This window comes from Ctenocephalides felis, unplaced genomic scaffold (assembly GCF_003426905.1).
Source record: "Ctenocephalides felis isolate EL2017-DRISC unplaced genomic scaffold, ASM342690v1 CF-g0.4_SCAFFOLD_01604, whole genome shotgun sequence".
NCBI lineage: Eukaryota > Metazoa > Arthropoda > Insecta > Siphonaptera > Pulicidae > Ctenocephalides > Ctenocephalides felis.
This window is the reverse complement of record NW_020537758.1, coordinates 54,040,636-54,112,724: the sequence shown is the minus strand read 5'-3', so window position 1 is coordinate 54,112,724 and position 72,089 is coordinate 54,040,636. Positions and strand designations below refer to the sequence as shown.

The window sequence follows — 72,089 nt, the reverse complement described above, 5'->3', positions numbered from 1 at the left end:
ACATACATCCATTTTTCTAAGGTATGCTAAAATGTTCAGAAACCTTCAAAACTTCAAAATTAAAATTCTCAGTTAATTCCTAATTATAGAAATATATTTTGTTACTATTTTACTAAAATTTATCAGATATTGCGACTTCATATGCTTTTTATGCAATGACCGTTTGCATATTTACCGAGATTATGTAAACTTTTAAAAAAGGGCTAAATTTTAATCACTCATTATTAGATTTTTATTATTTCAATAAATCGTTATAAAATACCAATGGTTATAATATAACTCTTATAAATGCTTATTGAAACATGTTCGTCAAATTAATATTATATAAATTTATAAAGTCAATATTGGCTGACAAAACTTAAATATACATTCACACAATTTTCTCAAAACATTTTTTTAAATGAACATTGATTCATAAAGTCAACTATCAACCGAGGAAAATATTGACTGCACCGAAACATATACAAATTTGTTAGTCTTGCAAGTACTTTTTGTTTGTAAAAGTAAGTCTGTGCGCGTATAATAGCCTATATTCAGAATAAGATCAAGATATGATCAAGATCAGAAATATTGATCAAATTTTAATGATTGAGAAAAAAATATTTATAATTTTGGATATTGAATCAATTTTGATAGTTAAAAATTTCTACATGCATATAGCCTTGTTTTAGCCAAACTACATTTAAGCACAAATATTGATTTTAAAAAGATTCTGTACTAATTAAAGTATACAAAATAAAAATGTAAAATATAAAAATATTTTATAATAAATTTGCATTCATTTAGCGTATCTATTAATACTTTATTACCTACTCTTCCATAAACTTATAAGTAAAAAGTTTCCTGGAAAGATATTGCGCTGTCTTTTAATAAAACTCGTGACAAACTGATATCGCCACATATAGATAACCCAAAAAAAACCCGAATCGTGGATTTATCGAGTGGAAGAAAAAAACAATTTATGAAATGTAGATAAATATTTTGTGTTTTTTCCTTTCTCAAAACAGCGGGAGTTTAGAAGAGTGCCGTATTCTCGAGTGCCATATATCTATAATCTTGATGGCAAACTCTCCTGAATATCTCCGGTTATTTTGCCCCTTTCGGCATCGACTTCATAGTTTATACCCGGGGAATACACAGTGTAAACCGAAGGTCGCTGGCTTCTGATTGGCCATATAAATCATCCCCTTACAGATATTGCGGTCATAATTCTTATACGGGAGGCGGGGGTGCGCCGGAACGCAGCCCCAACGGTGGATATTGTCAGCCCGTGGGATATCGCGTGATTAAATATCGCTTCAACTTGATTTTACGATTTCCTTTTAATCTGTTTGAATAGGATCTTTTGCTTCTTGCAACGTCCGATTGCCTGTGGATAAGTCATAATATTCGTTATAAACCCAATGAAGTATCTCGAGCGATATCATAATTAGCTAATGAACTAAAAGTGAAATGTGATATGAGATACAAGTGATAAAAGAAAAATTAACTAGTGGTGTATGGCATCGTGTCTTAGGGAAAATTGCTAGAATTTCCTGTGCCGGAATGAAATATTCAATACTGTAACTTACATTATTTGTATTTTAGACCAAATATAATATAATATCGTATAACGTTTATATATGTTTACATAAAGAGTAAATAAACAAAACTCTTAATACAAAATAAAATCTTATATTTCTAAGAATTATATAAAGTGAATTGCAAAATAAATTATTCATCTCATGCATATAAATGAACTTGAATTAAAATTAAAATTTGATTTAGTTTTGATATTAAAAAAATGAAATGAAAAAAAAAATAATTTGAAAAAAATGTCTTTCCCTAATCTTTTCGTGACAAGCAGAATATTTTTTGAATCATTCGAATTGGATGCTTATTTATTCTCTCAAAAACTGCTATTTTTTACACTTTTAGCTTCTTATCTCTGAAACGTCTGGGCCTGTCTTCCAAAACTAATCACCACGTCTTCTCATCATTAAGAATTGAATGTATTTTGAATCATGCTCATTCTGTTCTTTAAAATACTTGATTTCTGTTTTAAGCAGTCTTTGCTTCGTATTTCGGAAGCGGCTGGACCGACCTTTTCCAAAAATAATTCAGCACTAATCCCCATAAGTAGTTATCGAATGCTTTTTGAATCATTCAAATCGATTGACCAGTAATCTCAAAAACGTCGACGGAATATTGTATCTACACACACATGCATACACACACATTTTTTTTTCTGAGGTATTCGAAAATACTCAGAAACCTTTGATACGTAAAGATATGCAAAAATGCTCAATTTCGATTTTTTTATTATTATAATAACCCACCTTTCGGAAAGTTAATGATAAGCAAAGTGATCTATCTGTAAACAAGTTACAGTTATTATTGAAAGAGTTTTTTTTTTATTCTCATATCTAAACATCTATCTGAACCTTACGTTCTATGAGCTGTTGGGCTGAAACTTACTTCGTATTTTTAGATGATAACCCAATGGTCAATCCATCCATATTTGATAATTCTTATGATTGGAATTCATCTAATAGGGCTGGCTCTTTATTGGTGCAGCAATACCGGACAAGGGCTATCTCTACTTCGAAACATATTGCTATCTATATTTACAAGTGAAAATTGATTGAAAGAAATTGAATAAGAAAAGAAACGTAATACAGTCTACGTTCTACGTTTTATTATGTTATGGCGTACTTCTTGATGACAACATCATTTCTTTGAATCCTATCTCAAAATCAGTACAGCTGTTATGACAACTGTCATTATCGTATCCTGGCACAACCGTAACCTATCTCTCTTATATCAAATTTATAACATAGGTTTGTAAAGTAAATTTTTAATCGTGTTTTTCCAATCTAGATCAAAACTGTCGATGTACAATAAAATTTTATTATACAAGGTTATCCTCAAACCAGTTTGGATGTATGGCATTCATCTATGGGGTGCTGCTAAAGTCAGTAACATATAAAAATGCAACGATTCCAAAATAAAATAATCAGACAAGCAATATTAACGCCAAGGTATGTACTGACATGAATAATTTATCAAGACCCCGATACACTCACAATCAGTGAAGAAATTAAAAAAAGTGCCCTTAACTTCAAGAGTAAAATTGACCATCATCCAAATGAACTGATAGCAAGTCTTTACAAAACTACATATAATATAAGACTAAAAAGAAAGCAATTAATAGATCTAACACTTTAATCAACAATGTGTATGCATGTGTACATGTAGTCTGTGTAATGCACTTTGTCAAACTAATTACTCAATGTCTTTCTATTCAGAAAGATTGTAATTTATAAGAAAATAAATATAAATAATTTTCCAATCACTAGTTAGTTTCTAATAAAATAGGAAGTAGGAGTAGGAATATCTATTATCGAATCATCTATTTATTGTTTTAGATCCTGGATAAATATCAATTCTAGATAAACTGTAAGTGATACTATCCATATCAATTACTTCAAAAAAATGTTAAAATATTCAGGACTTTTCACTGTCACAATTACATCATCCGGTTGCATGCAAAGAACATTTTGAAGCGTCTGCGAGCACGCACATTTTAATTTCCATAATAGAACTTGGGATTCATTAAGCAGCGCCGTAGTATCTTTTTTACATGGCATCGCATTACGTTTCGCATCGGATTTTCGTTGTCCGTTTTTCATTATGTATATACCAAAGAAAACTTCATTATTCACTTAACTCCGTAGCCATGGAACGCGATACACTGACTCTCGCATTTCTCAAATTAAATCATAACACAAGGAAAGCAGAGGTATAAAACATTAACATTAGATTGTTGCGGCGGTGTAGGTGCACCGAGCTTTGGATCGAAGAGATTACGCGGAAAAAGCTGCGACTATTTGTTCATTTTGCGCATCCGTGCACTATGAAACGCATACCTTTGTGGGAAAAAGGATATTCTAGGATTTCGTGTTTGTTCATTAGTATATTGAAGATATACTAATTTGAAGCATTCAAACTAGGGTTTGTCGTTTTTCAAAAGCCGATTTCAAAAACCGTTTTTTTTTGGCGAAAATTATGGAATTCAAAAACCTTGCTTACTGTATAAGTGGAAAATATAGCCAAATATAAATGATAGACGAAAGCATTTTAATTCTTGAAATCATATCATTTCTATAGAATTTGATATCTTACCAGTCTGCAATGGTTCCCAGAAAAGTTTTGTGTATATTAATTAACTTCCCGTAGGGTAAGTTATAGTAATCGCAAAAAAATCGAAAATGAAAATTTTTATATATCTTTACGTTTCAGAGGTTTCTGAATATTTTGGCATACCTTAGAAAAAATGGATGTATGTGTGTGTGTGTGTGTATGTGTGTGTGCGTGTATGTATGTGTGTGCGGATACAAATTTTTGTCGACGATTTCGGGAACACGGATGAAGCAATTTGAATAATTCAAAATACATTTGATTCGTATTGATAAGGAGACGTGCTGGCGAAGGCAGGTCTAGCCGTTGCGAAGATATGGGGCAAAAAGTGCCAAAAACGGTACCTCAGTTTTCAAGAGAACGCAGCGTCCAATTTTAATAATTCAAAAAACATTTTACTTGTATTGACAAGATGAAGAATTGATCATTTCATAAGGGCAGGTCTAGCGGTTTCGGAGATCTAACGAAAAAAGTAAAAAAAAATGCCATTTGGCGGTCAAAAATGAACATTATACATATGCACATCAAATTATCGGATATTTTATAGAGATTTTAACAATAAGTATAAATTTTGTTTACATTCCTATGGGTTCCGTACCTAATGTTTATCCGTTAGACAGTGACGCGGCGCTTACGCGCTTTATATTTTGTCTCTATGCAGTTAAAGCAGTACGATTGCTTTGAAAAAAGTTTAGATCTTCCAAAATATGTCAAAATAAAGAAAACATTTTTTTTTTCAGAAAATAAAATTTTTTTTAATTTTTTTTTCAATTTTTTTTTCATTTTTTTTTTCAAAAAAAAGTAATTTTTTGTCCAATTTATAGTTTCTCAAAAATTTTATTTTTTTGTAGTAAATTTTTTTCAAAAATGTTAGTCGTTTTTAAAAAAATAATAATTTTTGGTACGGGAAGTTCCAGCAATTTGCCTTAAGGCACGATGCCTTAATTGCCTTAAGACAGAATACCACTTACAGCTAGTTAGTATATTGACTAATATAAAGCATTCAAACTAGGGTTTGTCCGTTTTCAAAAACCGATTTTAAAAACCGTTTTTTGGCGAAAATTATGGAATTCAAAAACCAGTTCTTTAGTAAAAAAAGTCGGTTTTACTGTATAAATGGAAAATGACAAATATAGCCAAATATAAAGGATAGACAAAAGCATTTTGATTCTTGAAATCATATCATTTCTATAGAATTTAATATCTTATCAGTCTGCAATGGTTCCAGAAAAGTTTTGTATATATTAATTTAGATTTTTATACCAGTGTATATATTAATTTGAATCAGTGTGACTCCTTCTTGAAGAAGTAACTTCCGCTACTCAAACTTTAACAAAAACGAGTTTTAAACCCTAGAAGCCACTAATTAAAAAATAAAAAACTTGGAATTATCATATCAGGCTTTAAAAACAATTGAGCATAATTTGGTCGCCATCGCGTATGAGAGTATTTTCTATTTCAGGAAATTTTTGTGAGTGAATATAGGACACGTCTATGTAGAAATTCGATAGACGTTCTCAGTCTTTTGAAATCGTATTTTATTAAACAAAAAATAATTATAATGTTTAAAATTAATTAATTAAAATTACTCGGAACAGACAATACCCGATTAATTGTTCTTAAAACTAAAATTGATATTAAAAAGTATGTATGAAAATATATCTAATATTTTTTTATTTTTTTATTTTTTTATGATTTTTTTTTATTTAGAAATATATTATTTTTATTTATTCGAAAACTTTCCTTTCACTACCATAAAAATATTTTCATTTTTATATGTAAAAATGATGCATGAATGCAAATAATTATTTTCAAATTTATTTAATCAAGATAAACTATTATTTTTATTTCTACTAATTAAAATTAAAATAATTTTGTTTACTATCTATAAAATTGAACAATAAATAAATTCAGTCAAATACTGCTCTAAATTACACTAAATTTGCGGTTAAATTACATAATGTTCGAGCAAAAATTTATATTCTATATAAAATTCGAAAACCGGTTAAAACCGGTTTTTTAGTAAAATGAAAATTTGAAAACCGGTTTTCTGAAATGGTTTCGGTCGGTTTTTGTATAAACCCTAATTTAAACCAATGATATTATTCTGTATCATACTATACATACTTTTTTTCTAAAATTTCCTAATTCTCAAAAGTAAAAATTGCGTAAATAATTTTAGCGTTTATTAACTTCCCGTAGGATAAGTTATAGTAATCGCAAAAAAATCGAAAATGAAACTTTTTATATGTCTTTACATTTTAGAGGTTTTTGATCATTTTGGTATACCTTAGAAAAAATTGATGAATGTGTGTGTATGTATGTGTGGATGCAATTTTTTTCGTCAAAGGCAGGTTCAGCCGTTCCCAAGATACGGAGCCAAAACAGACAAAAATGGTAATTCGAGTTTTGAGAGAACGGAGAGTCCGATTTCAATAATTCAAAAAACATTTTACTTGTATTGGCAATATAAAACACTGATTAAATTTTTGGGAAGGCAAGTCCAGCGGTTTTGGACTGTCAATAAAAATAAGTTAAAAAAATGTTAGTTGACGGTCAAAACTGTTAATTGGACATATTTACATCAAATTTGGAACCATTTGAGCCCTTGGGAGCAAAGAAATTCGAAAATGTCCATATCAAAGACCACCCTAATATATATATATATATATATATATATATATATATATGTATATATATTTATATATAAATGTAGATATAGATAAAATAATATAAATAAATCACTCTCTCCGTAAACACAATAGAATGTGGCTTGTCCATTAAAGGGCAACAAATATGTATATCACATGCGTGGGATATTCTTATCGTCTTGTTTTACTTGTTATGCCTTTTCGTGTATTTATTTCAATATTATTCTTAACCGCTTGAACTTTATGTTAATATATTCATATATCTGAATAAAAATTCTATGTATGCCGATATGCGGTGTTAGATTCAATCTTCTAGAAAGCTTTTTCGAGGTACCGTAAATATCTCTCTATGTATGAGTAATGTACATGTAAAATGTATAATCTACTTATATATATATATATATATATATATATATATATATAATGTATTCTGAGTGGATAATAGATATTAATTTGGAAATATGAACAGATAACACTCTTTTTTGCACTAATTTATTAAATAATAATTTTCGAGACTAGGTTTGTCTCATCATCAGTGCGTTATAATTTAAAATTTGAAATATGGAAACCTAAATTAGCATGTCAATGTCATTCATTACAAGTCGCTCGATATACTGTCTTCTGCTACACCCAAATGCGGACACCGACGATCGTTGGTGTGGCAGAAGACCAAATGCGGACACCGATGACGGCGACGTTGGAGCTATTATTTTACGAAAACCAAACCAATTGTCACAACAAATAACACACATCAAACAAAAAACTATCTGAATATGTTCAGTAAAACTTAATACATTATTGGGCAAAAATTAATTTTTTGCTGTTTTTCAAAAATATCTCATCTAGTCATTTTACCCTAAAGGCGTGATAAAATGGGACAGAGCCAGGGCAAACAAATTTAATGTTTTATTTTTAATTTTGAAGGAATTTTACGAGTTTACGAGCACTACATTATTTAGCAGATAAATAAATTAGCGCAAAAATATAAATTTCATGAGCATATTTTTTACAGGGGCATCACTGTATATAACCCTGATAAAGTATTTTGTCAGAAATATTAATCAGCAAAGTTGAATAATTATTTAGGATTATTTAAGAATTTAATTTAACTTTCGTAAAATAGTTTTCTGTTTTATTTACTAATTGTTATCGTTTATACTCTGCCAGGTTTACAAACCTTTACTATTTACCCTTTACTCTTTTAGACCAATTATGATTGGTACTGCACCCACATGTATGCATTTATAGACGTTATTTAAAAATATCTATTAAATCTAATATGATATAAATAATACATCTTATAAAACAACTAAATAACATATGCTTACAAATTATATTAAATGAATAAACGTAAACTAAACAAGATTGCTGACAATCAAAATTTGTTGATAGGTTTTCAAGCTAAACCGTTTATCACCTGATAGCGACATTGCTTTAAGAAGGATGGGTACACATGTTTACTCTCAATTTTCAAATATTGTCGTTAAAAAAATTCTAACTTTACTTGTTTTAGAGATGTTGGTGGTGGACTATTTTACCGGCGTAGCTTAAGCCCCGCTCTACTACATTAAATTCAACAGGAAAACTAGTGGTGCATGGCATCGTGCGTTAAGGCAAATTGCTGGAACTACCCGTACCAAAAATATAAAAAAGTAGATTTTTTTAAATGAGAACATTTAGATTTTTGAGAAATTTGAATTTTTTTAAGATTCTGAACCCTTTTTCAAAGTAATTGCGCTGAGCATACTATCGAATGAATAGTACTGAACCCATAGAAATGTAAGCAAAGTTTGGTTTTATTATTAAACTCTCTATAAAATTCCTGATAATTTGATGTGCATGTGTCCAATAATCACTTTCAACCTCCAAATGTCACTTTTTTCACTTTTTATATAGTATCAACAAAATTTCTAGATCTGCCTTTTTAAACATTTTATCTGTTTTTCATTTTGTCAATACAAGTAAAATGTTATTTGAATCAATCAAGTCAAGTGAATCAATCGGACGCTTTGTTATCTCAAAAATTAAATTATTATTTTTGGCACTTTTTGCCCCGTATTTTTGAAAATAACAGATGAATAAGTCCTGAGAAGAGTGGGCGAAGAAAGCACTCTACTGAGCACAATTCTGAGAAGGAAAGGAAACTGGATCGGACTCTTTTGCAAAAAGAGTGCCTCCTACACGACGTCGTCGAGGGTAAAATAGAAGGAACTAAAGGAATGGGAAAAAGAAGAATGCAGACGATTGACGACCTACGCGAGAAGAGAAAATGCAGGGAACTGAAAGCCGAAGCACATGATCAAGAAGCATGGAAACAAAAGTTTGGAAAGGAAAATACATGAAATATAAAAAGTTGGAGTAATGGTAATGGGATGAAGGGCAAGGAAATCATTTATTGTGGTGGTTCCCACACCATGGACCTGCCTTCGGGCAGACTACCGTTTATTATTATTATTATTATCTTTGAAACGACTGGACCTGCTTTTTTGAAAAATAATCAGCACGTCTCATTAAAAATAGAAATCGGTTGATTCGTGTTCATGATATTGTAGATGAAAAATTATATCCAAACATACATACCCTCACACATACAATCAATTTTTTCTAATGTACGCCAAAATGTTCAAAAACATTTTCATTTTTGATTTTTTTGCGATTACTATAACTTATTCTACGGGAAGTTCACAATATTTACTTTAGCTCAATTTTTGCCTGCTACAATTATTCAACAAATGGAATGCCTGTAGTTTAAAGAACTTTGCAAAGTTTAACGTTTGCTTTCTGCCTATTAGTTTGAAGATTTAAATTATTGTAAAATAAATTATGAAAATATGAAGATTTTAAATGAGTTTGAACTTTTTCCAATGATTAAATATCAATTGTTTATGTATAAAGTTTTTGATACGCAACACTTAATTTTATTTATTTGCTTTTCGGCAGATAATACTCGAAGGCCTTTAATTATATTTAATATACTGAAGAAATGAAATTTAAAACATCTCTATAGATTATCCGAAACTGGCTCAGTTACAAATACTCGCTTTCTCGCAAGATTTACGAGCAAGTCCTTCCCGTTCATTACGAAGCTTAACCGTTCGAAGCATCCGACTATCGTTTTGAAACTTATTGAAATCCCTCGGAAACGGCAATGATCAGTTCGCTTTTTCCGAGTTTTTAAGATATTATTTCCCGATGTGTACGTGACGTAACCATTATCGATTTAACATCCGGCCATCTATACACGCTGAATGGAGCACCTGAGCTCATTTAAAATAGTACTTACACCCAGATAGCATCGGTCTCGAAGCCTGTAATACGGGGGCTACTCGGCCCATACATCACGTACAAAGTACGAAGACCATTAGGATGAATTTTATATCAGAATGCGATACCTTAAATATTGATATCGCACTCCGGCTACGCCTCGGGGTTCCAAGAAACGGCTAGAGCGTTAAGAGCGAAACGCTCTTTTAATATCTTAAGTGTTATATTAATGCGACTTTAAGGGAATTTGTGAATGAATCGACCGCCATAAAGTGGTTAATATTATATTAAACTGTTTTCCAGCCATTTAGGAAAGGATAAAATAATTTTGTTCAATTTTGAAAGAATTATTAACACCTGCGCCCTAGCCCGACGCAAGATTTTGGTGCATAGGTTACTATTGAGGCAAATTTGCACCGTCATTATTTCTGATCGATTCTATGAATTTTATTTGTTTAAATAGTATTCCGTCCATGTTAGTGAGAAACAACCAGTAGTATTTTAAAGTACTAGCAGTAGTGACTTTAAGTATAACTAGTGAAGCATGGCATCGTGCCTTAAGGAACTTCCCGTATCACAATTAATAAATATAGCTTCCACGTAATCAAAAAATATTGATCAACGATTAATAACAATTCTTTTAAATATTTTCAAAGAAATAATTATAATTACCATATGATTATTCGTTCATATAATATATAGTGGCAATCTCACCACTCAAAACACTTGAATATTTTTACAAAAGAGGAGATACCGAAAATGAATTCATCTGAGGATATATTTATTACGATTACATTAACGCATATGAAATATATACATATTTAAACTGAATTGTAAATTTAAAATTAATATTTGAAGTATAAAAATTTGTTTGAAGTATAGGTGTAATTGAACTTTAAGAATTAAAAATCTTGATACGAAACCCAAAAAAATTGTAACAAATTTGTTCGCATGTTTAAAAACTCGGTTAATAGACTGGAAATCACAAGTCACAATAGAAAATTAACTCCTAATATAAAAGACAATTATTAAACCAATATGGTCCTACGGCCTACAACTATGGGGTGCGGCCAGTAAATCGAACATAACTATACTACAAAGGTTCTAAAATGAAATTTTGAAAGAAAATGTGAACGCTCTAAAATATGTTCCCAGTTGATTGATACATCAAGATCTCAGAATTCCAACTATAGAAGAAGAAATTAGTCATTACTACTCCAGATACAAAGCTCGTCTAAGTCGTCATCTAAACCATTTAGCGTATAACCTGCTCAAGCTTTTACCGCCAAAGCGTCTAAAAAAAAGAATCTGCAATGATTTACTACAACATATCACATAATATCTAAGAAGGTCTATCGCATCACATAATAATACTACATAGCTGAATAGTAATAAAATATATAGTACCTGTAATAATATATAGCTTAATGTACGGTGTATAGTTTGCTATGAGAAATAAACAAAACAAAAATGTTTAAAATCTCTATAAAACAGCTAATTATTTGATGTGCATATGTCTAATGATCCGTTTTGACCGCATATATCTGTTTATTCTACATTTTTCTCTGTATCTCTGAAACTTCTGGACCTGACTTACTTATAAATATACCTTAATGAGTTCTTAATTTTAATGCTGCTAAGGGATTTATAAAATAATCAACGGCCATAAATTAATTGATATTATATTAACCTGACATTTTGAAAACGATGAAATATTTTTGTTCATTTTCGAAAGAATTATTGACATCTGTCCTCTGATGTGCGTACGAGTTGTAAGTGTATTCACGGTTTAGGCGAATTTACATTTTCTTAAATATTATTATTACCCGTGGTCGGTTCTGAGAATATATACAGTTTTAACAGTATTCGGTACATTTAAGAAAATTTCTTCTTATTTATTATTTATGTGCAAATAACCTCTTTATTTGACATATGAAAAACAACCAGTAATTTATCCAAATTGAATAGAAATATTTTAATGCGACTTTAAGGGACGTGACTTCATAAGTCTTGTTAGACAATATAATAAATAAATATAAAACTAAATCTTTGAAAAGAACAACCAACCACAAAGTGGTCAATATTGCATCAAACTGCGGTATAGACATGCACAAAAGCCTAAGATATTTGTAAAAATTATTAACATATATACCTAGTAGACAGTTATGTGTTTTACTATTTTTTATTTAATTTAATTAATTATTGTTAGCATCACATGCTTATTGTTTATAAAAAACAGATTTGTAGAATAAAATTTAAAAAAGCTCTGATGGTACGTAATAGTTGTAAATATATTTACCATCTAGGCGTATTTACTGTTTTAAGTCCTGACATTATTTGTGACCGATTCTAAGAATTTTTATTATTTTAACAGTAAACAATCCATCTTGACTTAGTTCTTACTTACTATTACTATAGTTATTACTATTACTATAGTTGACGTGACTTAGTTCTTACTATTATTCATGGACCGACGACCCCTTTAGCTTATGAAAAACAACCAGAAATACATGCAAATTGAAACGAAATATTTTAATGCAATTTTAAGGGATTTGTAAGAAAACCGACGGCCATTAAGTGGTCAATATTTTATGGAACTATGATGTATGTATGTAGAACAATATTAATTTATGAATTTCTACATTATAATAATTTCGTGAAAATTATTCATATTTGTGCTCTGGCAGTACGTAAGAGTTGTATTTATCATTTAGGCGTATTTATAAGCAAGAATACATAGATGGCTACAATTAGATGTAATTATAATACAATACTTCTACACGTTATTTTATCACAACATATTTCATCCTACGTTAAAATGTTTGAGAGTGAACCATAAATATAGAGCCAATATTGATAAAATAGTAATGTTATATAAATTGGTAGGGCATACCCTACCTATAGTTGAATTTTCATATAAAGTAGTAATGCTATCAGAATGCTATGTATTTACACATACACATACCCACATATACACATACCCACATATACACATACACACACATATACTTTTCCCAAATTTGGTCTCATTTCGATTCAGAATGGCTTAAAACGACGAGATCACCTAAAAATAGCAAATGGGATTTTCTGATGAAAAGAATCTTCATTCGGGCAGTTGTAATCATGAATGCACCTTTCTAATATGTGTTCTTAATAACACGCCCGTGAAGTTCGATTTTATGGCAAGTGCAATGGCATTTAATTATGTATGTGAAGAATTTGAAAAATATCTGAAAATGTATCTAAGAATATTATATTCTGTAATACGTACTTTGTGTTTAGTTTTTGTTTTGAAAACAATTGGCATGAGGCGAAAACAAGCCCGTTGAATCGAAAGAAAGTGTGAAAGATCGTCATTCTATAAGAATGGTTGTTGGCACAGTATCATCCGCAGTTTACTGAACTCAGTTTATTTTATGCCAAGATACTAAAATAAGATTACTTTAAAAATACACATTGGCAGTCAAAACTAATACTTCATAGTATTAAATACTAAATGTATCACTTTACACACTATAAAATTAATTAATGAAGTGCTCTTGGTGATAAAAGTTTGTTAACCATATATCTATAAATCCATAATATTAATTTATCTAACAAACAGGTACATTACAAATATTTAAAGGCGGATGCTTTGAAATATAATTATAACTGATCTGACAAACTAATCTTCAAAATACAAAATGTGAATAGTCGTGACATTAATAGTTTTCGGAAACTTCAACAATTTTCATATGTCCATTTATACTAAAAATTAATTTATTTCATAAGCATCTTTATACTAGTTTTGCAGTTATTTTTTTTTAATCTGCTTGAAATTTAATTTGTCAACTAATATATTATTAATTAAAGAAATCAAATATAAATTTCTTTATTTTACTTTGATTGACAAATATACTCGTCATGAAGAAGTATATTTTGAGGAGCATTTTAAGTCAATACAAAATTTTTATTGCGCTTTATTTAACTGGTGATTTCAAAAATCATATTTTAAGATTTTTACGTGCACTTACAAATAGATACACACATTTGAAAATTTTAAATGCTGAGTATCATTTCGAAATATTATGTTTAAAGAACTAAAATTGTTCTAAATAATATATAAAATATATAATTTTTCAAACATTCAAATATAAGATATAAACGCTTTCGCTATGAGCGTCATGGACAATATCCACTTCACTACCTATGTATACGAGCGTCGTCCATAGACGACATATGTTTGCTTTGACTTCAAGATTTTACACTGTATGTCAAACTATTGAGAATTGCAGTCTTTTATTATAATTAGCAGTCTATAAGGAGCGTAATTTTTAATTTCTCAATACATATTTATGAATAATGATAGAATTATATTAAAATATATCTTTGTGCCTGGCCCATTCAGCGACATTCTTGCGAAAAACTTTCTCGTTGCAAAAGGGTTAAATAGAAAAATTAAGCTCCTCGAAAACATAACTTAAAATATAAATATGTCTTGAAATTGTTTATTTACAGCTTTTTAACATGTACGTACTGTATACACATATCATTCAGCACGTTAAAGAAATTCAACCCAGGAAAAAACAAACGCGACACGCAGATTTCAAAGACATTATTTAAGAAGAAACAAACCAGTAAAATAAAATAATAAACTAAAAGTTAAATAATAATATTATGTATTGAGCCACATGACTAACAAATTAAAAATAGCAGTTTATGTGTGTGTGTGTTTGTGTGTGTGTTTTTATGTGTGTGTGTGTTTGTGTGTGTGTGTTTGTGTGTGTGTGTTTGTGTGTGTGTGTTTATGTGTGTGTGTGTGTGTGTTTTTATATATTCCAGTATAACAAAAGTGTAATGAACACGTATTCAATTATGTTAGATGTGATATTGAGATAAAATTATTTCAAAGAGCCTTTCAGCTATCATTGACATCATAAAGAAAACGAGCATTTTTTATTTTATAAATCGGTGTATTATTAATAAATAAATTGAAAAAGTATTCTATCTTAGAATTTAATCTCGAACAGCCATTGAGTTTTAATACAAAGCGAAGACAATTGATTGAAAATCTGTAATAAATGTTTCATGAGATGTCGTTCAGTTTTATGTTCCGTCGTTATAATGGCGATTTTTATTAAAAATTGATTAATATGGGACATTTTTATCTAATGGGCGGTTTATTTCCTGTTGTCGTTCGAGTAACAAAGTTTGTTTTTGAATTATCTTTTTTTAAAAGACAGTATATGAGATTTTCATCTAAACGATCGAAAAAACTTATTGGAAAATTTTTATTAATTATGAAATATTATACATAAAATGATTCTTAATTCTATATTAGATACTTCGTATTTATTACATAAAGTATATAGCTATATAAGCATGTATCCCTTCTCCTTTGAAGTTTTTCCATAAATTAAAAGAGGTTAAAGTTTAATATTTGGGCATATAAAACATTTGTTCAAAAGTATAATAATGAATTTAATATATTTCAAATTAAATTGCTTTATATGTGGTTCAATTGAAGTAAAAGTGTCTATTTACTTTAACGATATAATGCCTTCCAATCTTTTATCTAATTGATTTATTATTTTTAGCCATTTTTATAATAGGAATATGTGTCATACATTATGGAATATGTTTAATATTGCTCTAATTAAGAGGAAATTGATTTCAGTTTGTAATACATATAGGCACTATATTTACATGTAAGCAAAAACTTAAACTTAGAAAGTAAATTTCTTATCTAGTTTTTCCAACAAACACTATTTTGGGTACCTAGTCAAAATATTTAGAAATATCACATTTAAAGACAATGTTACATATCTTTATTGTCTAAGCTATGAAATACTAGCTAATTTTAATTTTGTAATAGTGGTAGGTATTTTCATTAATTCAAAATTACATGTGTCATGGAAAAATATATTCACTAATTGTTAAGATAATGCTCAATATATGTACTTCAATAATGATTTTGATTCCTGTTGACTTAAAAAAATATTAAAAACTTTATACGTAGGTATAGGATAGAGCAAGACTTAAAGATCTGCGGGTAAAAAGGTTCACCCCCGAAATATAAACTACAATTCAAGTTAAAAATTTTTTAACAACAATATTTGAAAGTGGAGAGAAAAAGATGTATAACTAGCTTGATCGTTGGCTACCGGAAGATAAACGGCATTGGTTTGAATCCATAACAAAAGTTTTTTTTTTATTTTTTGGCTGTGAGCACTGTTGTTTAGTTTACGAGACTTTATTATAATTTTTAGGAATACTTTAATAAATCGTTTTATAAGATGTATTGGTAATTTTAAGTTAGATTCAACAGTTTTTCTTATATAACCTCTATAAAATCTGATAAGGATGGGGTAAAAAGAACCAACTGACTCATTTTCCTGGCAAAAGTGTAAACAATAAAAATAGTAAATACATAACTTAATTAATTTAAAAAAATCTATTTTACAAGAGATAAATTATATAAATAGATATTCCAACTGCGCTGATAAATTTTTATGACGAAATACTAGTTTAAGGTTATATACAATATTATATATGAAGAAAATGTACTCATAAAATATATCTCTTGCACTGGTTGAATAATTCAGCTGTTTTTTTGTGAAATTTTTCTAAATTTAAAAATAAAACATTAGACCTGTTTGCCCTCTGGTCGTCGCATTTTACCCTGTCTACAGGGTAATAGGCCCATGTAACAATATTTTTTAAGAAACAGCACAAAAATATATTTCTACAATGATGAATTAGCTGGGAATTTTACTGAACGTAGTCAGATAGTTGTTTGTTTGATAGTAATATAATTGGTTTTGTTTTCACAAAACTTTTCTCAATGTCAAATTGGACCTTTATGCTTCACCCTACCATATAAATATGTATATATGTATATATATATATATATATATATATATATATATATATTATATTATAATTAAATATCCAATGTGCATATGAATAACGTAATTAAAATCTATTCATAATTAAATTGTGTAATTAAACCAATTCCTCAATATCTCGATAAATATATGCCGATATGATAGGAATAAACATTTGAAACGAAAACCGTGCCGGATATTAATGTTATATTAAAATAAAATTGTAGTTTGTATTCTAGTCTTGCGTTTCCCGTTTGTGTAATTGTAATTAATTTACAATATAGGTTAATGATGTTTTAAATAATCCCAGAATTCTGCTCGCTACATGTTTACATTGTGCTAATGTAAATAAGATCATGCCCCATTATACTCGGAACAACTCATTTGCATATGAGAGAGCAACTGCATAAGGAAATTATTATTTCAATTTGTTGCTGGCTGTAGTGAATATCTGCAACATTGCCGAGAAAACTATTTTTGTTGGTTTATTCTAATATCTATTTTTATTGGATTAATAACAATGATAGCCATAAAATATGTTTGGTATTTTTAATAGTTAAATTAAAATGTCAAATCAAAACAGCATATTCTTGATATGTTGCAGTAAATATAATAGTCAATAGCAATAATATTAAACAAGTTAGGAGAAGTTTATGAAGACCAAAAGGGACCAAATTTGCTAAATTATGTGTGTGTGTATATAAGAGTCAATTTTTAACTTAAGTTATAGTAATCGCAAAATAATCGAAAATGAAAATTTTTGCAGATTTCCACCTTTTTAAGGTTTCTGAACATTTTGCCATACACTAGAGAAAAAGGATGTATGTGCGTGAGTGTATGTTTATACAATTTTTCGTCCACGATTTCGGGCGCACAAATCAACTGATGAGTAATTGATGAGAAAACGTGCTTATTAATTTTTGGTGGAGACAGGTCTAGCCGTTCCGAAGATTCGGGGAAAAAGTGCCAATAATGATAATTTAGTTTTTGAGAACGGAGTACCTGATTGTTTAATACAATTGTTATTAATTGTTTATCAATATTTATTGATTACTTGAATTTTTCTGCAAATATTTAATTCTGGTACGGGAAGTTCTAAGCCTTAAGGCACGATGCCATGCACCACTAGTTTAATATTTTTTATTAGCTATCAGAAATCATATAATTTTTTTTACATCATAGATATTAGTATTTAAAATTATTTTTAAATTCAATAAAATAATGCTTTAAAATATATTATCTATCCGCATCCTATAAATAAATTCATAATAATTAAGTAGATAGTAATTATTAAGAATGAATATGTTGAATCTCCAATAAATACTTACTTACTTATAAGTACAGTCAGAGTTTTTCAAATTTGCAAATTTTATTCAACATTAAAATATATAAATTTAACTTCCCGTAGGGCAATTTTGACTTCCCGTATGGTAAGTTATAGTAATTGTAAAAAAATCGAAAATATTTTTTTTTATATATCTTCGCGTTTCAAAGCTTTCTGAACATTTTACAGAATAAGTGGATGTAAGTGTTTGTGTGTGTATGTATGTGCGGATACAATTTTTTTCGACGATTTCGAGCACACAAATCAAACGATTTTAATGGTTCAAAAAACATTTTACTTGTATTGACAAAACTAGCAATTGGTGACGTTTTGGAAAGGCAGCTCCAGCGTTTCACATTATATTATCAGATAATTTATAGAGATTATATTGGCAAGTGTAAATTGTGTATACATTTCTACGGATTCCGTATCAACGTTTACACGTTAGCGCGCTCTTCAATATTTCTACTCTAAAAAACTTTGAAAAAAAATGAAAACTAGTGCGGTGTATGTCATCGTGCCTTAAGGCAAATTGCTGGAACTCCCCATACCGTAACAAAATGTTCGAGGAATACTGAATATTTTCAAATAGATTATTATTATTAATATTGTAACATTGTCTAATATTTATAAGAATTATATAAAGTGAATTGCAAAGTTGAAATTATTTGTTTAAAGTATATTAGAACTATAGTCAGAATTAAAAATAAAATCTGAATTATTTTCGATATACAACAATTTTTTTTTTTGAAAAAAAAAGTTGAAGCAAAATTTTTTTTCCAAAATCAGTTATTTTGTTAAGACAAGCAGAAAGTTTTTTGAATCATTTAAATCGGACGCTTAGTTCTCTCAAAAACTGCCATTTTTTACACATTTAGCTGCGTATCTTCGAAATGACTGGGCCTGTCTTTGCCAAAATAAACACTTCTCCCAAGTATTACTAATTGAATGTTTTTTAGATCATTCAAATTGGATGCTCCGTTCTCTCAAAACCTCGATTTCTATTTTCTGCACTCTTTGCTTTTTATCTCCATAACTGCTGGACCTGCCTTTGCCAAAAACTAATCAGGTCATCTCCCTATCAATAGGAATGGAATGGTTTTTGAACCATTCAAAAAGGTTGATCCGTGCGGCCGAAAACGTGACTTGAAATTTGTATCCATACATACATACACACACAGACACACACACATCGATTTTTTCTGAGGTATGCCAAAATGTTCAGAAACTTTCAAAACGTCGAGAAATGTAAAAAATTTTAATTTCGATTTTCGGCCTATTACAATACCTTACCCTACGGGAAGTTAATATGAGAAACTAATTTCTCAAAAAAGTCAAATTTTTCCAAAAAAATCGACGCGCTCAAAAAACTAAATATTTCAAAGCTTTGAAGAAAAGTTAGTTTATTTTTCAATTTTAGTTTTTGATACAGGAAGTTTCAGCAATTTGTCTTAAGGCACGATGCCATGCACAACTAGTTTATTTAAGAATGTTTTCATGCTAGTATAAAATCATTGAAAAAATATTGTTTGTAGAACAAAAGTAAGTTTTTCACATGACATTTTCCGAAATCTCAATTCCATTACAGTTCGCTCGTGCTGTGTTGGAAGTATCGCTGAAAAATCATTTGAAAGTAATCCTTCGCTCTGGCGCCGAGGGCACAGAAACCTGTCTGGTGATTGTCAGCCGGTGACACTATCGCACGTTTTAATCTGTCGAGCTTTTGTTGCCACGTTTCCCTCTGTTCTTGTACGGCTGACTGAGCCGCGGGAAGCAAGCGGCGGCAGCGTTGGGAACGCGCGCGTCAAGTTTCTGATACACATTGATTTTGGGGAAAAACGAATGTCAAATATTAGTGATAAGATCGCAAAATCCGTGAAAAAATACAGTAGAACTCCAATTATCCGAACTCCAATCATACGAACTCCAATTATCCGAATCACTTTCAGAAAAAAAATTGTCCAAAAAAAGTCTAAGTGCGCTATTATTCTTCCACCAGCAAAGCCAGTGTAGGCACATTGTTTGTTTTGATTTGACAGAGATATTTACAAAACAATGATTTTTATTTCTAAACTTGTACATAAGTACATTTTATTTATACTTAAAACATGTGAAAATGTCATGTTTCTTTCATTTAATTCAATAAAAAAATAGTGCAATATCAAAACGTAACTTTTTTTCTCTCCAATGGCAATTAAAAAAAAAAACTCTGAATATTTGATTATCCGAATATTTGATTATCCGAATCGGTCCCGGTCCCCATTAATTCGGATAATTGAAGTTCTACTGTAGGTGGATAAGAGTCTCTCAAACAATTTCACTAACATTTCTAAACAACGTTATAGAAATTTAAATTTCAGAAAAAAGAAAAATAAAATATTAGTGATAAGATCGCAAAATCTTTAAAAATAAGTGCCTAATAGTCCCCAAAATAATTTTGCTAACGATTGAATCAACGTTATAGAAATTTGAATTTCGACTATATACGTTTGTATTTTACTTAAAAAGGTTATATTATATTTCATAAAGTTTTTTTTATAAAATATAAATTAATTTAAAATATAGCGTAGAGCGCGGCTTTAAGGTCCGCGGTAAAAGGGTCTACCACCGAACAAGTAAAGTTTTTTTTTTAATTATTATTGGCCTCCGCTTTACAGCATTTTTAGCCACTTACATTGTTCTTATCATTTTTCAGCATATTCTATACAATTCATATATATTTCTTATACATATATCTATCTCTATATATACTATCTCTTCTTATATCCTAATCTTCCATTCAATTTTTCTTTCAACTGATTTTCATTCTTCTTTTTGTTTCTCAATATGTACTTCTCATCTTCTAAACTAAACTTCCTTTTTTCCTTCTTACTTCTAATACAATTTTTTTCTTGTATTCTACAAATTAACAATTCTTAATATAATTTAATATTTTTAAATTTCCGAAACACACCGAATTCCACTGAGTCGAAAACGCCACTATTGCGAGTGAGCTATTCCCACCATCAAGTAAAGTTAGTATCCACAATATTTAGAAACAGAAGGAAAAAAATGTATTACCAACCATCATCTTGATTCTTACGACGTAGCTATAGGAAGGTAAAAGGCAGTGTTTGAAAATCCATAATAAAAGTACTTTTTATGGTTAGTTTGGTTGTGGGCACTGTTGTTTAGTTTATGAGACCTTTCTAACTTTTAGGTATTTTTATAAGATGTAGTTTTATAAGATGTATTGCTATTAACTTCCTGTAGTGTAAGTTATTGTAATCGTCCAAAAGTCGAAATTGAAAATTTTTGCATTTCTCGACGTTTCGACGTTTTGGCATATCTCAGGAAAAAATGGATGTGTGTGTGTGTATGTATGTATGGATACAATTTTTCTGTCACGTTTTCGGGCGCATGGATCAACAGATTTGAATGGTTCAAAAAACATTCGATTTCTATTGATAGGGAGGTGTGCTGATTAGTTTTTGGCAAAGGCCAAACGGAGATAAAGAACAAAAACTTCAGAAAATAGAAATAGTAATAATTGGGAGAAGTAGTTATTAGTTTTTGGCAAAGGCAGGCCCAGCCATTTCGTAGATACAGAGCCAAACGTGCAAAAAATGACAGTTTTTGAGGAAACTAAGCGTCTAATTTAAATGATTCAAAGAACTTTCTGCTTGTTTTAACAAAATAATTGATTTTGGAAAAAAATATTTTGGTTTCAAACTTTTTTTTCAATTTTTAATTCTCACTTCTAATATACTTTAAACAAATAATTTCAACTTTGCAGTTCAGTTTATATAATTCTTATAAATATTAGACAATTATAATTTATAAAAATTATGAGATGAAAACATTCAAGTTAAAGCAATTTGCCTTGAGGCACGATGCCATGCACCCCACTAGTTTTTAAGTTTGATTCAAGAGTTTTTATATAACCTCTATAAAAGCTTACATGTGGATGGGCTAAAAAGGACCAACTGAACCCTTACCCTGGAGCCTGGTAAGTAATGAAAAGTAGTAAATTTACATAAAGTTAACAAATGCCATTTTACAACAGATTCTAAATAAATACTTATTTTAACGATGGTCATGAGATACTAGATCAAGGTTGAATACACTGTTATTTCTGTAAAAATGTACCTATGCAATTTATATTTTTTGTTAGTTGAATAATGTAGCTATCATTTCGTGAGAATCTTTTTTAAATTAAAAATAAGACATTGTTCGTTTTTGCCCGATATCTATTCCATTGTACCCAGCTGATAGAGTACAAAGGACCAGGTGACAATTTTGGTAATGTGTGAGTTTCACTGAACATACTCAGATAGTTATTTGTTTGATATGTGTAATTTGTTGAGATACATTTTGCCAAATTCAAATTAGACTTTTGTGCCCCGCCATACCATATGCGTATTTAAGTATTATGAATTTTTATATGAGTCCAGTTAGGTGTACACACTACCCACTATACTTAAAAGCAAGACGTACCCCTAAGGAAATTGCTTTACAAATTTCACTGCATTTAAGTTGAAAGAATTTCTTTGTCGTTTATTGTATCTATATTTAGTTTGCTTCTAATTAACAATTACTGAGATATTATTTTTTTATTAAATAGGTATTTTTACGTTTTTCAAAAATGTGCTTTCGTCAACCATCCATTGATACAAATTTGGTTAGATAATTCAATTTAAGCAATTTAACCAATTTAACCAGATGATGTGATTTATAATTACCATATATATTATATCCAAGACAAAAATCCATTACATATTCTGTTCATAGCTCTTTTGTATTTAATAAAGATGGTTATTTTTGGCCATAACTTTCAGTATTGTGACGATATTGATCACAAAATCTACTAAAATATTTAACTGTAGTTGAAGACGTTATCGCTCTTTGTGAAGTCTGAGCCTTACGTACTATTTGACAATATTTTCCTGAAGTTTTGCTCGTTGGTAAGTGGCTAGAACGACCGGACCTGAATTAGAGGTCCTGTATTCGATCCCGATTCGAGCAGCCTGTTGTCAAGCAATAGTGACAACTGCTTTACTTGAAAATATAGATAACAATATGTTTCCGAGTGAAAATAGCCTTCATCCGGCATTGCTGCATTAATAAAAAAATCGCCCTGTGATGACAGAAATTGTCGTAATAAATATCAACACATAAGGATGGGACAATTGTAAGAGTTGCCAGCTATAAACAAAAAACGTAATTTGTAAGAAATATATCACATAGGACCATTGGGTTTTCATTGTTGTTTAAAATATATATAAAAATTGAGAAAAATTAATAAAAATTATTATATTTTCATTGTGTTATCTTATATTCATAAATATACTTCACGAAATTTATACTGTATTTTTATACTTACGTCAAAAGCGTTTTGTTAAACATCACTGAAGTAAAAATTAGGACTATATTAAATTATTACACTTATTAATTTGTTCAACTAGCTACTATGTACGTTTTTAAATATTCATCAATCATTGATAATAAGTGATTTTTTCATAAAACATAAATTTTCTTCGTTTTTTTGTTTTATTTATTGATGTCTCCTTTATATATGTGTGGATTTTTCGAGCGACTGTGAGTTGTGTTCCTGAATAATGCAATCGCGTTCTGTAGGCAGAGTGAGGCCGCTAGACTTGCAGTCAACACCATATTGCTCCGGTCAGGGGTCAACAACTCATCTGTCAAAGGGGATATTTCACTTGTCAAGCGTGAAAAATTATTTTTGAGGACATTCAATCAAATTGCAATAAGTTGTCCATTGAAAAAATATTAACATCTAGATTGCTGGTCAATGGTGTGAATTGAATGTTGTCTAAAGTTAAGGTCTAAGGAATGTTGTCTAAAGGAAGACAAAACCGGGACGGTAATTTTTCGTTGAGACAGGGGGGGGGGTAAGTAAATACTAAAAATTTAATGTGATTTTAAAATAAGAAACATATAATAACATGTTGTTCAATTTTCTTCCTAATTATTTAAAAATAGTTAGCATTAGGTATTTCAAGGATTCAAGAAGTTCATCTTTATAATTTTTGTTAATTTTTGTAAAATTTAAAATATAAGTTCAAAATTATGTATGCGAATGGCTATTTTAACCCGCCTTTTTCATATAAGCATACATAAAATTTTTAGATATTTGATGGATAGTAGTAATTTTATTATCAAGTAATTGCAAAAAATCATTATAAACCTATACTTTTCGAAAACCCTGGACAATCCGGAACAAAAGATCTAAACCCGGGACAAAAATTGCTTTTAGAAAAATCCGGGACAAAAATTGCTTTTAGAAAAATCCGGGACGCAAGATGGAATCCGGGACTGTCCCGGCCAAACCGGGACGTATGATCACCTTACTAAAGGCAAGTTCTTGGCTTGAAAGCACTTTCAGTATCTACTTTGGTAACGTAAATTATTTTTCAGTATACTTTTCATATATCTGCTTTCGTAATTTAATGATAATTTTCACACTTTGTGCAAGTTGGTAACCGATATTGCTCTATATTTCAATTCTTTGAGACCGTCTATTTATTCTTTGATGACATTGAAAAATTGCAGAACTTTTCAAAATTTAATAATTTTATATTATCAACAGTACAATTTCATTGGAGTGCATGACTCTTGTTGAAACTGGTCCAATTCACACGAAAAAAATAACAGTACAATTTCATTGACTGGACTATAGTTAAATGAAAAGTTTAATTCACGAGAAAAATGTACTTGTCTCTATACTGCGTAGAAATATTAGTGAAAAAAATGGTATTAGATAAATTTAGTTGTTATACTAAATACAATTATGCGAAATCATTAACCTTGGGTTGTGAAGAATATAAAATAAAAATTCTATAGATGGCTTAATGCTTGAAGTAAAGCGAAGGTTTTTTAATAGACAAATAAAATAAAAGTGAAGCGAGGTCAATGAACAAAAAATGCAAATGTATATCCTTTTTTCAATATGATCTTATAATTATTATGTTTGGAATATTGCAAGCAAAGATAAAAGGCATAATGTCCATTAACCGTAAAATCGTATTTCGTTGGTAACTTTGACTCTTTTGATTTTATGTTATTACAATATATTGATTGAAATTTGCTAAATGCGGTGCCTTAATGATTAAATTTGCACTGGTGAGTTTTCAAGTATTATTTTGATATTTATTAGAATTCATTGCTGCGCAGTATATTGTCTATAATGTCTTCAATCTTGGCTTGGATACAAAATATAGTTAAGTAGAAATCCTTCCTGTCTCTGGATATCTATATTATCTATATAGTTATAGTAAATTTTTGATATAGCCCACCAAGGTCGTTTAATAATATTTTTATAGCAGCATTTTTTGTAATATTTCAGCAAGTGTAGATTCAGGTATTCAATATCAAGTTGTAGATGCTTGCAACTTCCACATCTTGCTTGCTATTATAAATTTTACACCTTGGAGTATAATGATAACTATAAGGTATGTCAGAGATTAAAGGCCCGAAGGTAAAAACGTTCACCAACGATATCTCAAAAAACAGTAAAGTTAAGAATTTTTTAACAACAATATTTGAAGGCAGAGAAAAAATATGTATAACCAGCCACCACCTTGATTCTAACGAAGTTGCTATAGGCAAAGAAATGACAATGTTTTAAAACACATAACATAAGTATTTTCTTTCGTTGTTCTTTTTTTATTTGTGAGCACTGTTTAATTTACGTTATTTAATTGATTTATAAGATGTATTGTTAATGTTAACTCAGATTCAACAGTTTTTTCATATAACCTCTATAAAAACATACACCTGGGTGAAGTGAAAACCTACTAAACCTTTACCCTGTAAAATACTAAATAATAGCAAATAAAAAATGATCTGATTTAAAAATTCGAATTTAACAAGAAAAATTAAATAAATAATTTTTCCAACACAAGAAATATCAGGATCATGGTTCTTTACAGTATGAGAGGAATAACAACTAAAATTCTAGATCAGTATAATTTTTTTCAACTAAATATTATAAAAAAATTGAATTTTGCAAAATACGTTTAGAGGTAGAAATAATAGATAGATGTACTTTGATTTAATTTTTTTTTAAATTATTAAATGAATTGGATATTCAAAGTACAGAAAAATTTAAAGTAATACTATAATATATGTTATTTATTATAGAAAATTTTGAGAAATCCAAAAAGGACTTTTATCTAAATTCTTAATTTTCTACCCCTGACGTAGGTGAAATAGTACTCATTCGCATATGTGTGCAAAAATGTGTCGATATGTGTATTGGTGTTACCGCAAGATAAAATCCATAAAAGATTCACATAGACGATTCTGTAAACGTGTGTTCGCTTTTGTTTCAGAAAGGTTTTATTTGTTCCATGTTTTGTTTTCACGTGATGCTACGTCATGTTTCTATTCGATGTAATCCTCTTTTAATACGATTATAGATTGTTGTTTTTACCTTAACAAGCTTTTTCAGCAATGCAAAGTGCAAACACACGGAAAACACACTTTGTCGCTGTAAAAATATAAGATTAAGATGTTAGATGATTAAAGTGTTTTTCTACAGTTGCAATTAATAATGGATTAATTTATTAAAACAATAGAAACTTAAATATAAAATTTAAAGCGCATGTTTTGAGTGGTAACTATTGACCTAAGTAATTGAATAACTCTCTATAATTTTCATGAGTTTATATTACATCTTCCTAGTTATCAAATTGCTACTGCAAATTTTCTGCATAAAAATACATGATAAATAATTTGGGAATTGATCATTTATATTGTCTAATAATTGAAATTTTATATTGACTTTTGTAGTCGAAGTTCTGCAATAGTTGTTAAAGGCTTCCAGTAATGGAATAAGTTCTTCGACCAAAAGCAAAAATCATAAGAAATTCAATTGTTTCAGTCAATTTGCTTTGTTTTTAATGTTGTGTCCATTTACAAAAATTTTGAATATTTAGAAAATTTATAATGTTAAAAAAGATCCATTTTGCGGTAATGTCACAAAACAATTATTTTCTATTCCAGACTTATACTGAAGTCATAGATAAACAAGTATAAACTAATATATATTACAAAACTTGCAAGTTTGGATTTGAAAATTTTTAATATTGTCAAAACTCTCAGTTTATTTTTTAATGTCGAAATCTAAAGTCGAAAACCATAGTAAAATATATTGATGTTTAGTAAAATGAATCATTCTTATGTAAATTACGATTTTATACGTTCTGTTTGCGCCAGAACGACAGAAGATGGCACGAGCGAACTACCTTTGTCAAAATCGGATAACACTAAATTTCTGGCAATTCCGAAATTAGAAGTTTTGCATATTTTTATGCATGTTTTATGCGCTTGTTTTTCCGTATGAGTTTATTGAATTTTTCGAGTGTTAAACGTTATTTGTATAAATAAATACTTTATTAATCGCAGCCAGGTTCTTTATTTATAACAGTTTTTATTTGTGCTTTTCGAGTGAATTCCTTCCTCAGCAGCCAATTCCTACAGCGATCTGAGAGTTCCGGACTTCAAGGTTCATGCCCTCCTGAGTGGTGAATTGTTTCCTATCAAATGTAGTAAAAAATATTGGTATACATTTGGATACTCACCTGGTGTGAACACCTGGTCACGAACAAAACTTTTAGAGAGATCATAAACGCCCCTACCTATTACTACCTAACTGGCTGGTACATCGCGACTTGAATATTCTAACTATCAAAGAAGTAATTAACCAGTTCTGAATCAGATACAAGATTCGGCTAAGTCAACATTCAAATCAATTGGATATTGACGTGCTCAAACGTTTTCCACGAAAGCGACTAAAGAGAAGAAATTGTAGTAAAATGCTATATGACATTTATTAAAAATTCAATGTATTAATAATAGAAGGAAATACTGGAGGATAGTTGTCCTTCACATGCCATATTTTTGTCTACAATGTAGCTAAATGAACTTAATCTATTTATTTTGTTTCGTTATAGCTATGCTAGTCTACTCAAAATATTCTAAACATGTTGAAATTTAAGATTTTTTTCTTTCTCAAAATTTGAAGTCAAAATGGCCAATGGTGAAAGATTTACACGCATGATGATTACTGCCAACACAATTCTGCCATTTCTCGATAACGATTACACTCGTTAATCACAGTCAACTGGTGTACTTTGTATTTTAACTCGATAATGATCTTCACCAACAAATTCTGTTAAATAAGTAACATGTCGTGAATATAGCATAGTGCAATACAGGTTCAAGAATAGTGCACATAAATTCGCTGATACTGTTGAAAGAATATACCGCCGGCGTTGGCTTTTTTATCTTCGAATTCCGAATAAAGTACGACATTTGCTCGAAAGTAAGACACAACGGCTGTGTGGCACTGTGGTAACTGTATTATATAGCAGATGTATTCGAAGTGGCCGGCAAAAGCAAAGAGATGTTATGTAGGCTACCGTCATCCCCTAACCACCAACCCCAAACCAAATTGTGTGCATTTCGTTGGTTTTCTTTGTAGCAGCGAGACGAATTACATTTTTCATGATACTGCTTGCGCGCCGCTTGTGCAACGAGTAGTAGGGTGATGTCTTATAGTTATACTTTTGGACAGAAATAGGATCAGCTTTTGTTACTATTAGTGAAATTTCTAAAGAACATGTCTATGACATGAGAACATGGGATTTTTTTCTCGCCTATAGTTCTTCAGTTTACTTTTCAATCTTCTACTTCCAAACCACAATGTCTTTTGCCTCGGGTTTCAAGTTATTCAAGTTTTTGTATTATTTTTTTTTTGCGTGTCAAGTATTCTTCTGCATGTTTTAGCCTGTACAGTAGCAGGTTTACTTTCAATTTTATATTACCGATACTATAGTACCAATAAAATCTATTACCACACACAAGATTCTATAAACTGTGAATTTAAAGCAGATATATACATTCCTGTCTTTCATACTCAGGCACAAGTAGACATGGTGATTAAAAAAAAGTTATATAAAGATAAATATGAAACTTAGTTTTAATATGTTGTATTTCGTCAAACTCCATTCATTTTGTGATATAACATATTTATATTTTTTTAATTAAAATATTTGTCACGACTGCTAACTAATTTAACATCTAATAGCAATAATGAACAATAACATAAATTTAAATAAAAAGAGTACAAAATAAAGGATAATATTTTCATTAAAATGATATCTGTAGTATGCTGATATAATATAAAATAAAAGCTAATAATAATCATAATGAAATTAGTAAATAAACTAAATAAAATTTCTGAATAATAAAAATAGTACTAAAAAAACAATAAAGTGAAATAAAAACAATAAGTGACAGATAATAATAAGTCCAACAAAATAACAATATTAGAAATAATAAGATAATAATAATAATATAATAATAATATAATAATAATAATAATAATAATGTTAGCGTTTACAAATGGCTATTTATGAGATTGAAATAATATGATCGATCATGTTAATTCATCAATATTTCAATAATTCTGACATTGGTCAGAAGATTTTGTATATTTAAAGTCATTTCTCAAACCTACAGTTTTGTTTGATGTGCAACTGAAGACAGGTGTAAAAATAAATATATCATAAAAAATATGATTGATCATATAACGATATCATTTAAAATATTGTAATCCAAATTATGTTTTGGTCTTTTATAGTAATTAATGATAGAATTTTATCAATTGTTAAAAAAAATATATATAAGATTTGCATAAGCATAATCACAAACGTACACATTTTTTCTCATTTTTTTTAAAGAATTAAGAATAAGATTTAAAGAATCATGAACAAGAACACTGCTAATATAATAGTTAGACAAACTTAGTGTTTAATTTTGATAATAACATGTCAGTTATTCGACATAAACGTTTTCTTGATATAGCCATAACAACTTTAGGTTTTTTGGGTTGTGATTACTGGTTTATATTACAAATTGTTATTTTTTATAAGGAGGCAACCCATTGCTTAAACACTCCATTTTCTAGCTATGTAATATATAATATATATGCATACCTTATAGTGTTGGCCTCATGTGCTGCAACAAAGGCGATTTTTACTTGAGATTACATTTGAGAATTTGATTAAAAAACCTAATACATTATATTTATTTATATTTATATTTATATTTATACAACACTAGTATACATTTATTGATATCAATGGTACATAACTTAAAATAATAGATAATAATACATACTATACTAAATGAAATATAATTAAAAAAAAACGAATATTTACTCATAACTTTATTCTCTTGCCTTTTATATGAAAGAAAAAAAAACAGAATAATTTACTAAAAGTTATAACTCAAATACTCATCAATAGAGTAAAAAACTTGCTCTTTGAAAAATATGTGGAGTTATTTACAAAATTTTCTATTTCCATCTTCTCTAACATTAGATAAAATAATTTCTTACTGCTGGACTTAGTCCTGGATAGGAGTATCTTGAGAAAAAATCCAAGTAGACGACATGAGCCAAATGTAACCAAAATTGCATATCTATCGACATCTTTATTATTTGCAACCTCATACTTATTTATTTATTTATTTATTTATCATATAGCCCACAGAATAGCTTCAGGAGGACTTAAAATTTCAATTTCAATAATAGATGGTATAATAATACAAATATACTAATATGTGATATAACAATATATATTGTAATATAATTTATAACAAAAATACGTAACACACATATGACATGAGTTGCAAGATAAAAGTTCAAGCTTATCCAAGAATGAATATAAGAGATGGATAATTTTCATACTTGATAGATAAAATCATTGTTTGCTAATTACGTCCAGCATAAGAGTATTTTGTGAAGAAATTCAAGTAGACAACATAAGCCAAATTTATCTAGAATCGCATACCCATCGTCATATTTTACTTTTATAATTTCATCTTACAGGAGTAGTAAGATAGAAGTTCAAGGTTATCTAAGAATGGACCCAAGAGATAGATCATTTTATATGTCAATTCATAAATGTTATCAACTTGATAGATAAACTTATGTTGCAGAAACTTAAGTAGACGACTTGAACCAAATGTATCCAGAATCTCATATCCATCGACATATTTTATTTTTACAATTTTATCTTGAAGGTGTACTTAGATAAAAGTTTAAGCTCATCTAATAATGGACCTAAGGGACGGATAATTATAGACGTCAACCCTTAGTCATTGCCTTGACGATGTTACAATTCTTCGGTATGTGCATTTTCCTCCATCCGATGTGACATTGGCTTCAGAAGCGCTCCATATTCCTAGCTCTGGAATAGTGTGTTTGCTTTTTTCCCACGACTTTGTTGGAAAATTTATAGCTTACCAAAAAGGAAGAAAACAATCGAGGTGTGTTTTAATTAAAGATGGTTGCCAGGGTTGTTCGTTTCACTGTTCCACTTCTATCTTTTTTCCACATTCGTTTTTCTTTTATATCCATTTATGGCCTGTTTCAGTTTACTTGCGAGCTCTAGTTAGGTTTAATTAGAGAGACCTGTTTGTTATATGAATACTCTACGCTTTCGTATTATAATGGTAATTTGTGGACTCATTATCCTAATTGGTTCTTAATTGCACTATATAGGAATTTAGTTTTTCTGGTAATAAAACCCTCATCGGTTGCATAATGAGCCCACTGGAAAAAAGTTGGCATTTGAAGAATATTTTAATTAACTTGATTTAAAATTAAGAAGACTCGAAGTTTTTACGTATATATATATATATATATATATATATATATATATATAAATACGTAATATGTATACATGTGTCTTAATACTTGCCTATTTTACGCTATAGTAACCTACAGATTAATGCCATCATTTGATAGTTCTAAACAAATTATATACCTAATAAAATTTGAAGACAGAACTGAAAAGAATTAGGTACGGTAAAGAATTAGGAATTAGGTAGTCCGACATGTGAAAACAATAGACAATAATTAATGAGATTTAGATAAAAATTTTCAACTGCCAACTTTGAAATAGAGTTCTAGAAACTTATTAGTTTTTACTAGAAGCTAATAAATGCCATCTTCAATTGATGAATTTTAAATTGACATAATATGAGTAATTGTAGGTGTTTAAAGCGCTCTCCAATATTGCAAACTTTACTGAATATTGTTTAATTTAAACACATTTTGTAGACCTATAATATTTAAGGATGTTCTTCTAGAGTCTAGAAGAACAGAAGTCTAGAATCTAAACCATGTACTGTATTAAGTTTTATTAGAATTGCACGCAATGTTTTCTTTAAATTCTAATGAAATATTTTTAACATTATTTACGATGAAACGGTCGGCCGATCGCACCAAAAACAAAACAGCTCCAACCTACCACGTTTCGAACAATTTTTGAATTTTTGTGCTTTTTGAATCTTACAATTATTATTTTTCTGCTAATTGCAGAGGAACAGCTGTTCCTCATTTGAGACCAAAACTAGAAATCATTTGAGAATGAGGTGTATGTGAACCAATTTTGTACTTATAGTCATCTCAAATACGGCTACACCAATTTCAAAAATTTAAAAGCCATTCGAAGCAACTCAATTATGACTCGATCTGGCAAGCTAGCTTACTTCGAATGGTTTTTAAATTTTTGAAATTGGTACAACCGTTTTTGAGAAAACGTCGACTACAAGTACAAAATTGTATTCTTTCTCATACGATTTCTAGTTTTCGTTTCAAAGGATTCTGAATGATATGAAATGCCAAATATAAACTGTTCGTCAAATATAAACTTTTCCTTCGACAAATTTATAACTCACCTTATCTTTTAAAATATGTAAAAATTTTACTATATATACTATTTTGCCAAAAAATCAAATATTTGCAATATATTGTTTTTTATATAGGTCATTTAAAATGATTGATATCAAATGTCAAACAAAATCTGTCGTGATTTTAAGGTATTCCTTCATTTGTTATTTCTGTATATTTTTTTTTTCAAAAAAGTTAATGGGATGATGTAAGGATTGTAAAAGATATAAATGTGAAAATTTTTATAATTTTTTGGGTTGGGGTTGGCAAAATCTGCCAAAAATTTGTGTGGGTAAAAAAATGGAAGTAAAAATTCGAAATTATAATAATATAATTTCTTCAAATTAATGAATTTATTAAGGTGGGAGAAGAGTGAGTGTTAACTATTGTTTGGGGGTTGGTTGTCTTTTGCGGTATTTATTTATTTTTTTGATAAATTTATAAAAATGCCACTGGGTAAGACTTGTTTGGACGTGAAAAGTCGGAATCTTCATAACATGCATGATGAAAGATGGACTTACAAAGATCGATTGGAACAACTCAAAAATATGACAGAGTTACAAAAACTTAATCAAGAGGTGATGAGGTAATAATTATATATTTAGTAAATTAATTAATATTCAAGCATATTTGAAAAATTTACACGAAATAAAATAAATTCTGTTTCCTTTACGTTTTATAATTTTAGTTTAAAGATGATACAAGTAATGAATTTATAATATTTTCATTTCATTTCATATTTCAGCGGGGCTTAAAGGTCCGCGGGTAAAAATGTGCAGTGTCATAATCTCAAAAATCAATGAAGAATATAATTATATAACCATACTATTTTAAAGTAGAATAAAAAAGATGTATAATCAGTCACGGTCTTAATTTTACAACGTCGTTATTAAAATCAAACGGATGTATCAATATTCACATCAAATTTAATAGTAGATAGTTTATAGATAGTTTAACTGGGGTTTTGGGTTCCATAATTAATTTATAATACCTAAATGTGATTTCGAAGTATACGCTATTTAATTGTTTTACAAGTTGTATTCCTATTTCTAAGTTAGCTTCAGCAATTTTTTATATATTTATATTTTTATATAACCATTCCTAGAATCTATATTTTAAATAAGAAATAGTAAATACAAAATAAAATAAAAATACAAATACAAAGTAAAATAAGTGAAAAAATTACAAGTGGTAAAGAAAATTAATAGTTATTCGAACTCTAGTAAAGAATTCTTCTGACAGAGTTCTATACGAAAGTTATACGTTGAATGATCTTTGTAAAAAATGTACCTATGAAATATGTATTTCAACCAAAAATTATATTTGTCTCATTTTCTAGTTATTGCATATTTCATTTTTATAATTGTATTTCAGGAAACAATGACTCTGATTATAATAAATTAACCATATTTGCTTACTAAAGCTAGATTTTTGATGATCAGTTAGATAACAATTTTTGTTTATTATGTTTAAAAATAAATATTCAGATTATAATTTGATTTTTTGTTGTTCAACCTAATAAATAACATTCCATAGATTGAATAATGTATCTACTATTCCGTAAAATCTCTTTAAAATTCGAAATAAAATGGTGTACCTTTTTTGCGACTTGACTGTCTTTTTTTATCCCGCCTATGATGGAAAAAAAGCATGGGACAAATTTAAAAAAAACTTCAAAAACATATTTTTTCACTGGTGAATTTGTCTGATAGTAGTTGGATAGTTATTTATTTGATATGAATTATTTATTGTGATGTAGTTGGTTTGGTTTTTACAGTATAATTACTATTATCAAATTTACCTTTATGCGCCGCTCTCACCTATTCAAAAATATATCAACAATAAACTGAATAAAATGTATAATCAATTCATAACCGTATGTAATGATTTGTATTATTTCCATAATTTCATTTAAAATACTTTGTTCTCATTGAGGTTTGTTAATAAACAGTAACAAAAGTTAATTATTTTATGCTTTATGAAAGATATCAAACCCAGAAGGCCAGTCGATTAGAAAATGCGCAATTAGGAAAACTTCGTTCAGGAATTAAGATAAAACAAGACGAAGTCAGAAAAACTAAGCAAAGTAGCGAAGATCTATTATTCAAACATTTATGTAATCATAGAAAAATGCAAAGAGCTTACGCCACAAAGCCAGTATTTGTCGTCAAGGAGCACTTGACTCAGGAGGCTTTCAATAAACGAAAATTAAGGGACAAAATGATTTACCAAAAGGTAAAAGATAGATTAGATATATGATTTAATAAATAAATAATATAGATTTTTTTACTGTTTTGACATAATATGCTAAAATATTTATATTTAATGCATTCCTTTTAATATCCTTTGAACTTAAAAGAACAAGATGATGGAAGACTATCAGAACAAATTATTAATGAAGAGTAGGCTAGAAGATTTGAAATTGCTGAACAGCTCTGGTTTTAAAACAGCTCAAGAAAAAGCTATGCAAACTAAATGTGTTGAAGTACACAATTGCAAATATCGTTCAATAGCTGCGATATCCGTTCGCGATACTTATGAAAAGGTAAGAATCAGCAGAATAATTATACCCTGCTTGAATTTTTACCAAAAAATGTTTTTATACAATTTTTCTCAATTACTCATTTTTCATCCAGAAACTACTTTCTTAATCATTTTAATAATAAGTGTACAATTAGTTTCAAACAATTAAAGGGTAAGGAGAATCGGTCTAATCCTGGTATTTCACATTTATTTAGTCTCCAACTTTTTTTTAATAAATTCAATATACCAATAACCAATTTAATTCCTTATTGTTTGAACAAAATATCACAGAATAGATATAAATATAATTTTTTTGCAACAAATAAACACATGGCAGAATCACAAGACTGCAACTTCAAAATCTCTTTGGGAACTTTCATATGAAATAAAATAAAATTTTGATCTTGCGTAAAGATGATAAATGATAAAGAATAGATATGGATATAATTTTTTTAGAACAAATAAACACTTGGCAGAATCACAAGACTGCACCTTCAAAATCTCATTGAAAACTTTCGTATGAAATAAAATAAAATTTTAATCTTGCGTATGGTATAAAAATACAAACTGTCTTGTTTTAAGTCAAATACAATATTCAAATATATCAAATAAATTTATTTATATCAATAAGATAATATTCATAAAATAAATTTAAATAATGATGCATGAAGGTATTTTTAAACAAATATATCAAAATAGTTCAGAATTAAATTTGGGCATTTTTCATAAATCATAATATATAAGATGATATATTAGATTATTAAAATATTTGAATTTGATGAATAAAATTCAAAATTTAAATTATCTTTTGTATCAGATAAAATAGTATAAAATAAGATGCTGTTTTCTAGAGTAAATGTTATATAAGTTACGACCAAAGTGTCATCAAAATCGTTTGAATCATTTCGAAGATTAGATAATAACCAAACAGGTGGATTGTTTGGGCAGAACTGCCAAAATTGTTCAAAAATGTTCATTTTGCATATACTTCCAATATATATTTATATACGTCTATTAAAACCTGCATAATTATTATTACCAACAGACACTTCAATTTTATTTATGCATATAGATACATAGATTCAAAATTCAATGTTTAAAATCATTACATATACAGTACAGGGTGTACCAGAACTCAACGTCAAGCTGAGATGAGATGATAGTATTGAGTAGTGCTGTCCTAGAAAATTAGCGGGGTGCATGGCAACATGCCTTAAGGCAAATTCTGGAACTTTCCGTACCGTAATTAAAATCTTGGTACGAAACAAAAAAAATTTACACAAAATGTTTGCACATTATTAAAAATCTATATATAATATCTGATAATTTGAATTACATATGTCCAGTAAACTTTTTTAACCGCTAAATGACATTTTTTTAACTTACTTTGATTGAGAGTCTATAACCGCTGGGCCTGCCTTCCCAAAAATTTAATCTTGTAATTATTCATCTTGTCAATACAAGTAAAATGTTTTTTGAATTGTTAAAATCGGACGCTTCGTTCTCTTAAAAGTTTTTTAATTATTCAAATCAGTTGATCGGTGTTCCCAAAATCGACAAAAATTTGTATCCGCACGCACACACACATACGTCCATTTTTTTTAAGGTATGCCAAAACATTTTTATTTTTTTTTTTTTTATTTTTTTTTTTTATTTTTATTGGCCTCTGGTAAACATGTAGCCACATACATAATGTACAATATACAGGTAACATATATAGTATATTGGTCACTTACAACTTAATTTTACTATTATTAACAAACCTAATTATATTAGGATAACAGTTCAGATTTTGCAATAATGATGTCAAATTAAAGGGTTTAATCAGTGTTTTTATGGAGTGTAGTTCCTCTAACCATTTAGCCCTGCTTGCCTCAAATATACTACATTCTAGTATGATGTGTTCAGATGTTCCGCTTGATGCTCCACAAGGACATGATTCTGACTCTATTATTCCCAGCCTCTTCAGGTGTGCAGGGAAGTTGCCATGGTTAAGCCTTAGTCTTGTTATTGTTACGATGGTACCTCTGTTTTCATCTGCATATTTTCGGAACCACGGTTTCATCTTCAATTTGGGGTTGACTGCCTTGTAGTGTCGTCCCTTTGTTTCCGACGATCTGTTCCACTGCTCTTGCCATTTTTCCAGTATTTTTTTCTTTGAATTATTTATATAGTCTTTCCTAGTGGCTAGGTTGATCATAGTTCCGTATTCTGTTGCCCATTTTGCTATGGAGTCCGCTTCATCGTTTCCACTAGAACCGGAGTGCGATCTAGTCCATAATAATTTGACTGTATACCCGTTCTCCAAAAGCTGTATAAGTCTATTCCATACTTCATATACCAAAGTCTCGCTTAGTCGATTAGTAAGGAATAGATTTTTCAGTTTATCTATACAGCTTTTGCTATCGGTAACGATGACCGCTTTAGTGATTTTGTGGCTTTCTATATATTCAATTGATTTTTTTATAGCTATTAGCTCGGCTGACCAAATTGAAACGAAGTCTGGTAGTTTATATCCTATTTTGATATTATCGTTTTCATAAAATAAAGCGCAGCCAGTTTTGTTATTAATTTTTGACCCGTCTGTAAATATAACTTTATAATCCTCTATGTTGATTGTATTCGTATTGAATATTTTTTCTATCGTATAACTGTTGTCTAATGTGAAAAAGTTATAATACGGGTGTTTATTGTATTTATTTGTGTCTCCTCTTGTTTCAATTACTTTTATATAGCTATATACCAAGCTTGGTTTTGGACGATTTCTCCAATAGTCACTTGTTAATGTATCTATGGCTACATTCTTGATATTTTCGATTGTTCTATTATTTTGTACTTGGTATTTTTTAAGTACAAATTTATCACTTAAATATTGGAATCTTAAATGTAAAGGCATTTCTCCACATTCCACCAACAAGGCGTTTGTAGGTGTGGAAATCATTGCCCCTATGCACAGTCTCAAACATTTATATTGAATTTTTTCTAGCTTTCTGCAGTGAGAAGAGTTACTGAAAGCTAGACTTCCATACTCCCATGATGGTCTAATTATTGTTCTATACAAATTCAGGGCTGTGGTAGGGTGAGCTCCCCACCATGTCCTATTTACCATACGTAAAATGTTGATTTTTGGCTCAATTTTTGTGATTACTTGATTTATATGTGCTTTGAAAGATAGTTTTTTGTCGAATGTGACGCCCAAAAATTTATTATTTTCTTGTATTTTGATTGTATGGTATTTAGTCGTTAGTGCTGTTCTTTCTTCTAGCTTCCTGCGTCTTGTAAAGATTCCGATTGAGCTTTTTTCGTCCGACAATTCAAGTCCTTTCTTTGCGAGCCATTCATGGAAGAAATCTATGTTACGGCTCATCACCTCATAGGCTTCCTGGAGGCTTGATTTTTCTATATATATCACGACGTCATCTGCAAATTGTAATATTTTGGTACCTGTTTCCCATATTTTTTCTATGTCTCTTACATAAATTAAGTATAAGATGGGGCTAAGACTTTCTCCCTGTGGTAGGCCTTTGTAGATTTTTCTCGGCCCTATCAGTTTCCCATTTATTCGGAAAAATATCTTTCTTTCTCGGATGTTGGTCGTAATTGAGTTTATGAATTTTCCTGGTAGTCCAGTGTTAGCCAGAGTATCTTCTAGCACCTCTGGTAGGACGTTATCGTACGCACCTTTAATATCGCTAAATAGAGCAACGACATAGTTGTTTTTTGCCATTGATAGTGATGTTTTTGATTTTCTTGTTTATATTCTCACACGTTAAATAGTTTTTATAGTTGGATTCCTGTCTATAAGCTTTTTCACCCTCTCTCCGTTCCTTTATTAGCTGATTGCATTCGTCATCCCACCACACTGGTTTAATGAACCTAGTATTTATCAATTTTTTCCTTTTTGGAATGCTTTTTTTATGCCAAAATATTCAGAAACCTTTGAGACGTTAAGATATATAAAAATTTTCATTTTCGTTTTTTTTGCGATTACTATAACTTACCCTAAGGGAAGTTAAAAAATATCTCACGTGTTTTGAATTATATGAGCCTTTAATAATTGAGACTTTTTGTTGAAAAATGAATTTAAAACTCAAAAATATTGACAAGTTTCGTTGAAAGTTAGCGTCATCAGGACTGTAAAATGGTAAAGTACTTGAAAAAATTTGAGTAAAAAAATAAAAACTTAAAAACACTATCATCCCGTTTTGGCTTAACGTTGAGTTCTGGAACACTCTGTATGTTATAGGATCAATCTTGAAAATTTTATAATCATATAAAAATTAAAATTTTCCAGATTCTTGCAATATTGCGTAAAGATAACATGTTTTATGATTGCGCAATCGACTGCTTAGAGAATGATGCGAAAGCACAAGGGAAAATGTTGATAGTTGTCACTGAGATGGGTCAATTGGTCACCGAAAGCGTTGATGACATTACACTGGAATTTCATCAATTGGAAATTAATATACAAAAAAATCTCATACAAAGAAATAAAGATTTAAAATCGGGTGCAGAACTTTTGAAGCGCTTTACAGAAAAGACTCCTTTATTAACATCAAGTGAACGGATACAGGAGAAAGACGACTATCTGAAATATAAAACTGATGACCTCACAAAAGAATTAGAATCAGCCCAAGCTGCATTGGAAATGATACAAAACAATTTAGGAATTGAAAGGTGAAACTCTTCATTATTATTAGAAAATTATATTTATCTATTAGTTAGGATGACAAATCAATATAGAAATATTGAGAAGTACTAATACTAGGGACATGAGTGCAATTATTACATGAACTGAAATATGAAAACGTAAAAATTAATTTTGAGGTAATCAGACGTACTATATAGGTGAAATGATTTCTGTGATGACATATGAAACCCAAACTTCAAAATAATTAAATGCAAAAATAATATTTGTAGTTATTTCATGTTTGGGTGGTTTGGAAAGTAACGTTTCTTATAGACATTTTGACACGTAATTTTCGTACAATAAACAATTACTTCGATAAATTATGTATTGACAGTTTTGATCGAACATCTTTTTTTAATTTTCTGGTATTAACATAATTCCGAAATCATAAATGTATTGGTCATTATTGGCAAAAAACTGATCAAAGTGCTTTTTGACAGGATGATTTTAGGTAAAGGTTTTACAGCCTAAAATTTTTTTTAGTGGTTGGAACAAATAATGGTCCGATGATAGCGGGTCTGGAGAATATGATGATTGTGTCATTGAGTCTCATTCTAGCTTCAAAAGCTTTTGTCGATTGACAAGACTTATGTCGTCTTGATGCAAGATTTTACCTTGCTTATGGCTTATTTCTGACCTTTTCAATTGAAGTATATCATTAAGTTTATCCAGCTGATGACATAAGGCATACGAATTACCATTTTGTTATCATGAAATAGCTGAAAAATAAGTAATTCCTTTAAAATCATACCAAACATCCTACATTACTTTTTCTGGCAAATTTCTGCTTTGCACCTATTTTGAGCAGGCTCTTTTTTTGTTTCATGGCGATTGCCTGTATTGTATTGTTTACATCTCATTTGAAATTCCTAGTGACAATTCGCTTCTAAACATGATAATTTTCAAGACTTTTCAGAGACAAATCGTGGACGCCAGTGCGACGACATACGTTTCTTTCTATGAGAACCATACATAGAGTTTCGAGGCAAATCCAAGACCTTTCAAGTGGTCATAAACTGTTAAATTTGATAAATTCTTACTCAATGGGACTTCATGTATTGTTATTCGTTAGTTTGCATCAACTAATGCCTTTCTCGCGTCTTTATCAGCTTCAACCGTACTTCTTGTACTTGTTGCATCTTTAACATCAAAACACCAGGAATGAAATTTAGCAAAGCAATTTTGACAGTATCGTTCTATCAACACGCCATTTCCGTACACATCGATCAATTTAAAAAATGCTGCTTAATTCTTTCCGCATTCAAAGTGGCACCATCCAAAAACTACTGCCTATAATTGATTAAAAATTTTTACACACAAGCCTTAAAATATACGGTTTCAAATCATATAATAATTAAGGGCTTAAGTGTGATGTTAGGTTCTTACAAATATAGTTAAATTCAGGTGGTAAAAACATGAAGTGACTTTTCGAACAACCTTATATTTTGCTCTAAACTGGTATAGCAAATTGCTAACTAGTAATCCGAATCCTATGAAAAACCACAGACTTTATACAACAATTTTTAGAACACATTTAGATCACAGTTATGTATCGATTTAGAATGAAAATTATTGTCAACTTATATGAGGCTCGCCCGTAGGTAAACGGTTAAGAGCGACGGGACTTGTTTCAGTGGTCCCGGGTTCGATACCCACTTTCGACGATTTTCACTTGGAAATATAGATAGATTAATATGTTTCCAAGTGAAAATAGCCCTTGTCCACCATTGCTGCACCAATAAAAAGTCAGCCCTCTTAGATTAGGTCTAATAACAAAAATCATCAAATATGGATGGATTAACCATTGGGTTACCATCTAAAATAAATAGGAAGTAAAAAGATGTTTCAGCCCAACAGCTCATAGGACGTAAGGTTCAAAAAAAAAACAATATTACAATAATATATAATTTAGTATTTTAACTAAGTAAACGTTATATAAAATGCTGCATGAAATAATTTAAAAGTTTCAAATTGTATACAATGGAAGTTAACACAAATGGTAATTATGAATTTTTACTGTTTATAAAAACGACAAAAAACTCTTAACATCAAATATAATTTAATTTTGAAGGATTGCCGAAATTTATCCTCAGTTGGTACAACAAAAAATATTGAGCAGTCGATTAGCAGACTATCAAGAACAACAACTTGAATTAAAGAAAAAATTAGACAAAAAAATGATAGGACTTAACATAACGCTTATGCAAGTCAAACATGATTATAATCAAGAACGAATTAAACAATTAGAAAAAATAAAATTAATTTTGAATGAAACAAAACTTCAGAAACAAAAACATAAACGTTTTAAGCTAAAATCATCAAATATAGCTCAATGGATTATAAATGTTCGACAGGGAGTTCAGAATCTATTATCAGTTTTGGAACCAGTATGGTAAGTAGAGTATTTCTAGAATGTAGTAATTTTACACTTTGCAAATTATTTATACCAATTTTGATCGTTTAAGATTTTCTATGTTAATACAACTCAGAATTGTAAGATTAAAAATATTTAGAAAGATAATACAAAACCATATTAGTGAACTCATTAACTTAAATAGTAATATAAGAAGAATGTAAGCTTCCATAGGACATAAAAAAATCAATAAACTAACAGTACTCACAACTAAAAAAAAACAACGTAAGAAAATACTTTTGTTATGGATAGATTTTTAAACATTGTCGTTTATTTCCCGATAGTAACTTTGTATGAATAAAGAATACGAGTATACATCTTTTACACTCTTAATTAAAATATTCTTGTTGAAAAAAATCAACTTTACTTGTTTTTGAGAAATTGTGGTTGCACCTTTGTAACCGTGGATCATCTAAGCCCCTCTTTACAGCACTAGAGTTATACTTCATTTTTATTTGTAATAACGAAACCTTTCACATACAGCCTTACCGAAGAAAATATCAATAATTCAGAAGAAAATGCAGGACTTGCAGAAATGATTTCTGCATTTAGAGAAGTGAGTAAAAAACCTTTAAAAAGTATACCCGAATTCGAAGAACCACCCAATCCATTGACCATGCTTCAGCTAGTTGCAAATAAATTGAAGAAATTGGAAGAAATAAAGTTCGAAAAGCCATTATCGGCAGAAAAGGCTAAGTTAATGTACGAGCAAAAACATCAATGGGTTTTTGAGGAAAAGGTAGGTTTTAATGTAAAATGCAAATAAACACATAATTACTATTAAACTCACAGCAAAATTTACAGCACGTAGTTATTTTTTCAACTAGTATTGGTGGTTTTTAGGAAATTGTAATACGATCAATAAAAATGGTAAAAAAATTTGGTAAAGATGACTTAACTTTCAATTTGATTTTAAAAAATATTCTTCATGTGCTTTTCGTGGAATTTCTAATTTTCTGAATCTCTCAATTAGTATTTGTCTGTTCACATAAACAAATTAATATTGGACATAGGAAATAAAAAATATGTATGTCTTGGGTGTGCGACACATGTTTTCTTTTTTGAGTACTAGGTTCAAGGCTGAATGCAAACATAAAACCAAAATTGAAGGCCAAACTGCGAAAATGGAGAAAAATAAAAAATAAGGATAAAATCTACGATCTTGTAAACTATCTGCATGATAATTAAAAACTTATAATGTCTGGCGTTTCCTGGCCTTGTTCACTTAAATTACCAATGCAACTAATTTCTGCAATGTTTTGGCATGTCTGCAGGAGTGCATATTAATCAATCTTTTAGAATTGTATATATTTTCTCGTACTTTGGTATCATAGGTTATTTATTTTCAGAGAAGTGAAGAAGAATTAAATTTATTGGAAGGTATTGTGCTTCAAGATCGGTATATTCCATCTCATTCATCAGTTCGTTTAGCAAGTGCTCAATATGTTAAAGATAACACTGTAGATGAACTTGCCCTGGTGGCAGCAAATGTGAAAGCTCGAAAACGTCCAGGTCTAAAGTTTTGGAAAATGGAAAAGCAAAGACTTCGCAAATTGAAACAAGGGAAATGTAAATGACAGTAGAATTGTTCATGTTATTTGAAAATATTTGTTTCTAATAATTTTTCCTCAAGGGTTCTCAAGATCAATATATTAAATTGCATGATGTATGCTCAAAATATACAGTGTTTTAAATTTTGTATCCCGCAATATCTTAAACGATACATGGTTTTTTTATAGTTATTTTGTTTAGAGTTGTTGATATATACTTTATTTTTGATAGATAGCAACACAAACAACATACATGATAATTGGACAATGATTTCTGCTTCATAACTAGGGATGGAAGCAGCACAAATGTCGAATTTAACTTTTGGTAATAATAATGTAAAAATCGAACCGACTGCATCACCACAAATAACGCATATATTACTGACAAGTTTTGAACTATTTTCAGTAAAATTTTTAGCTAATTCGTCATTGTAGAAATAAGGTTTATTTTGCTATTTTTTCAAAATATTGCACCAGATTTTTTGATACCATAGTAAAAGTAAAAGAAGATATCCATGGGTATGAAAGGCCACTATATTATTTTTAATTTTCACTTTTATACATTTTTATGTATTGTAATCTAAATAATAGTGCTCAAGACTATGAAAATTATAACGAAAAAAAATTTTTGTAAAAAAATTGGCGTTGGTCGTTTTCTTTGAGTTTGTCGTCGTGAAATTTAAGACGATGGCTTGTTACACATCTATTGCCAGGTATTTTAAAATTGTATAGTTAAACAAATACATACTTTACTAGTTTTGGAACTGGTGGTGGACTTTCGCCTTGTTCTACTCTATAACAAACTAGTTGGTTTGGTATTTAGCCTTGAGGTAAGTTACATGAACTTCCCGATATATGTAAATAATCGACTTAACCGATAAAAAATAAATTAATTTATGAGTGATTATAAGTATTCGAGTGGATTTATTACACATCATTGCAAACGACCGAACAGTTTACATATTTATCGAAGTATTTTCTAAAAACAAATTTTCAAAAATCAGTAATTTTTATTGGACTTTAATGGTTCACTATGTTTAAGACCAAGTACACTATCGTTATACCAACTCAATCATCTAATTTTATTTTTAACAAACGTCAAAAAAACACTCATTTTCTCAAACTTTGATAAATTTAAAAAAAAAAATACTTGTCGTAAGGCCGTAATAATTCAGTAAGTTCTATAAGACCATGATATATATCGCCAAAAAAAGTTCCATAAAAACCGGCCTATTTTTTTTAAACAGTTAATTACAAGAAAATGGCTCGGTAGATTTTCACCTAAAACTAATCAGTATCATTCCCAACTAATTTCTTTCGAACAGTTTTTTATTTTTAAAATCGGTTCGGTAGTATGAGCTTAAATGTGGACGAAAGGTTTAACATTTTTTTCCAAATTACAAAGAAACGGCTCGGCCGATCGTCGCATAAAACTGAGAAACGATGATCCTCATCGAGATACATCAAATGCTTTTTTAATATCTGAAATAGTTTCAGGCGTTTTTGAGCAAACGTCGATGAAAGTTCTAATTTTGACATATGCCAAAAAGACCATACTAATTTTTGCAAACTTTGACGAATTTTTAAAGCTAAACCAGTTGTCGTAGGGCCGTAATATTTTAGTATGATCTAGAAGACTATGGTTTACACCGTCAAAAAAATAATCATAAAAATCGTCGAATTTTTTTTTAAAAACTTTATTACAAGAAAACGGCCCGGCCGATCTCTACCAAAAACTAATCAGCACGATTCCCGACCAATATCTTTCGCACGGTTTTTGAATTTTCAAAATCGATTCAGAATTGCGGGCTAAAACGTAGACGAAAAATTTTTCACTTTTCTGCAATTTATAAAGAAATGGCTTGGCCGATTTCTCGCACAAAATTGACAAAGGATATTCCTCATCGAGATACATCGATTGGATTTAAAATTTTTGAAATCGGTCCAGCAGTTTTCGAGAAAACGTCGATTTACGGCAAAAAATCTATTCACATACACGCACACACACACACATACTTTTTCCTAATTTGGTCTCATTCGATTCAGAATGGCTTGAAACGTCGAGAAAACATAAAATTAGCAATTCGAATTTTTTGATGAAATCATAAACTTCTCCTTCGGGAAGTTAAAAATTATTTTGAGCAATAAAAGCATTTTCATATTTTCACACTTTAGTGTTCTAACTGCATATTATATGTACCTCGCAAGGAGATTAGATATAAAAATGAAAACAATATTTAGTAATTTTTGTTTCGACTTCAAACTTATCCAAGTATTAACCTTAAGTGATTGTATCACAAATTTCTATTCATGAAGGTTCGATCTTATCGATTCTATTAGTTTCTCTCCAAGTTTCGGGCCATCGTCATTCCATGCGTGATGCTTCAAACAACGCGTTTTCTCTTGTCTTCGCACATTTGCTGCTGTATCTGTTATAAACAACACGATTCCCAAAGAGTTTTTGGAGAATGTCATCAATTCAAAAAAAAAAAAACATTTAAATAATTAATAATTGTGGCGAGCAAACCTCACTTGGTAGCGTGTTCGATTCACACAAGTGTCATTGACTTAGAATTTATTGAAAAAATATGTGTAGTTAATTTGAAAATAAATGAAAATTGCATTTGTTAAGTATAATTTGAATAAAAATTAAGAAAGAATAGGAATAACAGTATTCGAATAGCTGAATTGTATTGAGTATATTATATTGAGTAGGAAGAGAAAATATTAGAACTTGCAGGAATTGAAAGAAGGATGAAAAAAAATGGAATGAATATAGAAGTTGAATAGAATTAAAAAATTGAAAAGAACAAAAATTGAAGAAAATAGGAAGAAAAATTAAGAATATATAGAAGATAAATTGTATACAAATATAATTAATATACATATATAAAAAAATAATAATGATTAGATACCCTATTAAAATCATTGGCACTAAACTAGATAAAAATCAATTTAACAATTGCAAAGTATTGACTTTAATTATAGAGTATGTGATATGAAATCAGGAAACACTGTAGGGGAGACTGGGTATGGTTGTGCCAGGGTACGGTAGTGACAGTCGTCATAACAGCTAAACTATATTGATTTTGAGATATAGTCGAAGGCAAAAAGATGAAGTATGGTTGCTTGAACAACTTCCCATTATTGCTTTCAATCATTTCCTTACATTAACATAATATGTGGATCGCATTGCTTTTAAAGAGTCAAGAGTAAGTTTTTATGTTCAAACTTTTTTATTCATAACTGTTAATTGTATAAACAAAGATCGTTGTTTATTTTGTTGTAAGTAGAAAATTAGAATAATTTAGCTCAGTCATAATGATGAACAGTTTTTAAAAGTGTGCGTTGGGTAAGGCTGTGACAAATTTTGGGATACGGTTGTGGATGTGACACGTATTCCTTGTCATTTTTGAATGAAGATTAAACAAATAAAAAAATATAACTTAATGAAGCCAAAATACGAATAAAAATGAATAGGTAAAAGAAAAGATTTTACGAAGGATTTTTGTTAACTTTGATTAAAAAGTTGCTTTTTGTTTATATTGTTTTATTTTATTCATAAGCTATATTTAATTGTTTATGTTGTATTGGGTTAAGTATTATTAGTATCAATGACTTATGATAAAAATCGTTATAAATGATTGTGGTGCTTATACCCATTATTTTGGTTTATTTTTAGATCTGTCACAACCGTCCATGAGCGATGTGGACGGTTGTGACACTCCCCCTTTTTTGTATCATTCGATTTTATGACTGCATCGGATGCAGTCGGATTTAATGACAGTATTTCAGTTTTTGCACCTATACAAATTATCATTCAATTTGCTTTTCTTTCAGCAAACTGATGAATTAACAAAATTATGACTCATCAATCAAAAGTGTCTCACCTTCTATATATATTCAGAAAATATCTGAAAATAAACGAAACACTTTTTCTGATTTATTCAACATTCCTCCGGAAGGCAGTTTTGTGTATTGAGTCAAACTGCAACACAATCCTGGAAGAACAGAGTCAGAATCATTTTTTTATATACAGTATAGAGATACAATTCAATGTTGCCACTATAGCTATGTTCACAAAAGGCCATTTCCACTCGAGATCATATTTGAGATCTATGAATTAGGATTTCCTGTGTCATATATCAATCATGAACATCGAAAAACGCAAAAATTTCAAGTTTAAAAAGTTGATCTGTTGACAGAGTACCTTACTCAATGGAATGGTTTTATTATTTTGGATTATTACACTGGACATAAAATGATTATGACACAGGCAAATAAGCTTGGCGGCTCAACTAATGGATTAACTTTTTTATCTCATTCTTAAACATCAGCTCACATGCACACACAAAAATACTTTTCTCAAATTTGACCTCATTGGATTCAGAATAACTTGAAACGATAAACTAGCTGTAAGTGGAATTCTGTCTTAAGGCAAATAAGGCATCGTGCCTTAAGGCAAATTGCTGGAACTTCCCGTTCCAAAAATTATTATTTTTTTAAAAACGATTAACATTTTTGAAAAAATTTTACTTCAAAAAATTAGATTTTTGAGAAACTTTAAATGTGACAAAAAATTACTTTTTTAAAAAAAAAAAAATTTTATTTTGAAAACAAAATTTTTTTGAAAAGAAAAATGTTTTCTTAATTTTGGTAATTCTGAACATTTTTTCAAAGCAATCGTACTGCTTTAACTTCATAGAGACAAAATATAAAGCGCGTAAGCGCCGCGTCGCTGTCTAGCGGGTAAACATTGGTACGGAACCCATAGGAATGTAAATAAAATTTATACTTATTGTTAAAATCTCTATAAAATATCTGATAATTTGATGTGCATATGTCTAATGATCATTTTTAACCGCCGAATGGCATTTTTTTTTACTTTTTTCATTAGATCTCCGAAACCGCTAGATCTGCCTTCATGAAAATTGTATCAATCTTTCATCTTGTCAATACAAGTACACTGTTTTTTGAATTATACAAATCGGACGCTCCGTTCTCTTAACTCCGTCTTTGGCACTTTTTGCCTCATATCTTCGGAACGGCTAGAGCCAAAAACTAATCAGCACGTCTCCTTATCAATACGGATCGAATGTTTTTTAAATTATTCAAATTGTTTCATCCGTGTTCCCGAAATCGTCGACGAAATTTTGTATCCGCACACACATACATACACGCGCTCACACACACACATACATCCATTTTTTCTAAGGTATGCCAAAATATTCAGAAACCTCTGAAACGTAAAAATATGTAAAAAGTTTCATTTTCTATTTTTTGCGATTGCTATAACTTGCCCTACGGAAAGTTAAAAATAAATGTTTTGTACAATTTTGTCTCTGCTTTTTTTCAGTCGCCTAAGTTTGGGCATTCTTGAATTGAGATAGCAATCTGTTAGATTAGACTGGCAAGGCATCATAGCCGTTATCATAGGAAGGAGAAGGTGGTAAGGTAGTGATCCACCGAACACCAAACACCTTATGCTTGTCTTATGATCTTTGTTGTTCCTTCGAATCTTCTCACAATCAATGACACGTCGCTGATGGGAATCAGCTTTGTATTAGGATAGTATTGATTTCTGAGATTATGGAATATTGTTTTGGAGCGTGAGATCCTTACCTATATACGTTTCCTAAGTTGAATGGCGATCAAGATTTCAATTTCGGGATGATACAGATATATTACGTACTTCATAATTGAAATATTTGGACACTCTGATGTTAGAAATGTTGGAATTTTAGTAAAAACAATATTAACCTTTTCGCTGCGCAATTCGTTTTGAGATTTTGTGCCTGCTGTGCGCATTTATTTTAGTAGTTTCATCTTTATTCGTGTTGAGCAGTTTGACCATTTAAACGCTGCGAATTAATTCGTGTTGAGCTGTTTAAAGAAATTAAGTATTGCGAGTTTATTCGTGTAGAGCAGTTTATTATATATATTTTTTTGTAATTATTAAATCCTATATGGTGATTTTTATTAAATTAGAATATACGTAAAGCGGTTAATTGAAAATAATAACTAAAATTCAAAAAAATTTAATAATAAAATTCAAATTAAAAAAAAAAACAGCAAAAATAATCGTATAGAGCAGAAAACATGAATAATACATAGTAAAAATAGTCGTATTGAGCAGCTAACTAATTTAAAACTAAGCGCGAAAATATTCGTCGGGAGCGTATGATACACAAGTTTTTTTTGCGAATATATACGTGTGGAGCAGCGAAAGGGTTAACTAATTATATGCAGGCCTGATGCAAGCGGCGTGAAAAAAGAAGGCTGGTGATCAAAGATTTAAAAGATCATGTTTCCAGATTTGTCAAATAAAGTTCATGTATTATAATTTATAAGATTATAATGTGCAAATAATTGGTAAACATTCTTTTAGATACGTTTTCAGATCCTTGATAAAATTTAATTTCATCAGTTTTATATGAGAATGATTCTTTACGGTATTATATTAAATAGTATCATATTATTTAAAAAAATCTATTTATATCATTATTATTCTCTAATCTATTTTAAGTAATGTAATTGTGATAGTGCTATTATTATAACATATAAAATTTATAAAATATTATAAAATATTTAATTATTATTTTTATATTCAATAATAAGTAACAATAATAAATAACAATAGATTACTAATGTTATTTATTATCAGACAATAATAAGCAGCAACAGTTTATTTGTAATTTATTTTATGTGCATTAGCAAATATACATAATTAAAAAATAACTAATTAACTAATAAAGTTTCTTTAAGAACTAAACTCTTTTTTTATGTAACGTTTTTTATCTAACTTAACTCTTTCCCATCGTACATTATAAAAGTAATGCCGGAACGGCGGCATGCAAGTGGAAAGGGTCAAATATAGTATAAAATATTTAAATTTATGTATTTGTTCTCTATCTTTCTCTCTCTCTCTCTCTCTCTCTCTCTCTATATATATATATATATATATATATATACATATATATATATATATATATATATATATATATATATATATATATATATATATGTATATATATCTCTATATCAGGGTGGTCCTTAATATAGACATTTTCGAATTTCTTTGCTCCCAAGGGCTCAAAAAGTTCCAAATTGATAAAAAACAATTTTCTGAAAGTTTTAGCTCTTAATATTAACTTTTAGATAGTGCGCAATTCAATCAAACTTCGTATGGAAATAGCATGGAAAAAATTTTGAAAATTTAAAAAAAATATTTTCGGTATAACTTAGCGACAAATGAATAAGTTTTATTCATTCATTTGTTCGCTAAATTACATCTAAAAAACTTTTTAAAATTTTTTGAAAATTTTTCCATGCTGTTTTCATACAAAATTTTGATTGAATTGCGCACTATCTAAAAGACGATATTATTATTATTATTTATTTATTTCAGTCTAATGGCCTAGAAATACATCATTATCTTAAGTCACAATAATACTTTAAACCTACTTTATATACAATAAAATAAAAATTAAAACCTAATCAGGGAGATCTAATAACTAAAAGACAATATTAAGAGCTATAACTTTCAGCGAATTGTTTTTTATCAGTTTGGAACCATTTGAGCCCTTGGGAGCAAGGAAATTCGAAAATGCCCATATTAAGGACCACCCTAATATATATATTATATTATGATTTATATAATTGAACTAAAGTTACTTGAATTTATTTATGTTGTGTTTATTTATAAAAAAAATAAGATTTGCCAGATATACTGGCGGTATAGAATATTTGTAAGCAATTCATTTTGCATGAAACTTTGTCCGTTTTTTCAGAAGTAACATATAAAGCAGCTTTTTGGTACTATTCTCATAATGATTTTAGATTTGATATTAAGCAAACAATATGCCACGAAAACTAGAAACTTATGCAAAAATATAAGATTTTTTCTAATATATATTTTATATAATTTAAGTGAATTCCTGATATTTTCCAAATATCAAGAAATATCTTTATGTTTATTTATATATAGATAGCAATATGTTTCCAAATGAATTGCTGTTAAAAATATAATAAAATAAAAAAAAAGTTTATTTATATATTATTCTCTTCTGAAAGTTTCTGATACAAATCAAATCTATTAGTTTTGTTAATATTTAGTAGAACAAAATAGTAACAGAATTCTAATATTTTTCAATCCTACAAATAGCATATAACGTTTAAATTGTCAGCATATAATTTTCAAAGTTATATGCAAAAAAATAACACCAAATTTAGCCAAAAATATAAATAAATATATTATATCAAATAATTTTTAAAAATATCTATATTCAGTCTCTTCAAATCTCTTTCAAATCATATCAAAATAATTTTCTCTGCAAATTCAGTTGAAATATGTACATGGATTAATTTCAATATTCCAAATATTTGCTCTGAATCTACATCTATATAATATATAGTATATATTAATCTTCATATATGGAAAAGCAAATTAAACCCTAATATTCGAAGGTGGGCGATCGGCTACGTTTCGCAAATTCATTTGCATTAAATATTCCATGACGAAATCGGTTCACCTGAGTCTTACTAATTAAATCATTTAATAATTTCAGGAATTCTCATGTATTATATAGAATGTAATTTAAATCACAAATACACATTTGTTTCTTCGTAGCAGTAGCTTTTATACTGTGCACACATCAAAAGCAATATGTTCAGTTAACTCATATAAGGAATTTCATTCTGTTTAATTAAAACATATCGAACATATTTGAGTTCTCTGATCGTAAACGAATACACATAAATTTTGATCTCTTAAGCATTGTGTGATCGAATACTTCACAAGAGTCCAAATACCATGAATTGAAAAATAACATTGTATTTGTTAACAAAAATGAATGGAAATAAAAGTTAGCTTTCTTGGTAATGAACTTTTGAATAAACGTTATATTTATTAGCTAAAATTTGTTAATTATTTGTTGATTCCAGAAGTTAACCCAAAAAGTAATAGACGTTTTCTCAATAATTAGGTACAAACATTTTGTGCAAATTTGCTAAAAAGAAAAAAAATTCGAATATGTACAGCATTAGAAAGTGTGTTTTAATGTATGCTTTATTAACGTTTGAACTAATTTAAAAAATGAAACTAGTTGTGTATGGTATCGTGTCTTAAGGCAAATTTCTGGAACTTTCCGTACCAGAACAATATGTATATTATAATAATGCTTTATTGAAATAAAAAAATATCGACTTTGATCATTTTCTTTATACCTTATAATTGCAATTCCCAAAAAAATATTGAATATTTATAAATGAAGCTTTTATAAATATTAATGCTGCAATCAGCTATTGATTAAAAAATTGTTTTAGTCCAATTCTAAGTATAACACATTTATTATAAAATCAAACTTATAATAAAATAATAAATTAAGCATTTAAGTATGTTTTAAAACACTTCTACTACAAACTACAAAGAGGCAGATATCTGTTCAAATTTTTGCGCTTAAAAAAAATTTTTTTTTGATTTTATTGACGTACCTGGTTTTTGACTGTGATAATGAAAATTTGATTAAATTTGACATAAATAACTTTCGTTCTGAACTATATTTTGACAACATGTCATAATCTATAAATAATTTATAAGTATTTAAACAAGCATTATCATAAGCTTTTACAGAACTTGTGAAATTGTTGAAATTTTACAGAATTATATAGATTCTTGAACTTGCTATAGTAATTTTGACCTCAAAGTTTTGCCTTATTAGATGTTTTTTAATAATGAAAACAAAGCAATTACCAAAAGTAATTACCATGAAAACATCTGATTCGTATGGTCTGAGAATTTTAAATAAAATCATAAAGCAATTTTAAATATGGACTTAAAAAATTAACAAATTCATTAGAGATCAATATATTATGCAAAGTTCCACATACGCTTTTAGAATAACAATGATATCTATTATTACATTTATCATTTTACATTCTATCTCATTTTTAATGCCATCTGTGCATTTCTTCATTTTAAATACAACAATGCACGTTTGCGTAACCATAATATCTCTTTTTTGTTTTTATGAATTTAATTAAAAAGCCCAAAAGAATGAAAGAAATGTATAATATTTGCAAAGCGAATCAAGAATATATATCTCTGGCTTAATAATTAAGATACGTTTGTTCTGCTTTGCCAAACCGTTTTCGGTAAACAGATTTCTTTGCAAATTTTATGGTTACAGGGGGATACTCAATTATACTAAAGAAATAAATTCATTGTATATATAGTTTGTTTGTTTGTTTAAAAAGATTTATTTGTTCCATATTATATTACGTAAAAGAAAAAGTGAGAATATAAGATTTTGTATATCTGATACGCTAATACAATTCATTGATAAATAATATTTGAAACATTATTGATTGTACACATTAAGTAAATTAATTTGATTATGGAAAAAAATCACAACTGTTGATTTTTGGAGGTGGCTTATAGTGTTAATTATTAAGAATGACTATCGGTAGGTTGTAATTGTTATACCAAAACATATCTTGAGATATAGATACAATATCTGTAATAGGTGGGTTATTACTATGTTTGCATTTTTCCGAAAATTTTCTTTATAATTTCATATATAAATGGTATATTCAGTCGGTTGTGTAGATAGTGTGTACACAATACATTGATAGTATTACGCAATAGATCTTTACTAGCAGTAAGCAGCCGATGAACTGATTATATATAGTATAATGTATAGTTATATACATATATTTATATGTATACTATTAAATATTAGTAAATTTTATTTTTAACAATTTTCTTCTAATAAGAGCTATGTATACTAAACTATTAACTGAATGAGAGGTTTATTTTCGCGAAAATTTCAAAATGCTAATTTTTGCTTTCTTGACGTTTTAAGCCATTGTAAATCGTTAAATTGAACAACAAATTTGAAATTGGCATATTTGTGTATATATCAATATGAGGCAAAATAACCCCAATCGTCTCAGAAACGGCAGCACCAACTACAAAAATTTAAAAGCCATTTGATATAACCTCATGTTGATTCGTTTGGGGAGGCGATCAGCCAAGCTTTTTATTTGAAACTAGCAAAAAAAATGCATAAAGTTTCATCATCCTTTTCGCACAAATCCTAAACAGATTTTGAGAATTCGGGAATCAGTTCTGAATTATTCTGAATAGATTATGCCGCGCCATTTGTTTCTAATTTTTTGTTGAATTTCTGTTTGATGATATTTTGCATAATGATAAAATTCATGGCATTAACAAAGATCATAAAACGCGTTGGACTTGAGAAAAAAGTTTTAATTATTTAGCGCCTTTTACTGATCATTGTTGACCACACCAAAATCAAATACATTTTTATAACACGAAAATATACCTAATTAGGTGTAAATAACGTTATGCATGAACTTTCTGATACGTGTAAATAATCTACAGAATCACAATGAACTGAGATTTAGTTGTTCAGATTAAATTTACGGCCATTAATTAATTTCGAATATAAAGTTTTCCTTTTACTAAAATCTAAGCAATGCAATTTAGATTCGATTTATTTCAAATAAATTCATAATATCTGTAATTAAAGATCATAAATTTTATTGACATTAAATACTCGAGTATTTACAAAAAACGGCTTCACTGATCTTTGCTAAAATCCAATCACAAATGAAATCATATAAGCATGCATATAAACAAATTATTTTAATTATACATGATAATGAAAACTTCATACAAATGTCATATTTAGATGAAACTGACTGCAATAGTTCATAAACATAAAATAATCGTTTGAAAATATGATATTTAAAAGGAAAACTAAGAAGCGGTAGAAAAAACTTGTTTTGCAAACAAGTCTTTTATACGTTTGGAGTTTCGGTTTTAGAGGATAAAACATAATATAAAAAATGATATAATAAATATTTATCATTCATAAAATAATAGCATAGTGCAAAATAAAATAATAAAAAATAATATATGTATTCAAAACCTATACCAAATAATGATAATATATGGATAACATAAAAAATGAAAAATAAAAATTAGTATAAAATAAAGTATAGGACACTTACTACAAAAATGATTTAAACAAATAACATACATATAATAAACAACAAAATATCTTACTGTTTTGGACTAAGAAAATAATCTTCTGTTGGTCATACATGATTTTTAAATAATTTATTTTTATATTTATTATCATCCATTAACAAGGCAAAATGCCACTCACGCCTAAATATTATTAACTTTCCGTAGGGAAAGTTATAGTAATCATAAAAAAATCGAAAATAAAAATTTTTATATATCTTTACGTTTCAAAGGTTTCTGAATATTTTGGCATACCTTAGAAAAAATGGATGTATTTGTGTGTATATATGTGTGTGTGTGTATGTGTGTGCGGATACAAATTTTCGTCGACTTTAAAAAACATTCGATTCGTATTAATAAGGAGACATCAGCACGATTAGTTTTTAGCAAAGGCAGGTTCAGCCGTTCCGAAGATATGGGGCAAAAAGTTTCAAAAATGGTAACTCGGTTTTTAAGAGAACGGAGCGTCCGATTTGAATAATTCAAAAAACATTTTACTTCTATTAACAAGATGAAGAACTGATGATATTTTCATGAAGGCAGGTCTAGCGGTTTCGGAGATCTAGTAAAAAAAGTAAAAAAATGGTATTTTGCGGTCAAAAATGATCATTAGACATATGCACATCAAATTATCAGATATTTTATAGAGATTTTAACAATAAGTATGAATTTTATTGTTTACTTTCCTATGGGTTCCGCACCAATGTTTATCCGTTATACGGCGACGTGGCGCTTACGCGCTTCGATATTTCGTCTCTATGCAGTTAAGACAGTACGATTGCTTTGAAAAAAAGTTCAGAATTTCCAAAATATTTCAAAATAAAGAAAACATATTTTTTCAAAAAAAGTAAATTTTTGTCAAAAATTTATAGTTTTTCAAACATCTAATTTATTCAAAGTAAATTTTTTTCAAAAATGTTAATCTTCTTGAAAAAAAGTAATTTTTGGTACGGGAAGTTTCAGCAATTTGCCTTAAGGCACGATGTCATGCGCGCCACTAGTTTTAATTATACATAGTAATGTCATATTGTCATATTTAGATGAAATTGACTGTATTAATTCATAATCATAAAACAATCGTTTAAAAATATGATATTAGAAAGGAAAACCGAGATGATGTAGATTAAACTTGTTTTGCAAATAAGTCTTTTATACGTTTCAGGTCCCGGTTTAACTCTTTCTTAGAGGCAAAAACTAAAAAACATAATATAAAAATTGATATAATGAATATTTATCATTCATAAAATAATAGCATAATGCAAAATAAAATGTTAAAACATAATAGATGTATTTAAAACCTATACAAAAAATCATACTACATGGATAACATAAAAAATAAAAATTAGTATAAAATAAAATATAGGACACTTAACAATAAAAAATAAATAAAATTAACAAAAAAATATAATGATTTGAACTAACAACTTGTAAGAAAATAATATTCTGTTGGTCGTACGTGCTTTTTAAATAATTTATTTTTATATTTGTTATCCATTATCAAGGCAAAATGTCACTTACGCCTAATATATTAATTTTAATTTAAATCGTTGCGCAAGATATGAAGACTTTATTTATTTCGTCCGAATTCAATTCTTAAATAGCGCCTTTGTGCGGTGACGTCATACATTGGATTTATGTCCAAATATGGCAACACCTTGATAGGGTAAATAAATCGTCAAAAATTATGCAAATTCAGTTATCGGGCGGCGCTCGAAGTAGAAGGTTGTCGGTCCTCTGTCGTCGGTTGTCGGTCGTCGTCGTGTTAATTGTGCCGAGTGCCCTTTTGTCGTAGTCAATGGTCGCGTGTGCTTGTGTATGTGTGTGTGATTTTAACATAAATATTTGCAAATAAAATGGTAAGTTCTAGATTTAACTTATTAATTATTGCTATACAGTTACTCCTCCTACAACGCGGTGAGTAATAGCTGAATTGCGCTGTAAGAAAGTCGGATTTAATTTTGTACAAACCGGCTATCACGGTTGTATATAAACCACGCTGAAAAAAACTCAGAATTAGTACAATTTGTGTAATTTGTATCGCGTTACATAGAGACCAATAAATACAGAAGGCATGGTATTATGAAGTCAAAGTGTTTTCATTGAATTCCGTAGTTCATATAATGATGTAACACAAAATGGCGCAAAAACCAAACTGCGTGCATGTGGTACTTTGCCTTGAGGAAAGTTGAAGCATTAACTATCCAATACGTAAAATGATCGATTATTTAATCAATATGAACACATTGTCAGATTTATAGCTATTTATAGAACTTGTTTACGGAACCTATTCTTCAATAATATGTGAGTATCATAGTAACCAGTGCTGGATTTACAGTAGGGACAAACGGGGCTACAGTCCAGGGCGGCAAATTTTTGGGGGCGGCAAAATTTGAATAGTGAGAAAAAATTCTATACAGTATAATTAACTTTTTTTAACAACATTTTTAATTTCAAGAAATATAATTAACAAAACATAATTCGATTGCAATGCAAAATATGGGTTCAAATAACCGATTATTAAAATTTATTATTTTGCTTTGCCTCCCTCTCTGAACGTAAATTATCAAATTGGTTACTAAGTTATCAAATTTGGCAACTTGGCTAAAATAAAGATTCGTAAATAAGCTGAAAGTTTAAGAAAAAAGTGTTCTTCTGTTCTCGAGCCCTTTTAAAATGAATTTGTGCACTAGTGACGCATGGATTTTGCCTTAAGACAAATTACTGTATCTTCACATACTAAAAATTACATTTTATAAAGAGCTTTAAAACTTTTTGAAAAATGAAAAAAATTAACTTTTAAATCACATTTTTTTTGAAAATTATGAACTTTTTGCAAAGCAATCGAGCTGCGTAGCTGTTTCAAAGAAGAAATATCGAAACTCAATTACCATTTTTTCAAACTGCCTGTGCTCCCCATCAACACAAATCTAATATTTTTTTAATTATTCAAGTCGTTCTCGAGAACACGGATCAACCGATTCAAATGATTCAATTCATATTGATAAGGAGACGTGCTGATTAGTTATTGGCCAAGGCAGGTCCAACTGTTGAAGATACCGGCCGAAATGCCAAAAATGATAATTCAGTTTTTGAGAAAAGAAGCGTTCAATATCATTCAAACAAAATTACATGTATTGATAGAATAAATAACTGTTTAAATTTGTGGGAGGTAGGTTTAGCGGTTTCAATGATCCAATAATGGCATTTTTTTTTTACTTTTTTTACTAGATCTCCGAACCGCTAGACTTGCCTTCATGAAAATTTGATCAGTTCTTTATCTTGTTAATACAAACAGAATGTTTTTTGAATTATTCAAATCGGACGCTCCGCTCTCTTAAATACTGAGTTACCGTTTTTGGCACTTTTTGCCCCATATCTTCGGAACGGCTAGACCTGCCTTTGCCAAAAACTAATCGGCATGTCTCCTTATAAATACGAATCGAATGTTTTTTGAATTATTTAATTATTTAAATCGCTTTATCCGTGTTCTCGAAATCGTCGACGAAAATTTGTATCCGAGCACACACACACACACACATACATCCATTTCTTCTAAGGTATGCGAATATGTTCAGAAACCTTTGAAACGTAGAGATGTATAAAAAAATTTCATTTTGGATTTGTTTGCGGTTACTATAACTTGCCCTACGTGTAGTTAATTATAAAAACTTAAAGTTGAAATTATTGTTATATAAAAATTTGAAACGAATTTTTTTCCAAAAGCAATTATTTTGTTGAAACAAGCAGAAACTTCTGTGAGTCATTCAAATCGGACGCTTAGTTTTCTCAAAAACTTCCATTTTTTGCACATATGGTTCTGTATCTTTGAAATGGCTGGGCCTGCCAAAAACTAATCACCTCTTCTTCCAATCATTACAAATTGAATGTTTTTTAGATCATTCAAATCGGATACTCCGTTATCTCAAAATCATTCAAATCGGTTGATCCGGGCGCCCGAAAACGTGGACGAAAAGATGCGGGCATACAAAACACACACACATCCATTTTTTCTGAGGTTTGCCAAAATCTTCAGAAACCTTCAAAACGACGAAAAATGCAAAAATTTTCATTTTCGATTTTCGGTCCATTATTATAACTACCCTACTGGAAGTTGATAAACATTGAGATGCAGATATATAGATAAAATGTTCAACTGTTATTCTGAAAATAAAATTTTCATACGCCTATGCATGTTTGTATATATTTACATCGCTTTACTATTTCTACAGTCACGGGTTTAACTACAAATTAGAGTGTGTGTTTTTATAGTAAACTCCCGAATGCTCTGCCTGTTTTTCATGACCTCATTCAAAACGTACAAAATAAATAGAAAAAAGGTAATAGAATTATATGGTCGTCGAGCTCATTGTACACAACTCGCGAGCATGTATTTTATGTGCTGACTTTTGCTCGTTTCAACAAAAGAATATTGTTTACTGTTTGTTTTAGAAAAAACATATTGCATTATGCAATTTTGGTTATATATCTGCATATCGTGTGGTCTCTGCGAAAGATAAAACTTAAATTAATTGTCGATGCTGGAAAAGGTAGTGAACACGTTTTTATTCGCAGACAGTTTTAGTTTCGTGCCTATGCTTTATAATGGTAGTTTATTAATGATATAAAAAACTGTTGTTTTATTATAAAAATCTTTCAATAAAATAATCCAATTTGCCAATAACTTAAAAAAATTAAATCTTCATACAGATATTACTGGTCTACAAATAACCCTCGTACTGGTGATTGGATTTGGTAGTGTCAGAGATCTTTCATAGAACATTAGTCTATGAATAGAATTAGAGTTAGTTTGAAATATTTTCGTTGGAAATCAGTTTTTGAGTTTAGATTTTATTTATTGTTTCACAAAATTAATTTATAATTCATCTTGTTGTTTAACTTACACAATGTTTGTTATCACCAGAAAATCTAATTTCTGTAGTTTTGTACTATATTTTGCTATTACTATTATTTTGTATTCTCAGCGTTTCAAATCTTATTTTAGACAAAATAAGAAAAGGTGTATGTACTACCTGTTTCAAGTATTAAAGTATTATTTGAGACCAAAATAAGAAAGTGTATGTGTAACTGCTTGTGAAACAAAATTTAACCTTCCGTCGACGTTTGTTCAAAAACGGCTGCGCCGATTTCAATATTTTGTAAGCTATTTGATTTTATTCCTCAAGGACTCATTAATATTTCGTGACAGGAAGTTACTTCATTATAATGCATTGTTGAATAAAAAAATTGGCGACTTTCATGAATTACTATATGATCTCTCAGGACCTACCTACAAGTGTATTTACTTATAAAAAATACGAAAGTTTGGAAAATGAGTCACGTTCTAATAGCATAGAATACGCGTGTTCGTTTGTCAAAAATAAGTAAAATGTTCATACAAAATTAGAGAATTTGTTATATTTCCACATATGATTCCTTTTAACAATTCGGAAAACTTCTAAATCTCTAGTAGATTAATATATCGTTTCCCAATTAAACCGATTATTCGCCCCGAGACAAAATACCACCTACACCTAGTTTGACAGTACCTAAATTTATGTAACAATTTAAAAATATTAAATGACTGAAACGTTGGAAGTTATATATAAATGCTAATGGTTTTATACTATTCTTCAGTTATATAATCTAATAAAAATGTAATGTTGGTACTTTTCAGAAGTATGAAATTTAATTCAATTTGAAAATGCACAATTAGAACAAATATTGAAGAATTAGAATTAGAATTAAATTATCGAATCTTTAACTGATACGTGAAGCCTTCAAAAATCTTTCAAGAAAACTAGTTTCTTATTGCAAGATCTTAAGTTATTCTAATATTTTATGGACTTATGGAAAATACCTCAATAACATAAATTTAAAACTTATTTTATAAATACATATTGATATTAGTGACAAAAATTCAATTATTTTTATATAAAGATTCAAATATTTCATATTCTTTTAGACTAATTTTTGACGAAATTGGTTGATACTTTGGGTGAATTTTGACTAAAGGCTGTACAAATAAGATTTAATATTTTTATTTTTTTTTTTCATTAAAATCACATTTATGTAAGAATTCTCGATTAACACAATAATATCACACGTCTCAAATAAGAGTATGCTGAAGATATGTTATTCTAGGTACACCTATTTTATTTGGGCAAATCAAGTTTTCTAGATGTCGACTATTAATATGTTGGCAGTCTCAAAACTTTCAAGAAGCTATATCTAAAGCGTTTATTAAATTTATAATATTTTCAAGTGTGAAAAACTGACTGATTTGGATGGCACAAATGTCAAGAAACATTAGTTCTGCTTCTGGCAATTGTTATCGATAGGTGCAACATTTTAGTAACCTTTTGGACTTGCTTAATGTAACGCCATATTACATAAAATGTGTGACCGACAATAACCATTGTACTTATAATAATATTTTAAACGAAATAAGTGTGATTTTACCGTAAATTATATAATCTAAAATAGACCAATTTATTTTATAGACAGAACAAAGTGTTCACAATAATGTAAAATGGATAGGAAATATTGGATTAAACTTATTAATGTTTTTTACATTTTTCTTTGATCGTATAGTAATATACACAGTTACAATGATTACGATATTTTTTTAAATTAATATCACTGATATATAAATATATATTTGGGTTGGTCAGCTATATAGTTCGTACAAATGTGGTATTTTTTATATCTTCACTTGATTAGTATAACAAGATGGTAAACAAAATATCCGATTTGCAAATAATTTATTAATTACAATATTGTATAAATACATATTTTATTTTTAACACATTATTAATTTGTCATGAACTTTTAGTGCTCAACTGAAAAGGTGTGACTCGCAAAATTCGTTAAGGAAAATGCTGTCCAGATCCACGAACATCAATGAAAATTGCATGGAATCTCAAGTAGTAAGTACAAATATTACAATTAAATAATTATGGAAAATTATATGAAAATTTCTCAGCATTATATATAACCATATCCCATTAACGAATCATTGGAAGCACATTTGAATAAAAATATGCACCTCCTAAAATGATTTAAATTAAAAGTAAAATTAAAGTTATCTTTACAAACGTTTTAGTATGGCAATTATACTGATACCTTTCCATGAATGAAAGGTTTATAGATCAATGAATTACTTAAAAGATGTAGAACTGGTGCTTCAGGCCGTATCCCTTGTATAATCAATTTAGCAAAATCGAACAGTGAAATATATCTTAGAGTTGTTACTAAATTACTCTAATCACATAGAGTTAGCAAACACTACAGAATTAGCGCCGTCATTAATTATCCCGCCCTGGTAATAATAGCTCAAAGACGCTTCGTAATAGATCAGCTGCTTATAAAATATTTACGATAACTTTACCTTGTATTTTATATCCTCCATTGAGAAAATTATTCCTTTCCGTCGGATCAATCCATTTTTGTTCAGCAATATATTACAATTCTCAGCTAGATACATCCTCGAACAGAGGAGGGTAAACATTGCAATATATCTAAGTACATACATAAAACTGTATGCACATGTAACTCGTATGTATACTGAGGGGAAACCTACATTATTTGGACTGATGAGATAAACAGAATATTTATTGCATATAGCTTTCATATAAACAATCAATTGATTATTATTTTTAAAACTTGTTATGTCTTTATATCATAGTACTCTTGTAATCGGCATAAATCAATGCTGTATTGTTTTCGATAGATCAGGTAAATGAGTTCAATTGTAAGCAATGATAACGTTTTAAAGTTCAAATGTTTAAGTAGTAGGTACTTTGCATTGATTGAAAATGATCTTTCATTTTTCTAAGTTTTGAAATAAAACATTATTACTTCGGCTTCGATTAAGTTTTAAAAACAATAAGAATCAAATACTTTCTATTAACTTCTTCAATTAACGTTTGAAGTATAAATATATTTCCTCAGTGATTAGCAGATTCTCTAATATCATACTACTGCATATTTGATGAAACTGACAATCGTAACTAATTGATATTTTAAACATTTCTACTAGTAAAAAATAATATAATGAACTCAACTTTCCAACAGGAGTTATAATTAATTTATTGCAGTAATAGCATAATTCATGTTCTACTTTGCAAGACTAATTATGCAATTTATAATTATGCAATTTAAACAGGTGTGAAGTTTGTTTGACTGCTATATATAGTTTATTACAAAAATTTTAAAACATGTACTTGTTATAGAACAATGCTACTTTATTGTTATAAAAATTAAGCAATTTGTATTCAGATTACAATGGTAACTAGTGGGGTGCATGGCATCGTGCCTTGAGGCAAATTGCTGGAACTTCCCGTAATTAAAAATCTTGGTACGGAACCAAAAAAATTTCACACGAAATGTGCACACATTGATAAAATATCTATAAAATATCTGATAATTTGATGTAAATATGGCAAATAAACATTTTTGACCGCTAAATGACATTTTTTAACTTATTTTTTTTATATTATATTGACTTTTAATTATTACTATATTGACTATTAACTTATTTTTATATTGAGAGTCCATAACCGCTAGACCTGCCTTCCCAAAAATTTAATCAGTTCTTCATCTTGTCGATACAAAGAAATTGTTTAAAAAAATTAAATAATTAAAATCGGAAGTTTAGTTCTTCTAAAAACTGAGTTACCGTTTTTGGCACTTTTTGCTCCGTATCTACGGAACTGCTAAACCTCCGTCGCCAAAAACTAATCAGCACGTCTCCTTATCAATACGAATCGAATGTTTTTTTTTGAAATATTCAAATCGGTTGATCGGTGTTCCCTAAATCGTCGACGAAAATTTATATCCGCACACACACACGCACACGCACACATGCACACACATACACATCCATTTTTATAAGGTATGCCAAAATATTCAGAAACCTTTGAAACGTACAGATATATAAAAATTTCCATTTTCGATTTTTTTGCGATCACTATAACTTGACTGAATCGAATATTCAAAAATATTCACTTAAAGTATATAAGTGAGCTTTTTTTAGCCAGAATTAAAATTTAAATCTGAATTATTTTCGATATACAAAAAAAAGAATTATTTTTTTTTCCCAAAAACAATTGTTTTGTCAACACAAGCTGAAAGTTTTTTGAATCATTCAAATCGGTTGATCCGTGCGCCCAAAACCATGACTGGAAAATTGTATCCATACATACACACAAACACACACATACACACACATCCATTTTTTCGGAGGTATGCCAAAGTGTTCAGAAACCTCCAAAACGTCGAGAAATTTCAATTTCGATTTCGATTTCGATTTTTGGACGATTACAATAATTCACCCTACGGGAAGTTAAAAAGGTGCAAATATGTTTTTGGTAATTGTAGGTCTATTTGGACTAACCCATGAAACACAAACATACTTTTTTTGATTTTGATGTCATGGGTTTCAAAATAACTTCAAACGTCGATAATTTAAAATCAATACAAACTAAGTTAATCTGGATTTTCTAGCGAAAACATAAAATCTTCTTAGGAAAAGTTTAAAAAAATCTATTTGCGATAATACTATATACCTGATAAATGCAAATTTACATTTCAATTCATCATATAATGTTCTGTTTGTATTTGTATTCCAAATGCTTGATTTAAAAGTAGTTACGAGAATGAAAACTCCGTAAATATTATTAGTTTCCCGGCAACTATGTTCATAGTATTTTTACGGAAATTGTCTACTTGAAACATGGTAACTATTATATTAAATTTTACTCTTGGGCATTTAGAAACTTTATTCGTACCAAGTTATTAAATTCCTTGTTTTATGAGGACAGTAAATTGCACTAAAATATCTAAATGATATACACTTTCCTAAAAGTTCACTTATGTTTGACCGACCGCGTTATTTTTGAATTTAATGACTGTCCGTGTTCCGTGCTATTTCCAATAAATACGAACTCGAACGCTTCAAATTAAACGTTCAGGAAAACTTTAAGTACTCAGGTTGTTAAACGAACGAAATGACGATCTGCACTCACACAACATTCTAAAACACTTAGATCAGGAGTAGTAAACATTTTGGATTTAATATTGAAAAATTACCTTCAGATTTATTTGTCGTTAAACCTATTTATATAAATATTTTTCTTAGAAATATTTAATGATTGATTTATTTCAAAACTTATGTAACTGATTATATTTTAGTCACTAGATTTCAATATGTTAAGTCCATTCAAATGCATTTTTTGAATTGAAATAGATTTATCTTCATTTTAGTATTACAGATAGGTACCTTTCGGCATAATTTGGTTCGATCTATTTTACTTTACTAAAATAAGAAAAAATACTAAATTTTTTCAACTTCCGTTCATCCATTTTGGAGATACAAAGCAAAACATACTAAAATTAACCGTTTTCAGAGAACGAAGCATTCGGTTAAAATGGTTCAAAAAGCATGATCAGTTTTTTGGGGAAGGCTTGTCTCAAAATTGTCTTGTCAAAAAAATTCAAAATTAAAAGTCAACTTCGATTTGATAATAAAAGATATGTTGCTCTGAATAACTTTTGTTTCATGAATAATGTACTTGATTTTAAGGTCAACTAGCTGTAAGTGGAATTCTGTCTTGAGGCAATTATGGCATCGTGCCTTAAGGCAAACTGCTGGAACTTCCCGTACCGTAAAGAAATGTTCGAGGAATACTGAATGTTTTCAAATAGATTATTATAAATATTGTAACATTGTCTAATACTTATGAGAATTATATAAACTGAAATTATTTGTAAAGTATATTAGAACTATAGTCAGAATTAAAAATAAAATCTGAAATATTTTCGATATACAAAAAACTAAAAAAAAAAAAAAAAAAAAGTGACAAATTTTTTTTTCCAAAATCAATTATTTTGTTAAGACATGCAGAAAGTTCTTTGAATCATTTAAATCGGACGCTTAATTCTCTCAAAAACTGCCATTTTTTGTACATTTAGCTCCGTAGTTTCAAAATGGCTGGGCCTGCCTTTGCCAAAAACTAATACGCACTTCTCCCAATCATTACTAATTGAATGTTTTTTAGATCATTCAAATCGGACACTCCGTTCTCTCAAAAATTCGATTTTTGCTCGAATCTCCGAAACGGCTGGACCTGCCTTTGCCAAAAACTAATCAGCTCTTTTCCTCATCAATATGAATCGAATGTTTTTTGAACCATTCAAATCGGTTGATCCGTGCGCCCTAAAACGTGACTGCAAATTTGTATCCATACATACATACACACACACACATACACACACACACACACATCAATTTTTTCTGAGGTATGCCAAAACGTTCAGAAACCTTCAAAACGTCGAGAAATGTTAAAAATTTCAATTCCGATTTTCGGCCCATTACAATAACTTACCCTACGGGAAGTTAATAAACCCAATTAATAATAAAATATATTTGACTTTATAGGGTAATTCATTTATTTTCTTCATAAGCGATCGATTTCCAATAATCAATATTATTTGAGACCATGACTTTAGACGTAAATTTTAAATAAAATTTAAGGTAAAACAAATACTTATTTTAAACTTTCAAAGGACTGTTGCAATTTATTGTTTTTAAATTCAATCAGTCGTGCACTTTTTTTTCTAAAATCCGATTTAAATTTGAAAAATTGTAGAAATTACTTATACTGAAATTTTATTGTAAATTTCTGCTGTAAATAAGATTACAATTTAGTAACGTGAAGAGATTTTACACTTTTTGTAGTCTATTTTTCAATACTCATGTTTACCACTACTGATCGACAAAGTCTGGGAGCGTTCCGACGGTTTCATAAACATCCCGGACTTATCTATAATGTACTTGCCGGAGTTTCACGCCGCGTTGGAGGGACAACCCGTGTTGTTTGTGTTACGCCCCATGAGTATTTTTCTCCGGCGGGTTCGGCTCGCCACGGGCCCTGATGTTAGCATATGTGGCCGCGTCGCGTCACCATAAATTCATTGTATTTACTGCAGATTTAAATATTTTAAATACACGAACACCGTACGTGCTACATTTTCGAGAAGATATTTTTGCATGGAAAGTGCTCATGAACTCTTTGAATATACTGTCTAAAGTTTTTAGGTGATCATCAAGCGTATTAGGAGGTATATTTTATGTGGTACAAGCGGTTCGATGTTATCCTTAAGTTAATTATTTTAGATGAAGATGGAAAAGCTTTGCTACTAGGTACAAGCTTAGGAGTATATTTAAATTAATTATCATAGACAAAACATATGCTGATAATTTTTTTTAAGCCCAAATGGTTTAATTCATGTCCTAATTAATAAATTTCAGATTTGCTTTTTAGAAAAAATAGTTATAAATGAAAAGTTTTTATGCATTTAGGTGAGAAAAAAGTATATTTTATGAAACAACTAAATAAATCGTGTACTTTATGTATTATGCGTAATCTTAGAACAAATTGCTTCAAACTATAAACATAGCAATATATTCAAATTAATTGCACATGTTTATAATAATTCCACGAAAAAGTTATCTGTATTCGGTATGCGGCATGTTTTTCAATGTAAGTTTTACAGCTAAGTATGAATCTAAACTTTGAATTGGGTATAAAATGGCACAAAAAATGATCTACGATCTAATAGTTTTTCTGCATAATAATTAAAATTTTATAATTTTTGTTATTTTCTGACCCTTCTTACCTTGAATAATCTATTAAGTTTTGTTATGTAGATTATAGCAGTTCTTTCTAAACACGTTTTTAACTTCCAAAAGGAGAAGTTTATGTTTTCATCAAAAAATCCGATTCGCTAATTTTGTTTTCTCGACGTTTCAAGCCATTCTGAATCGAATGAAATCAAATTTGGAAAAAGTATGCGCGTTGTGTGTCTGCAAGATGTTTTGCCGTAAATTGATGTTTTCTCAAAAACGGCTAGACCAATTTCTAAAATTGAGAGTTGGGTTTGAGTTTAGACGTCGTTGGGTATTTTGACAAATTTGGTGGGTACGGTTGTTTAATATTTTTAATTTCTTTTTCGAAAAAATTACTTATATTTTATATTATTATTTATTGCATATCATAAAAAAATACTTCTTATTTTTAAACCTATTATGGGTTTTGAATACTAAAATATATTAAGTTCTTAGTTTTTTTAAATAGTATAATTTCGAAATACAACTAAAAATTTTTGAACAGTTTCAAAGAATATCTTTTGCAGTAATAAAAATCATACTGTTACTCATTGTGTACATAAAAACTTCAATAGGGCAATTACAACAAAAATTAAATTACTAAAATTAATTAATTAGTTACTAAAATTTAATGTTTAAATAATTATCCTCTCCTTTGTTCATCAGATTTCACAGTAGCGCTTTCACAGTAGTAGATGAAAGCAACCTTTGTGAAGAAGATAATAGTAAATATCATATGATTATTAGAGTTTATTTCTAAGTCAAAACTCATGAATCTTAACTATTGACTTTCAAGCAACCATCAAAATATGGATTTATTTTATTCTTTGAATTGCAAAGACATATTCAGATATTAATACAAAATCATCAATTTCATCAGCATTTGCAATTACCATTTTCATAGGGTTTTTTAATTTTGAAGCACATATTTTCTGTATTTTAACTTCTATCATAATATAAATAAATGTCTGTTGACTTTGGTTCTTATTTGTGGTTCAAACCAATCTTAACCTAGCAAGTTCTAACTTTATTTAGTTGATTAAGTCATAGCCTCTCTGGTGCTGGTATAAAATCTCATTTAAAACAATCAGCATTTCGCTGAGCGGCTAACAATCAGGACAACTTTTAATTAAACTTCAATATTTTTGCACACGGTATTATACAACCTCTGCAGTCACGTCACTAATTGTACTATACGAAGTTGCAGAACACATAATACTCTGTTGTGAGCACGATAATCCTCTTACAAAATTCTACAATTAATTCTACGTTTCTTTTCGAAGTTTACGGCAAATCCGTATAGTTTTAGGTTAAGTTCGCTCGGAGAGATTTATTGCTGCAAAATACTTGCACGGTAATTGTTACATTGTGAGATTTTTCGATGAATATTTTGATACAAACACTTTTGTCTTAATATGTAATATCAAATAAAAATAATAGATAATATTTATCTATTTTTTAATCAAATTAATGTATTTGATTAAATTTTCTAATCAATGAAAGCCAAATTCTTGTTCAAGATTATGATAGACTATTTCCAAATAAATTAAATTATATTAAAAATATCATTGTTCACAAAACTATAACAATGTCACGATATATTGCTATATTTTGCCTTGATTTTGACGGCGATATATGGTTTATGAATGCGTAATATATAAATCTTGGTACGGAATACACAAAAATGTAAACAAAATTTGTTACTATTGAAATCTCTATAAAACATCTGATAATTTGATGTGCTTATGTCTGATGATCATTTTTGACCGTCAAAATGTATCTTTTAAAATGTTTTTCTACAAGATCTACGAAACCCCTAAACTTGCCTTTACAAAAATTTGACCACTCCTTCATTTCTTAAACTATTCTTTCATTCATATATGTGGAATGTTTTTGGAATATACTCGATTCGAACTTTTTTTGAAAAAACCGAATCGAAATTTTCGCACTTTTTGCCTCGTAATCCGCACGCCTACCCATCAATAGGAATCGAATATTTTTTGAATCACTCTAATCGGTTGATCCTTTGTATCCAAACATCTATATATACATACTACGCACACACTCACACATACACGCGCGCATATACATTTCTTTTCTAAGGTATGCCAAAATGTTCAGAACATTTAAAACGTAAAGATATGCAAGCATTTTTATTTTCTACGGAAAACTTATATATATATATATATATATATATATATATATATATATATATATATATTGATATCTGCATTTTTCATACTAAATTATCGGACAAGTCGTAAATTTGAAATAGAGAAAAAAATACAAACTTAAAAAACGTAGTAGAGTAGAGACATTGTCAATAATTATAAATTTAAGTTTTAAATATATATGAAAAATATTTGAACAAATTGTAAAAAAAAGAATAGCAATGTTTTCATCACAATACATACCCAGTTACCTTTAAAACTATATAAAACGTTCAATAACCAGTTGCTTTTCATAGATTTATTCATACTTGATGGATTGATGAATTGATTCATCGCTTTTATCACATTTACTTCTACGATTTTACCCGCAATACAAACTGTAGAAAGATATATAAACAACATATATGCGTTGAAATATGATTTTTCTTTTAATTTCTTTCGGAGAGATGCATTTTCGAAAATATTCATGAAGGATAACCGCATATGTGCATTTTATCGTATTAGATTTAAGCCCGAACGCCCGCCTTGAAGAAATATAGCTATGAAATATCTGCAAGATATTCAGAAATGTAATATCTTTCACAAGGAAAGAAGATTAATACAAGAGTGGTGCAGTAGATATATGTATGTCAACGACACACCACTTGAACTACTAATAGATAATTTTTTATTTTAAATGCAGAAATAACTAGTGGGGTGCATGGCATCGTGCCTTAAGGCAAATTGCTGTAACTTTGCGTACCAATTTTTTTTTTTCTTTTTTTGAAAAAAAGACTTGTTGAAAAAAGTGGTTTCTTTGTTCAGATCAGTTGTTCATCTTGTAAATACAAGTAAAATGTTTTTTGAATTATTAAAATCGGACACTCCGTTCTCTTAAAAACTGAGGTACCGTTTGTGGCACTTTTTGCCCCGTATTTTTAATACGGCTAGACCTGCCTTTGCCAAAAACTAATCAGCACGTCTCCTTATCAATACGAATCGAATGTTTTT

At 29.1% G+C, this 72,089-nt stretch overlaps 1 protein-coding gene across 1 annotated transcript; it reads right to left on the bottom strand.

Moving 5' to 3' along the window:
* Positions 1–37,288: 37,288 nt before the first annotated feature.
* On the bottom strand, positions 37,289–39,283 carry LOC113373949. The gene has a single exon (XM_026614213.1). It carries the CDS (start codon positions 39,281–39,283, stop codon positions 37,289–37,291), a length of 1,995 nt encoding a protein of 664 aa, XP_026469998.1.
* Positions 39,284–72,089: the final 32,806 nt, after the last annotated feature.

What these genes read in the sequence shown, in the direction of transcription:
- LOC113373949 (XM_026614213.1), bottom strand. Translation starts at nt 39,283, where the DNA reads ATGGCAAAAAACAACTATGTCGTTGCTCTATTTAGCGATATTAAAGGT.